Source organism: Pinus tabuliformis, chromosome 1_2, assembly GCF_031772625.1.
Source record: "Pinus tabuliformis cultivar Carrire ecotype Pingquan chromosome 1_2, CPIR1, whole genome shotgun sequence".
In the NCBI taxonomy this organism is placed as follows: Eukaryota; Viridiplantae; Streptophyta; class Pinopsida; order Pinales; family Pinaceae; genus Pinus; species Pinus tabuliformis.
This window is the reverse complement of record NC_142298.1, coordinates 644,231,944-644,304,032: the sequence shown is the minus strand read 5'-3', so window position 1 is coordinate 644,304,032 and position 72,089 is coordinate 644,231,944.

Genomic DNA, 72,089 nt, shown 5'->3' with positions numbered 1-72,089 from the left:
CTTCCTAACTGTTTGAGTTCTTTCTTACCTCATTTGTTGGTCCAGGTGGATATTGGTGGCCATCTACCAAGTCCAATTGGACCTCCACCATTGTTTCTTTCAGCTTTTTAGTGTCCTTAATTGTAGCACAATTTACTATTTTTAGCATTTTTTCGGGTCCTAAACTTCCGGAGCCATTTTGAGGTCCTAAATAACGTTTTTTTTGGGAAAACTGGGAGCAACATGGGGCCAGGGATCAATGTTGCTCTTCCCAAACTTGTATTTCTCGGATAGATCTTTCTAACGAGATATTGTGCGCATCAAACGAAGATCGTATGCCAAAGTTACGACCCCAGGAAGTTGGTGTACCAATTTACCCAAACGGGGCCCACAGTTTGGCTTTTCATCTTCTAGGATTAGGTTTTTGGATGTTTATGGTTTTCGATTGTTTCTCAACAATAAATAGGCCTTCGAGCCTCATTGTAACACAATTCAGAGGCATGTAGCCGCCACATCTCTTCTTAGAGATAAGCTAACATCGCCCTAGCTAGTTTATTTCCATTGCTATTTGTAAGCATATTTCAGTATTTTACATTAATGAAATGAAGTATTATTTCGGCTGCATCTCTGTGTTTATGGTTATCTCTGTAATTTGTTGTGTTCCTGTTTAAATCCGGATCAGTGGTATCAGAGCGGTCTGCTTTTTCTGTGTTTTTCTTTGCATGTCCCCAATGAGGTCGGGATATAAGGAGTTAGGGCTTGAACTGGTCGAGCCTTTGCAAGACCAGCCTCGCAAATCCCGATGGTCTCCCATGGCGAATGAAAAGAAAGACGAAGGAGCAGGAGATCCTATCAAAATATTGCTCGAAGAAGCCCTTGAGCGACAAAGGAACACGATGATGGACAACTTTGCCCAGATCCTTCAGCGGCTACCCAGGGGAGACGCATTGGTTTCCAACAGCTACTCTGGAAACGCCACACCGTTTAAGGTACAAGTTAATTTTGAAATCCACATATTCGAGGGTTAAATAGACGCAGATGCTGTCAATAAATGGTTAAATTTGCTAGACGATTATTTTATGTTCATGATTTTTCCAGTTGGGAAAAGATTATTTTCGCTCTTCTCAAAGTAGCCCCCCACGTCAAGGACTGGTGGGAAACTTCTTATGAGCAGAATGATGAAAGTACAGGCTCACTATTTTCAGCTGCGCCCACTTGGGATTCATTCCGGGATGCCATCAGGGAGCAGTACTACCTTGTCAGAAGCTATAAGTATCAATACATAAAGTGGACCATGCTGCGGCAGGGAAGGGACCAAGATATGCCAGAGTTTACCAATATTTTCCATACCCTTCACATAAAGTTGGGCATCAAGGATTCGGAGCAACATTTGGTACTCAAATACTGCGTCTGCCTGCACAAGTACATCTAGGAAGAAATAGAATTCCTGAACATCCCCTCCCTCGGCACGACATACCGATATGCCGTCAAGGTTGAGAAAAAGTTTAAACAAAAGAAGCAAGACTTTGGATTTGCGAATCTGAAGCAAGGGAAAGGTGCCCCCAAACCGCAGAACAAAGGAAAAAGCCAAGGAGGGGCGGCCCAAGACAACCCACCAAAGCTACAAGCAAAAAACAACGTCGTGAAGCCGAAAAAGGACACAGGAAAGTGGTGTGAGTTCCATAAGAGCTCCACTCACAACATAAGTGAGTGTTGGGCCAAGCAATCACTAGTGGTCGAGCTAAAGGTTTCAGAATTAGAAGCATGTTCTGATTTTGAGTTAGACCCCAATAAGGGGAATGACAAAGGGAAGTAGATTATCGATGCAGAGCCCAATGCCACTGTTGCCACCACTAAGATCTAGAAGGAGGAACCCGAATATCCAGAGGAGGAGGAGTGTCTCTTCCACTCCCAGATGTCGGTAAAGGGCTGCCCGCTACACTTCATTGTCGACAATGGGAGCAAAAAGAACCTCATTTCGGCAGAGGTTGTGAAGTGGCTGGGCTTACTGACCACAACACATCCACAACCGTACACCATTGAGTGGCTTCACCAAGGACGAGATCTTTGCGTGAGCCAGCAGTGTCGCCTTCCATACAACATCAAGCCCTTCACGGATGAGGTATTGTGTGACATTGATCCCATTGAAGTTTGTGATGTATTATTAGGACAACCATACTTGTGGAAGCGGCATGTTGTGTATGAATCAAGGCCCCGTGCTATTATTATTAATTTGGGAAATGAGTTGTACAGGATACTAGAGGTAGCACCGCCTACTGCCATCTCTTTGGTTACTGCAAAACAATGCAGTAAGCTCATTTCCAAAACTAGGAAATTTGTTTTCCTGATGATATGCCCTCAAGGAAAAAAGAAGACGGTGGCCACGACCTCTGGACAGGGCCCCTCCACACAACAAATACAGATAGAAAAGGTCGTGGAGGAGTACAAGGACATCTTCACCTCCCCCACAGGGGTTCCTCTGCACTGTCAGGTCAAGCACTCCATCAATTTGACCCTAGGTGTGCCACTGCCCAATGGACCAATCTATCGGCGCTCCATTCCGGAGAATGATGAAATCAAGAGGCAGATTCAGGAGTTGCTATAGAAAGGTCACATCCGTCTGAGTTCATTGCCCTGTGGGAGCCCAATCATGTTAGTACAGAAGAAGGATGGGACTTGGAGACTCTGTATTGACTATCGGGCACTGAACAAGATCACTATCCGTAATAGGTACCCGATCGCACGGATTGATGACCTCCTAGACCAAATGAAGGGGGAAAAATATTTCAGCAAGATTGATTTGAAGTCAGGATATCACTAGGTTCCAATCAAACCCTTCGATGTGTGGAAGACTACCTTCAAAGCCAAAGAGGGCCTTTTCGAATGGTTTGTTATGCCTTTCGGATTGACGAATGCTCCTGCAACCTTCATGGGGTTAATGGATGACATCTTGTGGCCATTCACCAACTCATTTGTAGTGGTATACTTGGATGACATCTTGCGTCCATTCACCAACTCATTTGTAGTGGTATACTTGGATGACATTCTGATCTTCAGCCAGAGTTGGGAAGAGCACCTCCACCACATCCGACAGGTTTGCCAAACACTACGACAACACAATTTATGTGACAATATGGAGAATTGCACTTTTTGGCATGACCCAGGTTCAGTATCTGGGATACATTATTGATGAACAGGGGGTGCGTGTGGATCCAGCCAAGATCCAAGTCATTCAGGATTGGCCATCTCCAACCACTCTGACAGAGCTCTACAACTTTCTAGGTCTTGCCAACTTCTACCACAGGTTCGTGTTGGGATTTTCTCATATCACTTGGCCCTTGAGTCAAGTCACCAAGGGAGGAGCGAAAGCAAAATTCTTTTGGTCTAAATCTCAACAGAAGGCATTCACAGAGTTGAAAGATCACCTTTGCACAGCACCAGTGCTCACATTACCAGACTTGCAACAACCATCTGAGGTCGAGACAGATGCCTCTGACTATGCTACTGGGGAAGTCCTTACTCAACACGGGCACCCAGTGGCATATCACAGTGAGACACTTCCAGACAGAGTCCGGAAGTATCCCACTTATGACAAAGAGATGTATTCCATTGTGTAGGCCTGCAGACAATGGAAGCATTACATTTTGGGGAAGGAAACAATCATCCACACAGACCATTGACCCCTACAGTTCATAGAGACCCAAGGGAAATTGCAGAATGATTGCCATTAGATGTGGTCCACATACCTGCAACAGCTCCATTTGAATATCAAGTATAAGAAGGGCAACACCAATAATGTTGCAGATTGCCTCATTCAACCACCGATCATGGCGTTAACCACTGTGCTCAACTCTTGTGGGCACAAGACTTCTGATTGGCCACTTCTCTACAAAAGCGACCTCGAATTCAACCACACATACTAGACACTCTTGGAGGGTTAGCATGTTCCAGATTTTCACCTCCAGGATGCCCTGTTATGCCACCCGAGTCACCTTTGTGTTCCATCAAGTGAGCGTGCCAAGATGATTTGTGAAGCACACTACAGTCGGGCTACTGGGCATTTCGGGGTTGAGAAAATGGTGGCAGTACTGCAGAAGTATTTCTATTGGCCGAATCTTCGACATGATGTTGGGAAGTACATCAGAGCATGCACTGCCTGTGCCATTGCCAAAAAAACCATCAATAAGCAAGGCCTCTATACCTCACTACCTACCCCTAGTCGACCTTGGAATCCATCTCCATGGATTACATGTCAGGCCTTCCTTCCACTAAGCATGGAAATGACTATGTTTTTATGGTCGTCGAAAGGTTCTCGAAGATGGCCATTATGGCTGCCTGCAAGAAGAATATCATAGCAGAAGCCACTGCTAAACTCTTCTTTGAACGAGTATGGGTACACTTTGGGATCCCACAGTCTATCATCTCAGATCGGGATAATAGGTTCCTCAGTACATTTTGGTCCAGTCTTTGGTCGATGCTCGACACCAAACTCACTAAGTCCACAACCTTCCATCCTCAAACTGATGTCTAGACAGAGGTTGTCAACATGATGATCGTACACATTCTGCGTATGTACAACTCAAAGCATCCACGCACATGGTACGAGAGCCTCCCCTATGTTCAGAACAACTACAATCGAGCCCTCCATAGCTCGACTGGCCACAATTCTTTACAGGTGGCCTTGGGATTCGAGCCACTATGTCCCATTGATGTGGCCATGCCATTTGCAGCTACTCACGCAGATTCAGCACATGTCCTGTCACGCCCCCAAGCCTACGGTAGTCTTTCAACCGTGCCAGCGAGGTGCGGCACCACCGAACGCTTTCTTTTTAACAATACTCACGTTTATGGACTACGCCTACTTCAACATAAACTTAGCTAACTTGTGTTCTTATAACCGAATAAATGTTATCTTTTATACTTCATCAAAGAACATTCTCATTCATCAATCATCAACAATAAACCGAGAACAATACACAATATGAAGGGAGGGGCAACTCCCCGAACAGTCTGCCCAACAATAATATTATATCAGAATATCAGATTTTACAACAAGTGTGTCTTGGCCGAACCAAGTCTCACACTTAATCAATTTTTACAAAGGTAGGCCACCTGCCTTTTACAATAGTCTTGTGCACCTCTTGCACAAAGGATGGTGCTCACCCGAGCCACCTAAAATCCTCTGCCAAGTCCTACACCAAAACCCGTACCTTAGAATCCAAATCCACACTCACAACCGAACATTCATACCTCAACCTTCAAGTCCCTTCCTCCTCGTACTTGGATTAGACTACGCATGAGGTATGCGTATCTACCTCCAAAACATGCGAAGTACTTTACCCCTTCAAGCGTATGAAAGAAGTGCGAAGTTACTTGCCTTAATGAGCTCTCATGCTCATGTATATATACACATCACACCTTAGCATATAATCTTTGGGCCGACATGTTAATAATACCATAAGCCCTCACGTTATATTCTTTAAGGTGTTTGACTTTATTATATTTTATTCTCCACATATATATAAACTCCATTATACGTATGTGCTCCATTATTCTTTTGTCGTATGTTCACATATTATATTATATTTTATTCACATATAATATGTATATAATATAATATGTTCATATATAATATGTTCATATTATATAATATGCATATAAACTCCCATATACGCTCAAGTGTACTAACACTTAGCCATTTTTGCACACGCTCCTTATCGTCGCATTTCGTCACATTTAACGCGTATGATCGTCGCACCAACGTCGCATATCATTCGCCCGCTCATCGTGCACGGAGCGCCCGCTCGTCGCGTTAACCGCCCGCTCGTCGTGCACGCCTGCCCGAGTCGCGAAGGCCTTACATTCTCCTCCACCCGAAATTGTTGTCGTCCTCGACAACATATCATCTCGGTAGCTCTCCACCAAGATCATCATCATTCAGGATGTCGACCTTTCTACACAAGGCAAACATCCTCACAACATATGTAGAGACTCTTTCTCCACTATGTCTCGGCCTAGTGACCACTGCCACCAAGCTCACCATCCATGTCAAAGCATCATCATTGTAACTCTATCACTCCAAAGTGCCTCATCGATCCTCCACATCAAGTCACTCCTCCAAGCCATGCCCATACAGGTACTTTGAAAGTATGCATTCCATACTGCATCAAAGTCATCTGACTTCAGTTCCTCAATGTATCAGATCTTCTAAGTCCACCATCCATGAAGTCCCTAAAAGTCACAACAATCTCATGTCATCATGAGCTCCATAAGCCATCCCCCAACCACACCTCAGCAAGCATACAATATGCCTCAGCTCCTCACAGCAAGCATACAATATGCCTCAGCTCCTCATGTAGTAGGAATGCTCCATAGCTGCTCACAACTCCATCCAAGTAATCAACTCTCGATGTGCCCCATTCAGGTTCATGAAGCCCTCTTCATCATCTGCAATGTGCCATCCTCAGGTCTCCATGTCTTTCAAGTCTCCAACCTGATGTCCATGACTATGTTGTCCAGGTAGTCCAACCAAGTAGACCTACCACAACAATCGGTCATCCTCACTCAAGCTGCTATCTTCGGTTTAGTGAACTCGGTCACCCAACCATCCATCATCATGTCATGAGTCCCTTCACCATAGCTCCTCCACCAAAGTGTCCACCAGGACTTGCTCTTGGTCTCGGCCATGAGAAGTCCACCCAAAACATCTCAAGTGTGTGCCCTCCTCAATCTGTCCATGAGTCATGCCGGGCACTTAGCCAAAGTGGCTAAAGCATGACCCAATCCTCCACAACGATCATCAAGTCCCACCCTTGTCAAGGGCCTTTGCACCTTCAACCATAAGGTCATAAGTAGCTCCAACAAGCCCTGCAATAGTTGACAATCCTTGCTTCTCCATACAAGGTTCCATCATAGTCATCCATGGTAAGATGTCCTCTTGCCTTGGCAACCTGACTTTGCCCTTCACTGCACATGGCCCATCTACCAAATGCCCAAATGAAACACAAGTACCAATACTTACTTCATCATCATGAGGTTCCTCCGTGTGAGTGACCTCATCCATACATGTTGACAAACTGCACGATCCTGGTTCAACTTGATCAGCCTCAAGTTCATCCTTCATCGTAGTCATGTCTTCAACATCCTTGATCATCACGACTTCCTCTTCCTTGATGGCACAATCTGCTACTTCACCTTGCTCCATTGTCCAACCGGGTTGAAGAAGTTCTTCCTCAGCTTCCTTCTTCAAGGCCATGAGATGTCCCAATTCTTTATTTCTTATCTTGAGCCTCTCGAATTCAGCTTCAATTAACTCTATTTCCTTTGCAAGTTGAAGAGCTTTCTCCATATCAGAAACCCCTTCCTTAATCAAGTTACGGAGAGTATTCTTTGTTTCAAACAACCTTTTGCCCCATTCTACAAATCCTTGTTCTATTCTTTCTGACTCTTCAAGTAGACTCCTTCTGAATTCTTTCAAGGATGTATAACCCAATCTCTGCAAGATAGACATCTTCATCTGTCACCAGCTTTGACCGAGCTCTGATACCAACTGCCACGCCCCCAAGCCTACGGTAGTCTTTCAACCGTGCCGGCGAGGTGCGGCACCACCGAACGCTTTCTTTTTAACAATACTCATGTTTATGGACTACGCCTACTTCAACATAAACTTAGTTAACTTGTGTTCTTATAGCCGAATAAATGTTATCTTTTATACTTCATCAAAGAACATTCTCATTCATCAATCATCAACAATAAACCGAGAACAATACACAATATGAAGGGAGGGGCAACTCCCCGAACAGTTTGCCCAACAATAATATTATATCAGAATATCAGATTTTACAACAAGTGTGTCTTGGCCGAACCAAGTCTCACACTTAATCAATTTTTACAAAGGTAGGCCACCTGCCTTTTACAATAGTCTTGTGCACCTCTTGCACAAAGGATGGTGCTCACCCGAGCCACCTAAAATCCTCTGCCAAGTCTTACACCAAAACCCGTACCTTAGAATCCAAATCCGCACTCACAACCGAACATTCATACCTCAACCTTCAAGTCCCTTCCTCCTCGTACTTGGATTAGACTACGCATGAGGTATGCGTATCTACCTCCAAAACATGCGAAGTACTTTACCCCTTCAAGCGTATGAAAGAAGTGTGAAGTTACTTGTCTTAATGAGCTCTCATGCTCATGTATATATACACATCACACCTTAGCATATAGTCTTTGGGCCGACATGTTAATAATACCATAAGCCCTCACGTTATATTCTTTAAGGTGTTTGACTTTATTATATTTTATTCTCCACATATATATAAACTCCATTATACGTATGTGCTCCATTATTCTTTTGTCGTATGTTCACATATTATATTATATTTTATTCACATATAATATGTATATAATATAATATGTTCATATTATATAATATGCATATAAACTCCCATATACGCTCAAGTGTACTAACACTTAGCCATTTTTGCACACGCTCCTTATCGTCGCATTTCGTCACATTTAATGCGTATGATCGTCGCACCAATGTCGCATATCGTTCGCCCGCTCATCGTGCACGGAGCGCCCGCTCGTCGCGTTAACCGCCCGCTCGTCGTGCACGCCTGCCCGAGTCGCGAAGGCCTTACATGTCCAGTCCGAAACAGATAAGGCAAACAACTTCATTGAGCACATCCAACATATTCACCAGCAGGTCCATGACATTCTGGAGAAATCAAATGCCAAGTACAAGCAGCGACATGATCAACATTGGGTGCCACACAAGTTTCAGGTGGGTGACAAAGTCTGGTTGCATTCGTAAAAGGAACGCCTTACCAGAGCCTATGGGAAACTCAGACCACTCTGATATGGTCCTTACACCATTACCAAGGCTATGGGAGACAATGCATTTGAGCTCAACATTCCCCCATTCCTTGGCTTGCACCCAGTGTTCAATGTGGCCCGCCTTCGGCCATACTTTCCACCAGTACTAGAGACATTCGACATTGCAGAACAACTCACAACCACAGAGTTAAATCCAGATTGAATGAAACAAGTTGCAACTGATCAGATCATGGACACACAGATCAAGCACACTCGCTAGCAGAATATCCAACAGTATTGAGTTGTCAAAGCAGGCCAACTCCTTCAGCAGGGCAAGTGGCTCACTAGGGACCAAGTTTAGCAGAAGTTTCCTCTTCTCATGGAGGAACTCAACGCAATGGGTACCATTACTTCCTAAAGGGGGAGGAATGATCCAAGTGGATATTGGTGGCCACCTGCCAAGTCCACTTGGACCCCCACCATTGTTTCTTTCAGCTTTTCAGTTTCCTTAAATGTAGCACAATTTACTATTTTTAGCAGTTTTTCGGGTCCTGAACTTCCGGAGCCGTTTTGAGGCCCTAACCGACATTTTGGAAAAATTGGGAGCAACATGGGTTCAACCCATGTTGCTCTTCCCAAAGTTGTATTTCTCGGATAGATCTTTCTAACGAGATATTGTGCATGTCAAATGGAGATCGTATGCCAAAGTTACGACCCCAGGAAGTTGATGTACCAATTTACCCAAACGGGGCCCACAGTTTGGCGTTTCATCTTCTAGGGTTAGGTTTTTGGATATTTAGGGTTTTCCATTGTTTCTCAACAATAAATAGGCCTTCGAGCCTCATTGTAACACAATTCAAAGGCATGTAGCCGCCACATCTCTTCTCAGAGATAAGCTACCATCACCCTAGCTTTTTTATTTCCATTGCTGTTTGTAAACATATTTCAGTATTTTATATTAATGAAATGAAGTATTATTTCCGTTGCATCTCTGTGTTTATGGTTATCTCTGTAATTTGTTGTGTGCCTGTTTAAATCTGGATCATTTGTTGTGTTATCCTCAACTGTTCCCCTGATCTTTTCTTTGTTGTTCAAATTGCCTCCCTTTAGACAGTGACCTTTGCCACCAAAATCTCGTCATCCAGTGAGGAAAGTGCCACCTTCTTGCATGTTCCCCATATTGTTATGTAACACCCCACCCCACATTTATCTACTTTAACATACTTACCAGGGTAAACATGAGCTGAGAGTTACTATGCATGACCCAACTTCCAATATTTAGTTATGGAAATGGGGTCCACTTGTCAAAACTTTCTCCAATACCCAGGGCAAATCATCACACTGTTATCTGCCAAACTTTACTCGGTGATCATTTCCGTGAGCCCAGACCACCCCTTGACCTATTTTACACCCCAAATTCATGCATGCAGGTCTTCTAGTGTGACCAGAGGCCTCCTGTCATATGCACAACCCATCCTCAGTGCGACCATGAAATTTGTTCCAAAATTTTAGGGCTAGCCTATAGGCTAGTTGCCCATAATTCTCTATAACTTTGTCAACAATGCCTATGTGTCTACTTTCCCTCTTTCAGGATCTGATCATGCTCAAACTTGTCCAACACATCTGAAGCATTTATACAAACACTTTGCGACTATGGTGCCTGTAGGTCATGGATGCATAATTGTTCATTGTTTCATTATTTTATCATATTGTCATCAGGAAGGCTTACTACCCTCTCATACTAGTTGCAATAAACACATATTAGCTCATGCATCCATATAATTCATCCAGGAGCCTATCAACCATGAGAAAGATCATAACAAGAGAATCTCATATAATAAGAAATATACCACGCATGTAACATACACTTAACCAGAATGAAGCCATGACAAACCAGTCACATAATCAACACATTCAACTAAAGCTTGTATTAATTGATCTCATTAAAGAATAACACAATAACATATGCATAGTGCCAACCAAGTCAGGGACTTTGATGTACCACGAGACCATAGATTAAGACTGAAACAATTCTCTTGTCCGGCCCAATCACCCCCATGCCATATTCCAAGCCTGAATTTTGGATTACATGGGATAAACCAAAACCTAACCAAACAAGGAATTCAGAGGAAACCATCTCGACCCTCAAGCCACAGTGATGTCACCCAACACTTGGTCCGTAAATCACAAAAGCCAATACAACTTTCGATGCCTCCAAATCTTTTCATCATAACTCGAGGAATTTTTCTGTCTCCACCCACCTATCAAGAGCTTACGCAGAGAAAGTAATATCCACTCTCAACCCTTGGGATTTAAGTGAGACCACCTCAACCAGGATCCAAAATCAATCCAAATCTTAACCAAACAAGGAACCCACTACATCATGGCTATCCAAGAGATGGCATAAGGCAAGCTTGTACATGACTGTCAATCCAGGAAAATCCCATTCCAATGACAACAACAATGACCAATAAACCAATGAATGAACCATGCATTCAAATCCCAGCAAGATAATTAACACATTCACACTCTTACCTGCAAGTCCTCAGTTATTTTTTTCCCTTGCATGCTCTTGTCCAAATCTTCTCTTGGTTTCCAAATGAATTCTTCTTTCACTGCTTCCTTGCTTGTTCCTTGTTCTCCCAAGTTCTCTCTTCCCAATGTAGTGTTCCCTCTCCTTTTTCCTTGCTTCTCCAAAAAGAGAATGCTAGAATGTGGTCTCTCCAATTTTTTTTTTCTTTTTTTTTTTTTTTCTTCCTTTTTCCTTGCATGCATATTCTTTTACTATTTTTCTCCTTTTCTTGTCTCTTCCTCTTCCCCACCCACAGAAGTGCAATTTCTTTCATTTTCATTAATTTCCATTTATTTCTTTTTGCCTCTTGCCAATGCCGTTTTCCACAACTAATAAATAATTAACCACAAGTGGATCACAATTTAATGTTTTTCCCCTCATTCAACTTGGAATACGTGTCCCATGATGTTGGCTTAGCTTTTTCTTTTATAATGTTCATACATCATTTATTTACATGGAATTTAACATGAGGTTGTTACATGTTAATTACTGGTTAGTTTGTTGCAGTGGGTGGCCACCACACTTTACCAACTAGAAACTTATCCATTCTCTCCCTTTTTTGTACTTGTTTCCTTGTCCACTACTACAAAGAAGCACAACTGATAAGAAAATACAATGTTTGACCTTTTACACATCTATCAACTTCATGTACCAACTCATATTCCTATTGTATGGAAACCTTAAAAATATCCCCAACAAGCAACCTCCCTAACCTCTAGAATTTGTGTCCAATTACTCAACCCATTTTTTTTTCCAAAATATTTACATTACATACACGAGTGTAAAATAATTGGGGTTGTCACAACCACCTAAGATACACTCAATTGACAAACAACAAAAATGCTTTTATGTAGTAAATGGTGTCATAAAGCAAAGAGAGAAAAATCTTTAAATAGGGAAGGGATTATGCTAAAACCAAATTGTTTTCAAGGGCATGTGTGTGTACAAAATGTGAAATGAATGTGTCTCGTAACTAGACCAGGATGAGCCCTCAGATCCGAGTGTCACACAACTAACACTTAACGTTGACTGTCTTCATGCATACAAAACATAGAGCAAAGGTAATGGTTTTTTTGCAGCGCCATTGGCATGCCCTCCATTGTATTTCAAATCCAGAGCAAGGATATGGTATGAAGTCGACCCTCCTCTTCCATTCAATGCACATTAAGCACAAGTTCCATCACCCTGTAGTCTGGAGAGACAAAAACAATTTCAAGTTGCTTCATGTCCAAGGAAATGACTGCCCATTTCCTTTGTTGTTTAAGGGTGGTGTTAGGGTTCAAAATGAGGTAATTACACTTGATCTCATTGTTTTCATGGGATATGAATGTGGGTGAGACAGTAGAGGACAGAAAGGAAGTGGCATACCTCCTGTCCCTCCCTGGTATGGGTAAGAATATGAACACTTTGATTGCAACATTCCCTCATTACTATTGATGCATGGTGGCTAAAACAGAAAATCAAGATCTTAGGGTCATGGGTGACCACCTTTGGGCTTTGTGCAACCTCTTTCACCACCATTACAGATATCAAGAAGATGTCAACATTCTTTTGGAGGTAAATGTCCTCAATATGGAGTTTCACCTGAACCATGCTAAAACAACCTACCATTATATTGTTGACATCATGGCCATGGAGCTCTAGCAGTATGAGTCCCCCTCGACTGAAATTGTGAACGTTTCTCCCTCACTCTCTCTAGAGCACATGAAAGAAAACCACACTAGGCCTTACAACCCTTCGCCCAATAAACACCAGTATCGAGATGAGTCGAAGCATGCCTCAACCATTTCTAGCCTCTCTAGTATCAAAGGCAAGCAAGTCAACAGTAGAGGTGGCACTCCCCTTTAGTGGAAATCTGAGTGTCCTGCCTCCTCCACCAGTCAACCTCCATGGGGTTCCCTTTACCTGATGATTCATATTATTGCAATCCATGCTTTGTGGTCTTGGAGAACCCTCCAGAGTGATAGCTAGACTCTGCTACTTTTCAGGATAGCCTCTTTTGTGACTTTAATGTATTTTTGTTCAATGGCTCCAAGTTTTCTCTAATCTTATCTCTAGTTTCACAATGTTGCTTATTTTGTTGCTATATAACTATTAGGAGGATATAAGGTTTCTGCTATGGGAGCAAATGTCTCCTCATACTTGTCTCCATCTTTTTCTCTCTCAGTTGTAGGTCCATGTTCATGGCCAGTCTCCGTTAAGCTCTAAAGCTCAGAAGTCTGCAATTTTCGTACCATTTATGTAATTCAAAGATCTTCTACTTACAAAAAAGGACTAAACTAGGATGAGATTTGAGTTAGACTTGATTTAGTTATATTATAGATTTTAATATCTTGGAAAATTTAGGGTTTTTTTTTCCATGTTATAACTTGTCGAGTAGATTATATGATGTTTTAGGTTTTTTGAAAATTGATGAGTTTGAAAGGTTATGTTATGAAGTGTAGTTATCTTAAAATCTATTTAGACACTCAAGATCTTGCCATGTGCCATTGTATAATATATAACATCGACTAATATGGTATTATCAAAGATAATAAGGAATTGTCTTAGGTAATAGGATTTTGCCAAGTTTGTATGATGACAACAATACGACATAGTTCACAATATGTGCAAGGCCATGATAGTATCATGTAGCATCGACCCATTGGGAATTTTAATGCTTGTTGGACACATAATCCTTCAAGATTTTCTGTAGCTATAAATTATACATTGTAAATAATTAGGAATAATAAAAATGACATATGGAATATGAAGGCAATAAGTCAACTTCCCAATATAGTAAACAATGATTAATTCTAATGAAAAATCAATCCAAGCATGGAGTTATTCATCCAACTTGACAGTGGTATCAAAGCTCTAGTGGTACAAGAACTCCATGATTCCCATGTTCAATGATGGTCCCTTGTCAAATCTAAGTTTTGTCACTCTCTTATGGTGAGCAGTGATGTGCCCTACATCTTCTTTGCATCTACTTCCAAATTTTCTTTAGTCGTACTAAGTCTTATCATTACCCTACCATTTTGGCACTCATTCATCCATGCTCGACACTCATTGATCCATTCTTCTCATGCCATTATCCTCCTACGTACTCCCTTCTTAGTTTGCACCTAAACGCTACTCGAATCTACCCATCATTCTTTCTTCAGAAAATTGTATCTTCTTTGCCTATGGTTCTTCCTCCAATTCATTTTTTTATTGGTTGTGTGTGTCTTTCACTTTAGGATTTTGTAGTTGCATTGTCATTTTTATTTGGTTTGGCTTTCAAATTCTTTCCTTTTGCCCTAACCTTGCAGTCAAGGGCACCTCTAGTCATGTTGTTGATTGCAACCAAGTAAAAAGATCCTCAAGTGCTCATTTTTTTGAAGTTTCATAACTCCTTCCTTACAAATGCAAATATAGATCAACAAAAACATTTGATCAATGAACATATAATTTTTCCTTGCTCGAGTTGTGCATTCATTACCTTGAAGTTTATAAAGACAAAACCTCAAAGTTAAAACCAAATTTCATAGAAAGAAATGAAAGCGCGAAGGAGAGGTCGAGATATCACATATAAGGTTCCACATGGTATGTTGGCCCCATTGGTAGATGTGATGGTGAAGCCGATAAAAATGATTATTAGATGCAATGGGGACCCATGACCCATTGAATTACTTATATTTATGGATTGATTTAAATTTTCTATAATGTGTCATGTGGTACATAACATTGTTATTTAATCAACAAATTAGTGTTTTGGCTCTCTTTAGCCCAAACTATTCTTATATCCATAACTCATTTAGAAATGTTTCAAATATTTTCATTGTTTAAACCAGATTTTGAGGAAGATATATTTGTTGAGCATGATTCACCTTACTACTCAAGAAGTAGTCCAACAAGTTACCCAGGTGGAGTAGAATCATGAAGACCTCCAACAAACCCATCAACAGTTGCGCATTTAGCTTGTTGATGTTGCATTTTATGGATACTTGCAGGTACAAATGAAGCAACATGAATAGAATGAGTTGTGGAAATATTAGGTAAAACATATCCACAATAAATATGTTTTACCCAATATTCCCCATATCCCCACCCCCACCCCGAATAGTTGTAAATGTTTGGTAAATGATTTTGTGAGTTTAGTGGATTGCTCGAAAGGAATTTTAGTATGAGATTCATATATATCATTTTAGTGATTCGAGTTTTTTCTTATCCAAACTTTGGCTCCTGACTTATCTTGCAAAATGAATTTTCTCATCTCCATTATTAGTTTGGTCTTGACTAGCAAGGAGAACTACCAACAGTGATCCAAAAATATCAAAAACACCCTCATCTTCAATGATTTATGGAATGAAATATGTGAAGGAGAAGTCATTTTTTGGTGAAGGAGAGGAGCATAGAGGACCTCACAAGCCTACATCAAACAAAGAGCTAGCCATATGGAAGAACAAAGATAATAAAGCATATGACTTGATTGCTACATAAATAATTGAAGATGTCAATTGTAATATTTTCTCCATTATAGATTCTTATGGTGCTTTAAAGAAGTTAAAGGACTTGTTTGACTCACACTCAGAATTGCAACTTATGTAACCACTACTAAAGCTCTTCATCTTGGAGTTAAAGGATAATGATCCCATGGCATTAAATTTTGAGATGAAAGCCATCATGAATGACATAGATTCCATTAGAGTGAATATAAACCTTCCTCTCACATCCTTCATCAAGGCCCTCTACCCTATGTATCCTCCCTACCTTGAATCCTTGCAAGCCAATGATCAAATCTAGTCTATGACATTTAACTCTATGTTGGAGAAAATTACATAACATGAGAAAGCCTTTGGAAAGAGGAAGATAGTAGCTCAACCACTAGAGAAACTATGTGTCTTTCTCATAAAGGGAAGAATCAATCTCATAATCTTTCTAGAGGAAATGGATATAAAGGAGGATGTAGAAGGATGAATTCTAGAGGTAAAGGGATAGGCATGATTGATTAGGGATCAATATTTTAGCTAAAAAAATGAAAGTGCTCAAAATTCCCTTAGATCTGAATTAATGGATAGAGTTCGTCTCCAGCTTTTCAACATTGCAAACGGTTCGAAAATCCAACATCATATGCAAAAGTTAGAGCTTCTGCAAGTTTGGTAAAAAAATAAGCCCCTGGGACCAGCCCCCACCCCATGTGACCAAGCGCCCGAACCAAGAGCTAGGGGCCAACTGTTAAGTGGGATTAGTGCGCCACTAACCAATTTAGCATTTAATTAATTCGTAATTAAGTTGGCAGAATTTATGGTGGAGCGACTAAATCCGGAACCGCCACCAAACTTGGCCGACTTAACTTGCAGTTCTCCAGATTTAGAGGAGGTTTTCTAGGAAAAACTGTTGAGCCATAACATACTAAATTATAAATCAAATTTTGAAAATGAATAGTCATTTTTGGCAAATTGACATTCTGGGAATTCATTGGAGTAGGGTTCAGAGGCAGAAGAGGTCATCTATAGGTGTCTTTGTTCACTTGAATATTTTTAAAGGCTAGGGTCATCAGGTGTTGGAGGCCATCCCAGAGCAGCTGGTAACCAAATTGAGTAAACAAATAGTCATTTCTGATATATTTGAATGTTTTAAACTCATTAGAATAGGCACCAAGAGCATTGGATGCATTTAAAAGCAATTTGAGCACTATTGAAGCTAATACAAAGGCCCACAGTATGGAGTTGGACCAAGGAGATGTAGCCCAGGAGGGGTGAACTCCTTCAACAAAAATTTGTGTATTGATCTGTTTTATTTGTGCTTGCTGTGTTTTTATATACTGTTGTTCTTCCATTTAAATTCATGCTTTTAAGTTCATGCAAAACACTAAATTTCACCAAGTTAGATGAATTGACAATCACATGCTCATGGATAAACTCTCTATGGATAAGCAAACCAAAGCAAAGAAAATTTTATATCTGGAAATGATACTAGCATAGCATTAATTAGAAAATAATTTTAGATCAAGTTGGTATCAAAGCACAAGGTTGCTTGCTTGATTTGCTTCAAGGGTTTGATAGTTGCAATTGTTGTTATGATCACAAGGTTGAAGTTGCAGAGAGGAGAAGGGAAGCTATGAATAGCTAGTCCTGAGATTAGGACAAGAAGGAAGAAGGCTGAGAAAGAATCATCCTCATCCAAAGGACCACTCAAGGCAGCGCCTAAATCACCTCAAGTTCCATCTCCATCAGTTGAGATTGAAGAGGCACAAATTGCACAAGAGGCTGAAGTGATTGAAGAGGTACAATCAATACAAATCTATGAGCCTGAATCCATAGCCATTATGTATGGAGAAAGAGAGCATGAAGGTCTCTCTTTAGAAGAGGAATAATTCAAGAAAGCTTTCTACACTTTGACTGAGATGGTTAAAGTCCTCTATGAAGAGAGGAACACTAGAATGGTTGGAGAGAGTTCCAAACCTCCACATGGAGAAGGGAGCTTAGAGGACAAAAAAGATGAAAAGAAGGATTCCAAAGGGAATGGTGGAAATCCACCTCCATCTCCACCATCCTCATTATCTTCCTCATCATCTTCACCATCTCACACAACATCATCTTCCACTACCACCACTACCCATACTCATTCCAAAGCCGTAAAAGGAAAAACTCCATTACTGAAATTGGACATAAAATTCAAACTTCCCATGTACAATGGAGAAGTGAATGTAGAAAAGTTGGAAAATTGGATTAGACAGTTGGAGGTATACTGCAGAATTCAGAATCTTTGAGAAAACGACATAAAGATCCAGTTGGCTTCACTGAGGCTAGAAGGAGCCGCACTAGTTTGGTGGGAAGAAAGGACTCAAGAGGAAATGCGAATCCATGGTAAGATATCCATTTCTTGGGTTGAATTTGTTTCTGCAATTAAAAGACAGTTTTATCCTTTAGCCTATATGCAAAAAGTCATTATGAGCTAGCAGAATTTTAGGTGGATTAAAGGCCAAATAGTCCAAGATTATAAACAGGAGTTTAGGAAAAGGGCTTTGTTATTAGGAGTACACTTGAATTCACAAGACACACTCTTGAAATATATTGGAGGTTTACATTCCTATTTGCAGCACACTATGCTTATGTTTAACCCAAGCAACTTAGATGAAGTATGTGTGCAAGCTACGCATCTTGAGGCAAGGGGAAAACAAAACATAGAGGAGAAAGGTGAAAGTGAGGGTAAGGGAAAAGAGAAGGGAGGAAAATGGAAGGGAAATAAGAATGCAAGTATCAAAAAAGAGAAGGAAAAACTCACATGCAAAAACTGTTCAAAGACTAGCCATGATGAAGACCATTGTTGGCAACTTCATCCAGAATTAAAACCAGATAGATTGAAAGCCAAAGAGAAGGGAAAAACTATTGCTATAGCTGAAAAAGACTTAGGGTCAGATTCAGGAGATGAGACAAAAATTACAACTATGGGTTTGAAAGGTCAACATGTTGAAAGTACTAGTTCCTCAAATAGTCACAACAACACTCCAAATGAAGATAAAAGGGAAGAGTTGTTCACTGTCAAAGTAATCTCAAATCATACCAAGATTGATGCATTCTTTGATAGCGGATCACAAGCAAACCTGATTTCAGAATACTTAGTTAAAGAGCTTAAACTTGAAACCGTACCACATCATAAACCACACCCTTTGGGTTGGATAGTTAAGGATTCCAATTTACATGTTTCAAGGAAATGAATTTTGAGATTTGCTATTACTACAAACTTTGTTGATGAAGTCGAGTTAGACATGGTTCCACTTGACATTTATGGAATTATCTTGGGAAGTCCATATTTGTATGACAAGAAAGCGGTGTTTCATCGCTATGAGCACACATATCATTTGCTTAAAGATGGGGTGAAGTATATTGTGAGAGATCATCGCAAGAAACTGAACATTTCCTTAGTTAATGTAGGGCAAATGAAGAGGCTAGTGAATGCAAGTCATAAATTGACAGTGTTGATGATAAAACAAAGAGATGTTTTGAATCATACTTTTCATAAAGATGCCTATATTTGTAATGAGTTGTTTCAGAATGATAACAGGCTGCCTTTGGAAGAAGATGAAAAACATTTGCAGCAGCCAACATTGGTGTTGAGTGGTGTTGAAAACAAGGTGCCAGTGCAAGAAGTTGCAAAGGTCAAAGAGAAGAGGACAAAGCAGCTTGGAAAAGAAGGCATGGGTTTCACAAATGTTCATTGCTAGTTTCCAAAAGGCACATTACAATGGCGAAGAAACTTGGGCAAGAGTCGACTCAAGTACAAGGCAAAAGTAACTAAAAATCACCATAGAGACAAAGTGCAAGGTGAGAAAGATTCCAAGTTTCCTTTGATTTTTGACCAAGGTAGGAACAAGATGTTTTCTACAAAATTAGATTGTGTTCTACAAATTAAAAAATATTGTAGCATGACGGTGTCAAAGACAACAATAGATGGTCGTTGGAATCAAGGAAAAATTTGACTTTTTATGAAAAGCTCCAAATGATGAAATTAGGAAAATTTCAATGGATAAAGACTGGAAGGATGAGGGAACAACCCTCTCATCAACATAATCAATGATAAAGAGAGATTTTGGGGTCCAAAAGGCTTCTAGTGGGGAGGAATGATCAGGAATCAATATTTTAGCTAAAAAAATGAAAGTGCTCAAAATTGCTTCAGTATTGAATTAATGGATAGAGTTCGTCTCCATCTTTCCAATGCTGCAAACAGTTTGAAAATCTGACATCATATGAAAAAGTTAGAGCTTCTGCAAGTTTGGTCAAAAAATAAGCCCCCGGGCCAACCCCCACCCCATGTGACCAAGTGCTTAAACCAGGAGCTAGGGGCCAACTGTTAAGCGGGATTAGTGCATCACTGATCAGTTTAAATTTTAATTAATCCGTAATTAAGTTGGCAGAATTTATGGTGGAGCCACTAAATCCGGAACTGCCACCAAACTTGGCGGACTTAACTGGCAGTTCTCCAGATTTAGAGGAGGTTTTCTAGGAAAAACTGTTTGAGCCATAACTTACTCAATTCTCAACCAAATTTCGAAAATGAATAGTCATTTTTTGCTAATTGGCATGCTGAGAATTCATTGGAGTAGGTTTCAGAGGCAGAATAGGTCATCTACAGGTTTTTTTGTTCACTTGAATATTTTTGAAGCGTAGGGCCACCAGGTGTTGGAGGCCATCCCCAGAGCAGATGGTAACCAAATTGAGTAAAAAAAATAGTCATTTCTGATAGATTTGAATGTTTTAAATTCTTTGGAATAGATACCAAGAGAATTGGATCCATGTAGAAGCAATTTGAGCACTATTGAAGCTAATACAAAGGCCCACACTATGGCGCTGGACCAAGGAGATGTAGCCCAAGAGGGGTGAACTCCTTCAACAAAAATTTGTGTATTGAGCTCTTTTATTTGTGCTTGTTGTGTTTTTATATGCTTTTGTTCAACCATTTAAATTCATGCTTTTAATTTCATGCAAAACACTAAATTTCACCAAGTTAGATGAATTGACAATCACATGCTCATGGATAAACTCTCTATGGATAAGAAAACCAAAGCAAAGATAATTTTATATCTAGAAATGATACTAGCATAGCATTAACTAGCAATCAATTTCAGATCAACGATTAAGGAGAGAGACCTTATCTTTATTGTATTCATTGTAATAGAAATGGACATGACATAACGACATGCAAAATTCCTCAAGAGAAGATCAAAGACAAACAAAATCAAAAGAAGACAAGGGTAAAACGCTAGATCCAACTAAAGAAAAATCACTTCAATAGACTCATTACATTGTTCCCCATTGTAATATTGCAATCATTGAAGCCTTATTTCATACTTCAGTTGCTTCTTAGAGATATGCTTGGTTGCTTTGCACAAGTGCAACATGCCACATGACCTTCCAAGTAGTTTTCTTTGAAGATTTCAATGCCAATGTAGATGGTATAGTGTATTTTATATATAAATCATGTCTCAAACATTCAAGAGTTTGCACGATTGGGCTTAAATTGCCTACATTCCTAAATTTTCTTCTACATGGTGTGCTCTAGCTTCTATACCTATCAAGGAACTCATGTCGCTTGTGTACTTTAGACAACAAGGCCACTCCATTCATATATTTGATGGTAAATTTGAGATAAGGAAACCTTGTGACAACATGATTACCATGACTAAAGTAGAGGAAAAAACATTGTTGAAGTTGAAAGAGACATTTGTTCATGCATAGAACTATGCATATCTCTCCCATCATAATGAAGGTACATTGCCATATTTTTTTTTTGTGGCACGCTAGATTTGGATATATTAATTATGATAGCCGTTATTTATTGAAAAAGAATGTGCTTATGGTTCGCCTACTATTCTTATGAAACTAAGGCAATGTGATGCTTGTATCCTTCGAAAACATAACAAGCGACCCTTCAATGATTCCACTCAAAGTGCATGTAGAAAAAGATTGGAATGATAGAATCTTACTTGTGTAGCTCCATGCTTATTCTATACCTAATGACAATAGATATAGCATGACTTTTATTACACTAGGATTTGTTTGGTATACATTTTGAACGATAAATCTCAAGCTTTTGAAACTTTTAAAATTTCTCATGTATGGATTCAAAATGAAACATGGTCACATATTGGTTCCCTTTGTATTGATAATGGAGGAGGATATACATCTGATGAATTTGAAAACTATCTTCATCAACATGGGATTCAAAATCAAGCCATAATTCCAAACAATTATCAAAATAATGGTGTGGTTAAAAGAATCAACTTGACCATCTTAAATATGATTTTTTCTATGATGTAAATGCAAAGGTTATGTTTTGGAATGATGCAAATTTATGTGTAATGTATGTGAAAAATAGGTGTCCATCTCAAGCTATTAGAAATAAGTCTCCTTGTGAAATGTGGTATGATAACATTCCTTCAATGAGGCATCTCAAGGTCTTTAGTTCTACCTACTATGCATTTATTCCCAAGGAGTAAAGAAACAAGCTTGATACAAGGAGTCAAAAGTGCATATTCTAGTGGTACTCAAATATCACCAAGGCATATCATCTTTACGAATCAATAAACAAGAAGTTCATTTTCCTAGAGATGTAATTTTTCTTGAATCCTCCAAGAATGACAAAATTGTTGAGTAATAACTTGATTGTTTGTAAATATCCCCTTATGGAAATATGCATCATGAATTTGATCATGAGATTCCACATCTTGAACAAGGGATCCCTATCTTGGATCAATCTCTAGAATGTCCTTTTCAAGCACCATATCTCCCTCATAAAGTTCCAACCACTTCATTAGATCAAGAATATCCATTGGATGATGTGATTGAGAGGATTGAAATTCTAAATCTTGATGCAACACCATCTCAATTAGTGGAGCAACTTAGACAATCTAAAAATGACCCACCAAAATGGCTCAAAATACACTTGAAAGTGTTCATCTTGATGAGCTTGAAATGACAAGAACCAAAGGTTCCAATAGAAAAGATGGAGGTGATGTAAATAATTACGATTTAGGTGATGTAGATGATATGGATGTTTCATATGATTGTGAATTAAATTTATGTACTAATTTTGAGTCTACTTCCTAGCTGGAAGAAGTTGCTTCTCATGATGAGTTGAAAGAAGAAATGCAGGAGTATGATGCTCTCATAAAATTGGGACATGGAAGTTGGTGGAACCTTCATTTGGAACCAACCCAATTAGATGTGATTGGGTAAACATGAGCACGTACAAATCAAATGTCTCACTTGACAAGCATAAAACAATGTCCATGGAAAAATAATTTGCATAGAAAGAAGGCATTGCTTATGTGGTTACTTTTACCCTCACAACAAAATGGGCCATCATCCATGCTCTCTTTTCCTTGGCAGCATGGCAGCACAAAATGGGCCATCATCCATGCTCTCTTTTCCTTGGCAGCACAAAATGGGCCATCATCCATGCTCTCTTTTCCTTGGCAGCATAAAATGGGCCATCATCCATTCTCTCTTTTCCTTGGCCGCACAAAATGGATGGAAATTTCATGAAATGGGTGTGAAAACTACCTTCTTGAATGGAGACTTGAAAGAGAATGTCATGATGTATTAAATGGAAATTTTGTTGTGAAAGGATGAGAACATAAATATCTTATATGGACCAAAATAAGCACCATGAGATTGGTATAAAAACTTAACTAATATTTTTTTTCCCCTGAAATTGAATTTCAAGAACTTTAACTTTAATGTTGTTGATGGAACTCTATATGTCAAGAAAGTTGGAAAAATTATCGCATATCTTATAGTGAATGTAGATGATATGTTGATGATAGGGAATAATGAAAACTATATTTCATCGATAAAGAAAGAGTTGAAGAAAGGCTTTGAGATAAAAGATTTGGGAAATCTTCACTACTAATGGGGATTTGAAGTGACTCAACATCTAAAGTACATATTCATATCACAAGTACATTGGGTAATTGTTAAAAATGTTTGGCATGGTTGAACATAACCCTCTTTCAACTATAATGGAGCAAAATTTAAGGTTGTCATCAAGAGGATGAAATGAATTTGAGGATGAAACCAAGTACAAACAAATTGTGGCGAGTTTTATCTACCTTACCATCACTAGACCAAATATTTCATTTGTTTTTGCAATTCTTCCTTGGTTTATGCAAAAACCATGTGAAGGACATTATTGTTGGTTTGTGTTATATTCTTTCCACGTAGTTAACAGGGGGTTTGAAGGGCACTCGTCCTAGAAAATTTTGGTTTTGGACCCTATGTTTGATCCAGGTGGATGTTGGTGGCCACCCACCAACCCATTTGGACCCCCACAACTGTCTCTTTCAGTCTTTTCAGTTTCCTAAATTGTATCACAGTTTACTATTTTTAGCAGTTTTTCGGGTCCTGAACTTCCGGAGCCGTTTTGAGGCCCTAAACGACGTTTTTTTGGGATTCTGGGGCAACATGAGTCCATGGACTCATGTTGCCTCCCAAAGTGGTAGTACTTGGATAGATCTTTCTAACGAGCTATCGCACGCGTCAAACGGAGATCGTATGCCAAAGTTACGACCCCGGGAAATTGATGTACCAATTTACCCAAACGGGGCCCACAATTTGGCGTTTCATCTTCTAGGGCTAGGTTTCAGGATGTGAAGGGTTTTCCATTGTTTCTCAACAATAAATAGGCCTTCGAGCCTCATTGTAACACAGTTTGGAACAGTTCAGAGGCATGTAGCCGCACATCTCTTCTCAGAGATAGCTACCATCGCCCTAGCTGGGTTATTTCCATTTCGGGTTGTAAGCATATTTCAGTATTTTCCATTAATGAAATGAAGCATTATTTCCGCTGCATCTCTGTGTTTATGGTTATTGCATCTCTGCATTTATGGTTATCTCTGTAATCTATTGCGTTCCTGTTTAAATCCGGATCAGTGGTATCAGAGCGGTCTGCTTTTTCTCTGTTTTTCTTTGCATGTCCCCAACGAGGTCGGGATATAAGGAGTTAGGGCTTGAACTGGTCGAACCTTTGCAAGACCAGCCTCGAAAATCTCGACGGCCTCCCATGGCGGATGAGAAGAAAGACGAGGGGGCAAGAGATCCTATCAAAATCTTGCTCGAAGAAGCGCTCGAGCGGCAAAGGAACGCGATGATGGATAGCTTTGCGCAGATCCTTCAGCGGCTACCCAGAGGCGACGCATCGGCTTCCAACAGCGACTCTGGAAACGCCACACCGTTCAAGGTACAAGTTAATTTTGAAATCCCCATTTTCGAGGGTCAAATAGACGCAGATGCCGTAGACAAATGGTTAAATCTGCTAGATGGGTATTTTTCTGTTCATGAATTTTCAAGTCGGGAAAAGATTGTTTTCGCTCTTCTCAAAGCAGCCCCCCACGTCAAAGACTGGTGGGAAACCTACTGCGAGCAGAAGGATGAAAGTACAGGCTCACTATTTTCAGCCGCACCCACTTGGAATGACTTTCGGGATGCCATCAAGGAGCAGTACTACCCTGTCGGAAGCTATGAGGACAAATACATCAAATGGACCACACTGCGGCAGGGACGAGACCAAGATGTGCCGGAGTTCACAAACATTTTTCATACCCTTCGCACACAGTTGGGTATCAAAGATTCTGAGCTGCATCTGGTACTCAAATACCGCGGCTGCCTACACAGATACATCCAGGAAGAGATGGTGTTCTTGAACATCTCCTCACTTGGTGCAGCATACCGATATGCTGTCAAAATCGAACAAAAGTTCAAACAGAAGAAGCGAGACTTTGGATCTGCAAATCCGAAGCCCAAAGGACAAAGCCAAGGCGGGGTGACCCAAGACAACCCGTCGAAGCCACAAGAAAAGAACAACACCACGAAGCCGAAGAAGGACACAGGGAAGTGGTGTGAGTTCCACAAGAGTCCCACTCATAACACAAGTGAGTGCCGAACCAAGCAGTCGCTGGTGGCCGAATTGAAGGCTTCCGAATCAGATGCATGTTCCGATCCTGAGCCAGAACCCGACAAGGGGAATGGCAAAGGGAAGCAGATCATTGATGCGGATCCCAGTGCCACCGTTGCCACCGCCAAGATCAAGAAAAATGAGCCCGAAGATCCAGAGGAGGGGGAGCGTCTTTTCCACTCACAGATGTGGGTGAAGGGTTCACCGCTGCGATTCATTGTCGACAGTGGTAGCCAAAAGAACCTCGTTTCAGCAGAAGTCGTGAAGCGGTTGGGCCTACCGACTACACCACACCCACAGCCGTACAGTATCGGGTGGCTTCATGAAGGACGAGATCTCAAAGTTTGCCAGCAGTGTCGCCTTCCCTACAGTATCAAACCCTTCACAGACGAGGTATTGTGTGATGTTACACCTCTGGATGTTTGTGATGTACTATTAGGCCAGCCATACTTATGGAGGCGACATGCTGTGTATGAGTCAAGGCCTCGTGCTGTCATTATTTCTTTGAATAATTCATTATACAGGATACCAGAGGTAGCCCCACCTACTGCCACATCCTTGATCACTACCAAGAAAGGCAGCAAGCTCATATCACAGACCAGGAAATTCATCTGTCTGGTTCACTCCCAAAGTAAGGGGAAGATCGTTGCTACATCCATGACCCCTGCAAAGGGTTCCTCCATGCAGCAGCAGCAGCAAAGGGATACGGTCATGACAAAACACAGGAACAACTTCTCCTCACCCACATGGGTACCACACAAGTTTCAGGTGGGCAACAAAGTCTGGTTGCATCGACAGAAAGAACGCCCTACCAGAACCCATCAGAAGGTCAGATCACTTCGACATGGTCCTCACAGCAGTACCAAGGCTATGGGCAACAATGCTTTGAAGCACAGCATTCCTCCATTCCTTCGCTTGCACCGAGTATTCAATGTGGACCATCGTCGACCATGCTTCCCACCATCACTGGACACATCAGAGATTGCAGGACAAGTTCAGCAGATGGAGGAGCTCAACGCAATGGGGACCATTGCTTCCTAAGGGGGGAGGAATGATCCAGGTGGATGTTGGTGGCCACCCACCAACCCATTTGGACCCCCACAACTGTCTCTTTCAGTCTTTTCAGTTTCCTAAATTGTATCACAGTTTACTATTTTTAGCAGTTTTTCGGGTCCTGAACTTCCGGAGCCGTTTTGAGGCCCTAAACGACGTTTTTTTGGGATTCTGGGGCAACATGAGTCCATGGACTCATGTTGCCTCCCAAAGTGGTAGTACTCGGATAGATCTTTCTAACGAGCTATCGCACGCGTCAAACGGAGATCGTATGCCAAAGTTACGACCCCGGGAAATTGATGTACCAATTTACCCAAACGGGGCCCACAATTTGGCGTTTCATCTTCTAGGGCTAGGTTTCAGGATGTGAAGGGTTTTCCATTGTTTCTCAACAATAAATAGGCCTTCGAGCCTCATTGTAACACAGTTTGGAACAGTTCAGAGGCATGTAGCCGCACATCTCTTCTCAGAGATAGCTACCATCGCCCTAGCTGGGTTATTTCCATTTCGGGTTGTAAGCATATTTCAGTATTTTCCATTAATGAAATGAAGCATTATTTCCGCTGCATCTCTGTGTTTATGGTTATTGCATCTCTGCATTTATGGTTATCTCTGTAATCTATTGCGTTCCTGTTTAAATCCGGATCAATGTTATGTTGGGCGGACCCACCTATGATTTTGTGCATGATTTTCGCACATGTTTTTTGGACACGATGGTTTTCAATCCATGGTATTCGATGCGATGGTTTTCGGTCCATGGTATTGGATGCTTCGGCCTGTATAAATATGTATTGTAACATTGAAAGGAATATAATGAAAAATCAAGCTGGCAGTCCCGGTTTTTGGATCCAGGGGAAAATCTCTGTGTATATGTGTTTTATGTGTTCTGCTCTCGCATTATTTATTTTCTGTGTTTTAGAATTCATATGTAGGTAATTTCTGTATTGGGTTAAAACCTCCATTTGGAATCAGAGCAGTTTTAGCTTCAAGGGGATGCCTTTGTTGCTTAGGGGTTTTGCTTGGGTCTGTGGTAGACCCTGTTCAATGGGAGATCTGCGAGATCAATTCTGGTGGTGACAGAAGATGGCAAGTAGTGGAAAGACAGAGATCGAGAAGTTCAATGGTCAGAGTTTTGAGTTGTGGAAACTCAATATGGAGGATCTGTTGGTGGCTAAAGATCAGTGCATCACGGTAAATCCAAGTACTAAACCAACGGGAGTGACCGATGAAGAATGGAAGAAGTTGGATAGGAAGGCAAAGAGAACAATACGATTGTGTGTCTCAGATTCAGTATTGTTGAATGTATCAGGGGAAGCTACGACAAAGGATTTGTGGGACAAGTTAGGGACTTTGTACCAATCTAAGTCTCTGGTGAATGAACTATTCCTGCGGAAAAAGCTGTATAACCTGAGGATGAATGATGGAGACTCGGTGATAGAGCATTTGAATGCGTTTAATACTGTGGTAAGTCAGTTAGCATCTGTTGATATTAAAATTTCAGATGAAGATAAGTGCATCAGTTTGTTGTGTTCTCTACCAGATTCGTGGGATAGTCTGGTTATTGCAATAGGTAGCAATGCAAATGCCTTGCATTTTGATGAAATAGTCTCATCCTTGCTGACAGAGGAGATGAGACAGAAAAATATGGAGAGCCAAAATGGTGATGCCTTGTCTGTACGAGGACGGTCCCAGAAAAAAAACAAAAATAAGTCATCGAGTGGGAGATCTAAATCTCCAGGAAAACCTGTAAAGGTGGTGTGCTGGAAATACAGAAAGGAAGGCCACTTCAAAAAGGACTGTAAATCTAAAGCTCCTGACAAAGGAAAGGGATCTGATGAGGCTTCTTCTGCAGAGGCGAAAACCACCTCAAATGAAGGTGAGGATGTGTACTTAGCTTCTTCAAGTACACATGTAGATCATGAAGCATGGTTGATTGAATCAGGTGCATCCTTTCACTTTACTCCCCATAGACAGTGGTTCTGCGAGTATGAGAAATATGATGGTGGTGATGTCTTCTTGGGGGATGACACGAAGGCTAAAATCGTTGGTCGCGGAAAAGTAAAGTTGAAGTTACAGGGTGGAAGAGTTAGAACACTTCCGGGTGTTCTGCATATTCCTGCATTGGCCAGAAATTTGATTTCTGTAAGCAAGTTGGATGATGCAGGTGTAAAAATAGTGTTTGAGAAGGATACCTGCAAAATGGTTCGGGGAGCACTAGTATTGATGCGGGGAGTTCGAATTGGAATTCTGTACAAGCTGCAAGGTAGCACTGTTGTTGATGGGTGCAACAGTTCTATGGTTCCTGAAAGTGGAGTAGAAAATCTAGCGGTCTCTGGAGAGAAGACCATGTTGTGGCATCAAAGGCTTGGACATATTGGAGAGAAGGGCCTTTGAATACTTCATGGTAAAGGTATGGTAGAAGGTATGAGTAATAGCTCTCTGGATTTTGATTTCTGTGAAAATTGTGTATATGGGAAGTAGAGTCGGGTGAGTTTCCCCTCTGGTGGTAAGAGGGCGAAACAGATATTAGAGCTTGTGCACAGTGATGTGTTTGGCCCTGTGAAGGTTCCATCACTGGGTAAGCCTGTGTACTATGTATCATTTATAGATGACTTCTCAAGGAATACATGGATATATTTCCTTAAGAAGAAATCTGAAGTCTTTGACAGGTTTAAAGAATTCAAAGCTTTGTTGGAAAACCAGACAGAGAAGAAGATAAAGGTGCTGAGGACAGATAATGGTGGAGAGTTTTGCAGTAAGGAATTTGAGGAATTCTGTAAGAAGTGTGGTATAGCATGGCAGAAGACTACTCCATATACACCTCAGCAAAATGGAGTTGCAGAAAGAATGAATAAGACGTTGATGGAAAGGGCAAGAAGCATGCTCAATGGTGCTGGGTTAGGACAAGAATTTTGGGCAGAGGCAGTGGATACTACATGTTACCTATTCAAAAAGTCACCTTCATCAGTGTTGGACGATAAGACTCCACAAGAGGTATGGCCTGGTGAGAAACCCTCTCTTTCACATCTGAGGGTATTTGGATGTGATGCATATGTACATGTTCCAAAGGAGAAACGAACCAAGTTGGATAGTAAATCTGAAAAAGTGCATCTTTATTGGGAATAAGGATGGTTTAAAGGGTTATAAGCTTTGGAACCCAGTAACAAGGAAGGTTGTGCACAGTCGAGATGTGGTGTTCAGAGAGGTGAAAGATGTTATTAAACATGAATTCCAACCAAAGGAACTTGAGAAGATAGAGTTTGAGCTAAAGGAGGAAGAATCAAACTCTATAGCAAAGGAGGAATCAGAGGATGAAGAGCCACAAACTCCGGCTGTGAGAAGATCAGTTCGAGAAAAAAGGCAGCTAGAAAGGTATAGTCCATTTGCTTTCTGTTCAAATTTTGCTTTGTCTGTCACTGATGATGATCCCATAACTGTGAAGGAAGCAGTGGATTCAGAGGATGGAAAACTCTGGAAAGAGGCCATGGTTGATGAAATGGCATATTTGCACAAAAATGAGGCTTGGGATCTGGTGGAGTTGCCGGCTGGAAGGAAACCCATTGGCAGCAAATGGGTGTTCAAAAAGAAGACAAATGCAGAAGGAAAAGTGGAGAAATACAAAGCTCGGTTGGTAGCAAATTCCCAGGTGCCAGGAATTGATTTTAGCGATATTTTTTCTCCTGTTTCCAAGGTAACTTCTATTAGATTAATTTTATCTGTTGTTGTTGCTTTTGATTTTGAGGTAGAACAGATGGATGTAAAGACAACATTTCTTCACGGGGATATGGAAGAGGAAATCTACATGAAGCAACCTGAAGGATTTGCAGCGAAGGGTAAGAAATAACTGGTATGCAAGTTAAAGAGGTCTTTGTATGGGTTAAAACAGTCACCAAGGATGTGGTATCAGAAATTTGATACGGTTATACGAGGACTTGGCTTCACTAGAAGCAAAGCAGATCACTGTGTGTATTTTAAATTAATTGGTGACTGTGTTATTTATTTGGTCTTGTATGTGGATGATATGTTGTTGGTTGGAAATGACAAAGAAATTATCCAAGATTTAAAGACCCAATTGTCCTCCAAATTTGACATGAAAGATCTTGGTGCTGCAAACTATATTTTGGGCATGGAAATTAAAAGAGATCGGACAAAGAGGAAGCCCTGGTTAAACCAGAGGAAGTATGTCGAGACAATATTGCAGAGGTTTATTATGCAGGATAGTAAATCGGTGAAGGTTCCTATTCTTATAGGTGTGAGGTTATCTGCTGAACAGTGTCCCAAGACACAAGAAGAGGAAGAGGACATGTCCCGTGTTCCATATGCAAGTGCAGTTGGTAGCCTGATGTATGCAATGGTCTGTACTAGACCAGACATTGCACATGCAGTGGGAATATTGAGCAGGTTTATGTCAAAACTAGGGAAGGAGCACTGGACAATATTGAAGTGGGCTTTCAGGTATTTGCGTGGCATTAGTGATTATGGTTTGTGCTACCAAGGAAGACCAGGATTGGACAGAGTGTTGGATATTCATGACTTTGTTGATGCAGACTAGGCTGGAGATCTGGATCAGAGAAGATCTACAAGTGGGTATGTGTTTAACCTATTTGGAGGTGCAGTCAGTTGGATGAGTAAGAAACAATCTATAGTGGCACTGTCAACTACAGAGGCAGAATACATGGCAGCCACTCATGTAAGCAAGGAAGCAGTTTGGTTGCAGAGATTGTGTTCAAGTATGGGGTTAGTACAGGAAGCTAAGGATAGATTGTGACAGCCAAAGTGCAATTTTATTGGCAAAGAACCCCGAATATCATTCAAAGAAAAAGCACATTGATGTTCAATATCACTTTGTGAGGGATATGATAGAAGACAAAAAGGTGTTGCTGGTAAAGGTGGACACTTTGAAGAATACTGCAGATGCATTGACAAAATCTGTGAGCTTTGAGAAGTTCTCTTGGTGTAGAGAGACAATGGGCATTTCAGGGCTGGAAAAATCACTAAGCTCTCTTGTGGCCCCCTGTGGAAAGAAAACAACAAGTGGGAGAATGTTGGGTTGTGTTATATTCTTTCTACGTAGTTAATAGGGGGTTTGAAGGGCAAAATTTTGGTTTTGGACCCTATGTTAGGTTGGGTGGACCCACCTATAGTTTTGTGCATGATTTTCACACATGTTTTTTGGACGCGATGGTTTCCGGTCCATGGTATTGGACGCGATGGTTTTTGGTCCATGGTATTGGATGCTTCGACATGTATAAATATGTATTGTAACATTGAAAGGAATATAATGAAAAATCAAGCTGGTAGTCCCGATTTTGGGATCCAGGGGAAAATCTCTGTGTATATGTGTTTTATGTGTTTTGCTCTTGCATTATTTATTTTTTGTGTTTTAGAATTCGTATGTAGGTAATTTCTATACGGGGTTAAAACCTACAATTATTCTACTGAAATAATTGAAGGAAACTCAAGACTTTGGATTCAAGTATTACCACGTGGATGGCTACAACTTTATTGGATACTTTGATTTATACTTTGATGGGGATAAATAAAATGGAGTGTGGACTTCAAGCTATCTCACGAGTCTTGGATTAGCATTTGTCTCCTAGAGGTCACACAAACAATCAATTCCAAAAACGGGTTCCACAACAGAGGAAGAATATGTGGAAGGTATAGAAGCAACAAATGGGATTATGCAACTCATGAAAATACTCGAAGATTTGCAGAAGAAAAACGTGAATTATACCCCTCTCCTAGTTGAAAATAGCCCACAATCGAGTTGGTAAAGAATCTTGGATTCCATGATCGAATCAAACAAATCAACACAAATTACCATTTGATTCAATATTATGAAGAGACCAAAACTATTAATTTAAGACATTATTCCACAAATGAGAAAATTGTTGACATCTTCACTAAAGCACTTGAAACGAGAAAAGTTTGAAGAGTTCAAAATGATGTTTTGATTAAAAAAAAACCCTTTAACCTAAGGGGGGAATATTGGACACATAATCCTTCGAGATTTTGTGTAACTATAAATGCATTGTAAATAATTGGGAATCTTCATATGGAGGCATTGTAGTACCTATAACAACCCCCTTATTTTTCTCTGTCTCAAAAATGCCTACAGGAAAATAAATGTCCCACCAACTTTCGAGTCTCATCACACCCCTACAACACTTCATTGTCCCTTTCCTAAGTTGGATTCCCACTTCATATGGAGGTGTTGTAGTAGCTACAACAACCCCCTTATTTTTCTCTAAGTGTCGCAAATGCCTAGAGAAAAATAAGGGTCCCACCTACTTTCAAGTCTCATAAAAACCCTACTACATACTTTTCCCAAGTTGGATTCCACTTCCTTAGAAATGGTCACCAATTAAGATGAAATTCAAGCAAGGTTTTAAAAGTTTCTTCATCGAACAATAGAAGGATCATAAGCCCTCTTTCTCAGTGATACAATGCCATGAACTTGCCCAATCCAACAATATGTTATTGGGAACTTACTTAGTCTATCGATATAATGACCCATGAACTAAGTTCTCTAATGATATAGTGCCCTAATCTTCCTCATATTAGTGCTATAACACCCTAATATTCCCCATCCAATTGTGGGGTATATGGCACAAAGTTTGCCAAAATCAATGCAGCTTTGGATAACCGCCAGGAAGACCACCATGCATCCATAATTGAGATGGAAGGTAAGGTATGTAATCATATTATTTATATTTTAATTGATCCTAGTTCTAATAATAGTTATATCAATCTAGAGCTCGTGGAAAAATGCAATCTCACCACATATTCGCACATGGATCCATGCTTAGTTCAATTGGCTACATTAACAAAGATGAAAATCAATTATTGGGTGAAATCATGTGCATTTGTGCTCAACAATATGCCAACAATAACATATTTAAATTTGTCACTGTTGGGTGCATACAACATATTATTGGACATTGAGTAGTTGTACACACACATAACTAAAGTTAATTGTTTTGAAAAGGCAATTGAATGCTTGAATGATGCTAGAGAAAGAAAATTTTCACAAGGAAAGCGAAAGTCAATTTCAGTGAGGTCGATCACAATAATGCAGGCCAAGCGTAGTTGCCAAAAAGGCTAAAAATTATTTGTTGTACAAATTTTCAGCGATGGAAAAGCCAATGATAACGTTGGGCAAAAGGAAATCGAAGTGTTGGAGAAGTATCTTGTGTTGAAGAAGTATAAAGACATGTTTCCAACTGATATTCCAGGACTATCTCCTCACGGAGAAGTTGATTTCTCTATCAAATTGGTGCCTAGAGTAGCACCAACGGCCAAGTCATCATACCGGACAAGTAAATTTGAGCTGGTTGAGTTAAAACTACAACTGAAGGAGATGCTTGAAAAAGGTTACATCCAACCAAGTGTGTCATTGTGGGGAGCTCCAATACTATTTGAAAAAGGAGGATGGAACACTCGAGCTTTCCATTGATTATAGACAATCAAATAAAGTGACAAGCAAGAAAAGGTATCCATTGCCATGGATTTATGATCTATTTGACTAGTTGAGGGGAGCAACATTCCTCTCCAAGATATACCTAAGATCAGGGTATCATTAAGTTTTCATTAAAGAAGAAGAAATCCATGCAACTTCTCTCTAGACAAGATATGGGCACCATGTGTTTGTAGTGGTACCCTTTGGGCTTACTAATGCCCTTGCCAATTTCATGTGTTTAATGAACAATGTGTTGTGTCCTTACTTGGAAAAGTTTGTGATTGTCTCCGTTGATGATATATTGGTATATTCAAATACTAAAGAAGAACATGGAAAACATCTAGTTGCAGTATTATAATTATTGATGGAACACAAGATTTATGCAAAGCTCAGCAAGTGTGGTTTCTTCCAGTCATAGATGCACTATTTGGGACACATTGTCTCCAAGGAGGGGATATAAGCTGATCTGGAAAATGTCAAGACCATCATGGAATGGCCAACACCAAAAAATGTGAATGATATTAAATCATTCATGGGATTGAAAGACTACTACAGGAGGTTCATCAGGAAATTCTCTAGGATAGGTGATCCTGTCACATCTTTGCAGAGGAAAAGGAAGAAGTTTGAATGGACAATTGAATGTGTAGCAAGCATTAAGCAATTCAAGTAACTTCTCACTAATGCACCTGTGTTGAGGATTGCATATCCAGACAAATATTTTGTGGTTTGTACAGATGCCTGCAAAGAAGCACTCAGTGGAGTCTTGATGCAGGAAGTACAAGTAGTTTGCTATGAGTCATGAAAATTAAATGAGCATGAGACAAAATATGTGACACATGACATAGAGTTAGCTGCCAACATTCATGCATTGAATATGTGGAAGCATTACCTCCTCGGAAAAACATTCATGCTCATGGAAGATCATGGTGGACTCAAATATTTTTTTGATTAACATAAGTTCAATGAAAGATAAGCTAGGTGGTTATCTATGCTTAGCGAGTTTGAATTTGAGATCAAGTACATCAAAGGAAAGGAGAACAAGGTTGTCGATGCACTTAGCAGAAGAATTTAATTGAATCACATGGTGGCCATAAGCTCTTGTGGAATGGATCTAGTAGAACGGATTAAGCATGTAGGACAACATGATGGGAAATACTAGCAAGTGAAGGAAAAACTACAACAAGATGGTGAGGATGAGGATTATCACCTCAAAAAAGAGGGTATAATTAGATTCAAGAACATAATCTACATACCAGACAATGATGAATTTAAGAAGCTTATAATGAGAGAGTTCCATGCAAAACCATATTTTGGCCATCCAGGATATCAAAAGACTCTCAGAACCATTTATTATTATTATTATTGGCCTATTTTAAAAAAGGAGGTGGCCGATTTTGTTGCTAAATGCACAGAATGCCAACAGGTGAAAGCCGAATGTAAGCATTCATCAAGCTTATTGTAGCCTATTCCCATTCTGTAATGGAAGTGGTAAGAGATCTCCATGGATTTCATCACCGGATTGCCAAAAACCTCAAAACAACATCATGCAATTATGGTGGTGATTGACAAGTTAAGTAAGGTGGCTCACTTTGTAGTAGTTAAATCCACTAACTCAACTAGTTAAGAGGCTCAAAATTTCATAAAGGAGATTATGAGGTTGCATTGAGTTCCCAAGAAAATTACTTCAGATAGAGATGCCAAGTTTACTTAAAGGTTATAGAAGGAATTGTTTGTAGGATTGGGGACAGAGTTGGCCTTCAGTACAACTTATCATCCATAGACAGATGGGCAAACAAAGAGGACAAATTGAATCCTCAAAGACATGTTGAAGATGTATGGCATACACCAACAAAAGAAGTGGGAAGAGTATCTTGCACTTGTAAATTTTATAAACAACAATGGGTACCAGGGGTCACTAAAGATCAGCCCATTTGAGGCATTATGTGGAAGGAGTTGTAATACTCCTATCAACTAGAGTGATCCAGTGGATAGGGTCCTTATTAGTCCTGCTATGCTAAAAGAGAAGGAACAACAAATACATATAATTAAGCATAATTTAAAGGTGGCACAAGATAGGTAAAAGAGTTGTGTGGATCAACATAGATAACACAAAGAGTTCCAAGTTGGGGAATATGCTTACTTGAGAATTAAACTCAAGAAAATTTCCTTGAAGATTGGGTCATGTGCCAAGTTGGCACCACGATTTTGTGGGCCTTTTGAGATACTTGAGAGGATAGGACCAGTGGCCTATAGGTTGGCCTTACCTCCATCAGTTAAAATCCATGATGTTTTCCATGCCTTTTTGCTTAAAAGATATGTACAGGATTCTAATCATGTGATTGATTGGTTTGCGCTACAGGTGGAACAAAGGGAGAATTATAACCAAAGCCACTATGCATACTAGACTGGAGGAGCCTCACGCTCCAAAATTGAGCAATAGAGAAATTAAAGGTGCAATGGAGGCACTTTCATCCTGACGAAGCCACTTGGGAAATGACTTATTCAATGAGGGAAACATATCCTTTTTTATTTGTTAGTTGAAGAAAACGTATATAAATTTCAAATATTATACAAAGCTATGTATATAAAGTTCCATAAACAATATGTGTTTGTATTTAAGTATGTCTTTGTGTTGCATATGGACAAAGAACTTCGGGGACGATGTTCCCCTAAGGGGGAGGGGTTTGTGACAACCTGAAATTTAATTACACTTATGTATGCAATGTAAACATTTAGATAAAAATAAAATGAGTTGAGTAATGGGACACAAATTCCAGAGGGATTGGGTGATTGCTTGTTGAGGATAATATTAATGGTACAAGAATTTAAAATGAAGAATGGCAAGTTGTCAACTCGAAAGATATGCTAGCCACTCACTGCATTAAACAAGCCAAACTTGCATTTAAATCATCTGAGGAACAACTAGACAAGTGGCATATTTACATTGGTTAACAAGATCTCACTGGAAAGAGTTACTATCAGGAAGAGGCAAGAGGAAGAGAAAAAATTGAACTATTGGAAATAAGGCATCTCGGCAAAGAATCTGGACAGTCAAGGGGCAACTCAAAAAAAGAAGAGGAAGTCAAATTACTAGTGGAGAAATTTGAGCAGTAAGAGGAAGAAAAACACGAAGGAAAGAGAAGAGAGGGGGGTTAGAAAAAAAAAAGGATAGTGCGGGAAGCAGTGGAGGAGAGAGAAAATTGAATGTCAAGAGAAGGTTGAACAACAAAAGGAATGAGGTTTTTTGTTGGCAAGGGAGCAAGAGGGAATCACCAGGTGAGGAATTAATTGCCTCTCAAGTCCCCATTGGCTAGGAGCGTGGATATGGTGTTTCTCAGAAATCCCTGAAGGCTGGGGTGGAGTAATTAGTCCTAGAAAATTCCTAAAGGATTTTTGGATGTTTCCTTGTTATAACTTGATCTTATTGTGAGTTTTGGAATCCCTAAATTTGGTGGAACGATAGTCCTAAGTTTGGAGGGGTGGAGACGATGGGCCTCTAAACTCCCTATGCACATTGTTTATTTCAACTCAGTTGGTGGGTGGAGGTGGATGATCAAGAGTCCCTGGTTCAACTTATGGTTGTGTTGAAGCAAAAGATCCCTCAGTCTCTAGAATATGGCTCGGGGTGAGAACTATAAGTGAGACTTGGTTGTAGTTGTATATGGTTGGGTGGATACTCATTGTCCCAAACTCAATTTTCCATTAAAATTTCTTATTTCAGTATTATGACTCTGTCTAATTACTGGATTGTACATGTTTACTATGTGTAAATTTCTTATTACAAGCTACATGAGGATGTGAAAGCATGATTGCATGAGATGCATGGTCATACACTAACATCCTCAAAGCAGAGAATATTTCATTATGATGGTGTTGGGTAGCAATAGTAGAAATGATTTCTCGTGCCAATGGACATTGTGAAATGATTGGTAATATTATGTTGATTTCATGTTTAAATGGTTGTATAAGTTATGGAAAACATGTTACATGCTAATTGGTGCATGCATGATTGGATGGAAGGAGGCTTTGATGCCATCCCTTGTAGTTTCATTATGTCATTTAATTAAGCGTGCATGAGTTGATGAGTATGGTTCACCTATTTGTTCAATTGATAGGGCTATTGAGCCAAAGAGTGCAAGATTTTTGGCATGTTAATAAGTTGCTATAGGTCTTTGTATTTTTTGAAGAAAATACACTTGAAAGTTCTATAGATTTGTTATCATGCTTATTATTGATTGTTTCTTAAGTTTGTTCATAAATTTCTTATGAATTTAAAGGCCATCAGGTGTTGAGAATAGTGCTTGAAAAGAAAAAAAAATTACTACTCGGTCAAAATGTCAGAAAATGGTAAATTTCAAGTTAAAATTGACTTCTTATTTTTTTTAGCGGGTCAGCTAGGTCAAAGGTCGAGAGGTCAACCAAAAATGTCAGACCTCTAGTGGGCATTGCCTCGACCTACCGAGGGTCGACCCAAACGACCAGAGCTTAGTCGAGGTCAGGGTCAAGTGACACTGACCCAATGTGTTACTGCAGGAGGAGGAGTCGGGTCGACCCTGACCTAAGTTATAAGTCAACAGTCAAGCCTGGCCATTTCAAATTAAATGTGTCACTAGTGGAAGGAGGGTTGACCACGACTTCGCTTAGGATATGTGCTTTCCATGTGGACCTGTCCACGGTGGTCGCGTGTCAAGTGCCATGTGGGTTTTCCACGGTGGGGTACAAACTCATCACCTACCACGTGGACCTCTATGTGGTTGCCATGTGGAGGTCATGATGACGTGGCGGGCCAGAAATGGTCCATATTTAAAGGGTTGTAACTTTTGATCCCTATGTAGGATTGAGATGAAATTTATATCGTTGGAATCATAGAGACGAGAATAATGCAACGATGTTTTCCATTTGAAGTCGAAAATTTTAGATTCTTGTTCCCATAGTGGTACCATGGGAATTGGGTCAACAGAGTAACCACTTCCTTCTACCTCTATTTGGGTTCTAGGGTTAGGAGGGGGTGTGTTTACAAGTGGTATCAGAGCATCCAGGTTCAACACTTGGACTGGATGGGCTCTATCATGGGCAAGTAATAAGATAAGCATTTAGGTGTTAAAAAAATGATATGTAATTAATTGATTGTATGACTAATATGCTCATTTTGTGATCTGAGAATGTAGCATGGATTAGTAACTGATATTCTCTCATTGTTGTTGACGAACTATTAATTTGTGTTGAAAAATATAACTTGCTAACAATGCAAGCATGTATATTGATGCTAATTGTTTGTTTATCAATTGATATTAATGGGCTAACATGGATTGTTGTTACAGTTGGCCTTATTATAACATATCTGCAAAAGCTATTTCATGGCATGATTTATTTTCATCTATTTATTTTATCCTATATCTAATAATTGCATGTGAATGATAACACATCACAACGATAAGAGCTATGGAAACATAAAGAAATGAGGATAGGAATGGTACAGTATAGTTTGATTAGTCACAACGTGGGTATGAAGAAGTAAGGGTAGATGAAGAAGAGAGATCAGTTGGCCAAGGGGGAGGGGCTAACTCCTGACATGATGGATACCTTGAGAAGCCTAAAGGCTGAGAATCGAAGCTTCAAAGCATATAATGAAGGGTTGATGAAGGCCCAAGAGAGGCAAGCTGAGGTGAATGCAATCATATTGCAAAGTCGCTCATAATTGCAGAGACAAAGGAAACATGAGTTGGGGACTTGTCATAGAGATAGACATAACTCTTTGGGTTCAGAGGAGAAAGCAAGTGGGGTGGATGGTGGCAGGCCCAACACGAAGCACAGAAAGGAAAGTGAGTGCATTGTAACACCCCACCCCACATTTACCCACTTTCACCTACTCACCCGGGTAAACATAAGTTGAGAGTTATTATGCGTGACCCAACTTCCAATATTTATTTATGGAAATGAGGTCTGCTTGTTCAACATTGATTGTAAAACACCCAGGGGTGCATGATTACACTGCTATCTACCAAACTTTACCTGGTGATCATTCTTCCTGCGACCATACCACCCCTTAACCTAGTTCGCACCCCAACCACATGCATGTAGCCATGTCAGTGTGGTGAGAGGCCTCCATCCACATGCACAACCCATCCTTAATTTAACTAGAGCTTAAATTTCCTTTTTCAAACAGTGTGGCCATAAACTTGTTCCAAGATTTTTAAGGCTAGCCTATAGGGCAACTGCCCAGACTTTCCTAGAACTCTGTCAATATTATGTACAAGTTTGTATACTTTGTTCCTAGGCTCTATTCCTACTCATACTTGACCAACACATGTTAATCATCTAGACAAACACTTTGTGACTATGGTACGTGTAAGTCATGAATGCATAATTTGTTCATTGTTTCATTAATTTCATTAGATGTTCATTAATAAGGCTTGTTTCCCTCTCATGTTGATCTGCAATAACATAGATTACCACATGCAACCATATAATTGATCCAAGAGCCTATCAACCCTGAGCAATATCAATAACAAGGCACTTCATATAATAAGAAATATATCATGCATATAATAATCATTTAACCATAATGAAGCCATAGCAAACCAATCACACAATCAACACATTTAAACCAAAATGTGTGCTCATTTCTCTCATTAAAGAATAATACATATTAATATATGCATAATGCTAACTAGTTCAGGGACTTCCACATACCACCCGACCATAGAATGGGGTTGAACCAATTCTCTTTTCCAACCCAATCACCCTTGTGCCATATTCCAATTCTAAATGTGGGATTACATGCGATTAACTGAAACATAAAAAATAAGGCAACCTAGGGGAACCCACCTCTACCCTCAAGCCATAATGATTTCACCCAACATTGGGTCCAAAAATCACCAAAACCAATACAAGCTTGTATGCCTTATAATTTCTTCACCATGCCTAGAGGAATTTTCTTGTCTCCACCCACCTGTCAAGAGCTTCCCGAATAAAACCATCTCCATCCTCAACCCTTGGGGACTTTTTTTGAGACCACCTCAACAATGATCCAAAATCTATGGGCATCCAAAGCTCAACCAAACGGGAACCCGTTACATCTTGGATATCTAGGAAATGGCATAAGGAAAGGTTGTACATGATTGTCAATCCAAGAGAATCCCATGCCAATGACAACAAAAACTAACCAATAGATCAATGCATGAACTATGCATTCAAAACCCAACAATATAATCAAACATGCACACTCTTACGTGTAAATCCTCACCTATTTTTTGCCCTTGCTTGTTGTTTTTGAAACCTTCTCTTGGCAAAAACACACATTCCTTGCTTGTCTCTTGCTTGTTTGTTGCTTTTCTTCCTCGTGCTGCAAGTGCTCTCTTTGTTGTAATGTTCTCTCTTAATTTTCCTCTCTTTTTTCTCCAATAGAATGCTAGAATGTTATCTCTCCAATTTCTCCTCTTTTCTTTTCCTTTTTCTTCATTTTCCCTTGCATGCGTATTCTTTTACAATTTTTCTCATTTTATTGTCTCTTCCTCTTCCCCCCCTGCTGAAGTGAAATTTATTTCATTTTCCTTTATTCCTTTTTCATTTTTCCTCATCTCCTTACTAGTTTGTAACAATTAATTTCCATTTATTGCCTTTTGCCTCTTATCATTGCCAAATTCCATGGACAATAAATAATTAACCACAAGTGGATCCTAATGTAATATCCCCCCCATTCAACTTGCAATACATGTCCCATGACGTCGGTTTAATTTTTGCTTTTATAATGTCCATACATTATTTATTTACATGGAAATTCAACCCAGGGTTGTTAGAGGCACTGTGAGAGGAGATACCCCATTGAGTTTATCCAGGTGGATATTAGTGGCCACTTGCCTATTCCACTTGGACCCCCAACACTAGTTCCTTTCATTTTCCTAATTGCAACACAATTTACAATTTTTGGCAGTTTTTTGGTTCCTCAACTTTTGGAGTCATTTGAGGCCCTAAACGATGTTTCTCTTGGAAAAAAAAGCAAACATGAAACTTGCAATATGGGTTTCCAGTCAAAATTCATTGTCCTCAGATAGATATTTATAACAAGGTATCATACAGGTCAAACAAATATCATATGCCAAAGCTACGAACCCAAAAAGTTGATGTACCAACTAATCCCAACGAGGCCCACAAACTTTTGGTGCTTCATCTCTTAGGGCTAGGTTTCTGGATGTTTAGGGTTTTCCATTATTTCTTGATGATAAAAAAGGATTGCGAACCTCATTGTAACACAGTTCAGAAGGAATGTATCTATCACATCTCTTCTTGAATATAAGCTACCATCGCCCAAGCCAGTTTGTTTCTCTTATGTATGTAAATATTTTAACAATTGTTATTTTATTAACTGAAATTATTGAATCTGTATTACATTTCATTCCTGCATAAATATGGATTAGTGGTATCAAATCGGTCTCCTCTTTCTATGTTTTTATGTGCATGTTCCCAACGAGGTCGAGGTATAAGGAGTTGGGACTTGAACTGGTTTAACCCTTACAAAATTGGCCTCGTTGACCTCCCATGGCGGGAGAAAAGAAAGACAAGGGAGTGGGAGATCCTTTCAAAATATTGCTCAAAGAAGCCCTCAAGCGGCAAAGGAACGAGATGATGGACAACTTCTGAGATCCTTCAGCGGGCGAAACATCTTCATCCAGCAGTCACTTCGGAGGCACTGTCCCCTATAACTTTGACATCCCTATATTTGAAGGCCAAATATATGCAGATGCCCTAGATAGATAGTTATATGTACCATAGGGATATTTTTTGGTCTATAATTTTTCCAATAGGGAAAATATTGCTTTTGCACTCCTCAAAGTCGCCCTGTATGTCAAGGACTTGTGGGAAACTTTCTATGAGCAGAGGGACGAGGAGAAACCCTCATTATTTTTAGTCACGCCCTCTTGGAATTCTTTCTGAAATTTCGTCAAGAAACAATATTACCCTGTCAGAAGATATGAATATAAGTACATAAAGTGGACCTCACTACGATAGGGAAGGGACCAAGATGTCTAACAGTTCACAAACATTTTCCATACCCTACGCACGAAGATGGGTATCAAGGATTATAAGTGACATTTGATACTCAAGTACCAAGGTTGTCTGCAAAAATACATCCAAGAATAAATGGAGTTCCTAAACATCTCCTTGCTTGGCATAACGTATTGATATGTTGTGGGGATCGAGCAGAGGTTTAAACAAAAGAAGCAGACTTTGGATCTGCGAATCGAAAGTAGGGAAAAGACACCTCTAAACCATAGAACAAAGGAAAAAGCCAATGTGGAGCGATCCAGGACAACCCATTGAAGCCACAAGAAAATAATAACACCACGAAGGCAAAGTGTTGGGTGTGGAGCCTGATTATCTTCTATATTCAAAGGTATCGCCACATAGGACCCCAGTTCGAAATGGGGGTGGCAACTCCGCCCGTAAAATATTCGCTGCAGGGGTGTCCAGGGGGGGGCGGCTGCGACCTTTGGGAGCCCCCCCGAAGCTAAAAACAACTGTAAAATTGCCTTGTAAAAGTATAGTAATTTCTAGTCAATCTGGGCCGTTCATTAGGCGGATGATCTGACGGTAGAACTTATATTTAGTTTAGGGTTTTTTGCCCTAGAAGGAAACCCATCTCTTTGTATGAGGGTATTTTATTTGAGGCTGTGTGATAGATGTGTATTCTGTGAGCGAGAAACAGAGAGGTGAGACTGTGAGAGAAAACAGAGAATATTACAACGGATTTGTTGTAGGTTGTGTCTCTTCATTTTGCTGGATAATAGAAAGGAAGGACTGGCTGTTCGGGGTGGACGTAGCCCAAACTGGGTGAACCACGTATATCTGTGTCTCTCTTGTTTTGTGCGTTTTCTGTGTTTATATTTCTGCAATATTTTATGTGTTCCATTTCTCCGTAATATATAATTTTCTAACAACTGGTATCAGAGCCGAAGGTTTATTTGGCTGATAAACTCGCAGGAAAGAAGGGTTCCTGGTTCGAGTGGAAGCAATGGCGGAAGATGGTAAGTTTAGGGTCGAAAAATTTAACGGCCAAAACTTCTCGCTGTGGAAGATGCAGATGGAAGATTATCTGTATCAGAAAGATCTATACCTACCATTGGGCGGAAAAACAAAGGTGCTGACGGGTATGAAAGATGAAGAATGGAACCTTCTCGATAGAAAGGCACTCGGAACAATATGGTTGTGCCTTGCTGCGTCAGTCGCCTTCAACATTTCGAAGGAAACCACGACAGAGGGTTTGATGCAGATGTTGTCGAAACTATATGAAAGACCCTCGGCCTCAAACAAGGTATTTCTTATGAAACGGTTATTTAATATGAATATGTCGGAAGGTGGATCTGTTGCAAACCATTTAAATGATTTTAATACAGTTACAAGTCAGTTAAGTTCTGTAGGGGTAAACTTTGATGATGAAGTTAGAGCTCTGTTATTCTTGTGCTCATTACCAGAAAGTTGGAATGGTTTGGTAATGGCCATTAGTAACTCCGTTTCTGGATCTAGTACTTTAAAGTTTGATGATGTTGTCGGTGCTATCCTTAGCGAGGAAATGCGACGGAAAAGCTCCGGTGAGACATCGGGAAATGCTTTGAGTGCAGAGTCTAGAGGAAGAAAAATGGAAAGAGGAAAGAGCTCAGGATATCGCAGTAAATAAAGGAAAGGCAGATCCAAGTCCAGATCGGGGATAGTGTGCTAGAAATGTGGAAAGAAAGGACACCTAAAGAAAGACTGTAGATCTCGGAAGGGAAAAGAAGGAGATGCACAACAAGAAAACAATCATGAAGCAAATGTGACATGTGAGGTGTTACAAGATGCTTTGATTCTTTCTTTCGAAAATATTACTGATTCCTGGGTGGTAGATTCAGGGGCTTCATTCCATGCCACACCTGATAAGAAATACTTTTATGACTATGTTCAAGGAGATTTTGGACAAGTTCGTCTGGGTGATGATAAACCCTGTAAAATCGTTGGAATGGGTAAGGTTCTTGTAAAACAGCAAAATGGAAACCAATGGCTATTAAAGGAGGTAAGGCATGTTCCAGATCTAAAGAAAAATCTGATTTCAACAGGGCAGTTAGGCGGTGAAGGTTGTGTGACAAATTTCATAGATAAAGCTTGGAAGGTCACCAAAGGAGCCCTGGTAATAGCAAAAGGCGAAAAGGTTGGTACATTGTATTTATGCAATGGTATTTCTAACTCTGTTAATGCTTTAACTTCCAAAGGAGCAGATGCAGCATTATGGCATCATAGGCTCGGACACATGAGTGAAAAGGGGATGAAGATTCTTCACTCAAGGAATTTGTTGCCGGGTTTGAAGAATGTTGATTTGGACTTCTGTGAGAATTGCATTTATGGAAAACATAAGAGAGTCAGATTTCTCAGAGTTGGGAAAGAAAAGAAGAATGAAAAATTAGAGCTTGTGCATACAGATGTATGGGGACCTGCTCAGGTATCATCTCTCGGTGGCTCTCGTTATTATGTTACTTTTATTGATGATGCAACTAGAAAAACTTGGATTTATTGTATTAAGAATAAATCTGATGTATTTGATACTTTCAAGAAATGGAAAGCTTTGGTTGAGATTGAGACAGGAAAGAAATTGAAGTGTCTTAGATCAGATAATGGAGGTGAATATTGCAGCAAAGAGTTTGATAGGTACTGTTCAGAGCATGGAATTCGCAGAGAGAAGACAATTCCAAGAACACCACAAGAAAATGGTGTGTCAGAAAGGATGAACAGAACAATCATGGAGCGTGCAAGGTGCATGAGATTGCATGCAGGATTGCCTTTACAGTTTTGGGCAGATGCTGTAGATACTGTTATTTATCTAATAAACAGAGGGCCTTCAAGTTCCTTGGATGGTGGTGTTCCAGAGGAAGCATGGACAGGTAAAAAGGTAAACTACTCTATTTTAAAGCCTTTTGGTTGTGAGGCCTTTGTCCATATTGATAAAGAAAATAGAACAAAGCTTGAGGCAAAGTCAAAGAAATGTACCTTTATTGGATATGGTGTTAATGATTTTGGTTATCGCTTATATGATTACGAAAATCACAAAATCATTAGGAGCAGAGATGTAATATTCAATGAAAAGGTCTTGTATAAGAATCAGTTGCAGGAAAAGAAACAGGAAAAGGAAAACAAGGAATACGCAGTTCTTGATGAAATCACTGAAAAAGGAAAGGTGCTTGAAAATAATAATAATCAACAACCACAACAACAACAACCACCACAACAACAACAGGCATCCCAAACACCTGAAAGTGGTGTTAGAAGATCTACCAGTATAAGTAGATCCCCTGAACGATACTCTCCTTCATTATATTATTTATTGTTGACTGATTCCGGTGAACCCGAATGTTATGAAGAAGCAATGCAGGTTGAAAGCAAGAAGAAGTGGGAGGTAGCCATGGAAGAAGAGATGGACTCCTTAATGCATAACCAGACTTGGGATTTAGTCAGGTTGCCTGTAGGAAAAACTACATTGAAGAATAAATGGGTTTACAGGCTGAAGGAAGAAGATGGAGGAAAACAGAGGTATAAAGCTAGACTTGTGGTAAAGGGGTTTGCACAGAAGAAAGGTATTGATTTTGATGAAATATTTTCTCCTGTTGTTAAAATGACTTCAATCAGAACCATTTTAAGTCTTGTAGCAGCTGAAGATTTGCATCTTGAGCAGTTAGATGTAAAGACAACCTTTCTCCATGGGGATTTGGAGGAAGAGATATATATGCAGCAGCCACAAGGATATGAGGTGAAAGGGAAGGAGAAACTAGTGTGCAGGTTGAAGAAGAGCTTGTATGGCTTAAAACAGACTCCAAGGCAGTGGTATCTAAAATTTTACAAGTTTATGTCTGAACAAGGTTATACTAGATGTCACTCTGATCATTGTGTTTATTTGAAAAAGCGAAATGATGGCAGCTATATTATATTGTTATTGTATGTAGATGACATGTTTGTTGCAGGATCTAACATGCAGGAAATAAATGTGCTCAAAAGAAAATTGGCAAATTCATTTGCAATGAAGGATTTGGGAGCTGCAAAACAAATCCTTGGTATGAGAATAACTAGAGACAGGAAAAACCGTAAATTAACATTGTCTCAGAATGAGTACATACAAAAGGTGTTGAAAAGATTTAACATGCACAATGCAAAACCAGTTAGTACACCTTTTGCTAGCCATTTCAAACTTAGCAAGGAAATGTGCCCAAAGACCCAAGAAGACATGGATTATATGTCTAAAGTTCCATATGCATCAGCAGTTGGAAGCTTAATGTATGCAATGGTATGCACAAGGCCTGATGTTGCACATGCAGTGGGAGTTGTAAGCAGGTACATGAACAATCCAAGAAAGGAACATTGGATGGCAGTGAAATGGATTCTCAGATATTTGAAAGGTACCGCAAATCAAGCATTATGCTTTGGTGGTTCAAACATCTCCCTACAAGGATATGTTGATGCAGATATGGCAGGTGACAGAGATAATAGGAGGAGCACTACAGGATATGTATTTACTGTTGGAGGAACAACTGTCAGTTGGGTTTCAAAAATCCAAAGTGTTGTTGCACTTTCAACAACAGAAGCAGAGTATGTTGCTGCTACAGAGGCTAGTAAAGAAATGATTTGGTTACAAAGGTTTATGGGTGAATTGGGTAAGGAGCATGATATGGGCACATTATACAGTGATAGTCAAAGTGCCATTCATCTTGCAAAGAACTCAGCATTTCATTCCAGGACTAAACACATACAACTCAAGTACCATTTCATACGATCAGTGTTGGAAGATGGAGAGTTGAAGCTGGAAAAGATACACACTAGCCAGAATCCTGCAGATATGATAACAAAAGTTGTAACCAGGGAGAAACTACGAATATGCTCAGTTTCAGTTGGTCTTCAAGGATGACGATGAAGATGAGAAACAGCCAGGTCCAAAGAGGAGTCATTGTCTAGCAAATGGAGCAGTGGTGGAGTTGCTACAATCAGTCTCCAAGTGGGAGATTGTTGGGTGTGGAGCCTGATTATCTTCTATATTCAAAGGTATCACCACATAGGACCCTAGTTCGAAATGGGGGCGGCAACGCCGCCCGTAAAATATTCGCTGCAGGGGGGTCCGGGGGAGCGGCTGCGACCTTTGGGAGCCCCCCTAGTGGGGGGTTTTGGGGGCAACGCCCCCGAAGCTAAAAACAACTGTAAAATTGCCTTGTAAAAGTATAGTAATTTCTAGTCAATCTAGGCCGTTCATTAGGCGGATGATCTAACGGTAGAACTTATGTTTAGTTTAGGGTTTTTTGCCCTAGAAGGCAACCCCTCTCTTTGTATGAGGGTATTGTATTTGAGGCTATGTGATAGATGTGTATTCTGTGAGCGAGAAACAGAGAGGTGAGACTGTGAGAGAAAACAGAGGATATTACAACGGATTTGCTGTAGGTTGTGTCTCTTCATTTTGCTGGATAATAGAAAGGAAGGACTGGCTGTTTGGGGTGGACGTAGCCCAAACTAGGTGAACCACGTATATCTGTGTCTCTCTTGTTTTGTGTGTTTTCTGTGTTTGTATTTCTGCAATATTTTATGTGTTCCATTGCTCCGTAATATATAATTTTCTAACACAAAGAAGGGAAACAAAAAGTGGTGTTAGTTCCACAAGAGCCACACCCACATCACAAATAAGTGTTACGCTAAGTAGTCACTAGTGGCCGAGCTAAAAGTTTCAGAGTTAGATGAATGTTCTAAATCTGAACCAAGAATCGACAAGGGGAAGAAAATTATTGATGCAGAACCTAGCGCCATCACTGTCACCGCCAAGTTCAAGAAGATTGAACCCAAATATCTAGAGGAGGGTGAGCATCTCATCCACTCATAGATGTGGGTGAAGGGTTCACCACTGTAGTTCATTGTTGATATCAAAAGTCAAAATAACCTCATATAAGCTAAGGTTGTGAAGCGGTTGGGCGTAATGACAACGCCACACCTGTAGTCATACACCAATAGATGGCTCCACTAAGGGCGAGATCTTTGCATCATCCAACAGTGTCGTCTTCCCTGCAACATCAAGCTCTTCACGGATGAGGTATTGTGTGATGTTGCTCCCCTTGAAGTTTGTGATGTGTTATTAGGTCAACCATACTTGTGGAAGCATCATGTTGTGTATGAGTCTAGGCCTTGTAGCATTATTATTACTTTGGGCAGTAAGCTATACAGGATACCGGAGGTAGCCCCACCTACTGCCATTTCTTTGATCTTTGCTAACCAATGCAGTAATATCATCTCTTAGACTAGGAACCAGATTTTTTTTTTATTTATTTTTTCACTCTCAAAGTAAGGGGCATATCATGGACATACCCATGGCTCTCGGGAAGGATCCCTCCATGCAACAAAAGAAGCTAGATAAGGTCATGGAAAAATATAAGGAATCTTCTCCTCACCCATAGGGGTACCTTTGCATTGTCAGGTCAAGCATTCGATCGATTTGACTCCCGAAGCACCTCTACCCAGTGGGTCGATATACTGCCCCTCTCTTCTAGAAAACAAAGAAATCAAGTGGCAAATCCAGGATATGCTACAAAAATGGCACATATGACCAAGTTCCTCACCTTTTGGGAGCCCAATTGTAATCGTACAAAAGAAGGATGGGACCTGGAGACTCTATATTGATTATCAAGCACTGAATAAAATCACTTTCAAGAATAGGTATCCAATCCCACAGATTGATGACCTTCTTGACTAACTTAAGCGAGCCAAGTAATTCAACAAGATTGATTTGAAGTTTGGCTATCACCGGGTTCCAATCAAACCCACAAATATATGGAAGACTGCCTTCAAATCCAAGGAGGGACTTTTTGAGTGGTTGGCCATGCCCTTCAGGTTGAAAAATTCCCCTGTAACTTTTATAAGGCTAATGGATGACATCTTGCGGCCCTTCACCAAATTGTTCATGGTTGTATATCTAGACAACATTCTCATCTTCAACAAGAGTTGGGAAGAGCACTTATAACATATTTTCTAGGTCCTTCAAACCCTGCGGCAACACAAACTATGTGCCAATTTGGAGAAATGCACCTTTGGCATGAACCAAGTCTAATATCTGGGTTACATCATTGATGAACAAGGTGTCCCTGTGTACTTGGTGAAGATACAATTCATTCTGGATAGGCTAGCCTCAATCACTCTAACAGAGCTTCACATATTTTTGGGCCTTGCCAATTTCTATCGAAGGTTCGTATTCAGACTCTCTCATATCACTTAGCCTTTGAGTCAAGTTACTAAGGGCGGAGCAAAAGCAAGGTTTTTCTAGTATGTGTCCCAAAAAAAGGAATTCATTGAGCTGAAGCACCACTTTTGCTCTACACTAATACTCACATTGACAGATCTACAACAACCATTTGAAATTTAGACAGATGCCTCTAACTATGCTATTGGTGTTGTTCTCACCTAGCATGGGCATTCGATGGTGTACCACAGTGAGACACTCTTTGATACAATTCAGAAATACCCCACCTATGATAAAGAGATGTATTTCATTATGTAGGCTTGTCGACAGTGGAAACATTACATTATAGGGGAAGGAGACAATCATCCACATAAATCACCAACCTCTTTAGTTTATACAGACAAAGGGGAAGTTGCAGAACGACTGCCATTAGAAATGGTCGACATATCTGCAACAATTTGATATGAACATTAAGTATAAGAACAGAAACACTAATAATGTTTTAGAATGCCTCAGTGGACCACCAGTTGTGGTGCTGACAACTGTTCTCTAATCTTGTGGGCATGAGACTTCTGGATGGCCACAAATTTACATAAATGATCTAGAATCTGCCAACACATACCAAATGTTGATAGATGGCAAGAAAGTTCCAAAATTCCACCTCCAGGACACACTGTGATTCCACCTGGGACACCTTTGTGTTCCTTCAAATGAGTGAGCCAAGATGATTTGGGAGGCGCACTATAGTTGGGTTGCAAGACACATTAGCGTAGAGAAGATAGTGATAGTATTGCATACATATTTTTATTGGCCGAATCTCTAACAAGATGTTGGAAAATATATCAAATCATGCATTGCATGTGTCATCACCAAGGCAACCATTAAGAATCAAGGCTTGTATACTCCTTTTCCTACTCCTAGCTAACCTTGGGAATCCATCTCCATGTACTATATGTCTGGCCTTCATTCTAACAAGCATGGAAACAACTGTGTATTTGTGGTCATTGATAGATTTTCTAAGATGGAAATATTAATGGCTTGCAAGAAGAGCATCACAGCAGAAGACACTACCAAACTCTTCTTCGAACAAGTATGGGTACATTTTGGGATCCCACAAACCATTATATCAGATCAGGACAACAAGTTCCTAAGTGAATTCTCGTCAAGCCTCTAGTTGTTTTTAGACACTAAGATTTCCAAGTCGACTGCATTCCATCCTCAGAATGATTGCTAGACAGAGGTTGTCAACATGATAATAATGCACATACTATGCATGTACAACTCCAAACATCCAAAAACATGGGATGAGAGTCTTCCCTATGTGTATCACAACTATAACAAAGTTCTCCATAGATCGACTGGACACAACCCCCTTTCTAGTGGGCATGAGATTTCAACCATTGTGTCTGGTCGATGTTGCAATACCTCTTGCAACTACACAAAAAAAATTTGCACATGTTCAACCCGAAGTTGATAAAGCCACCAAGTTTATTGAACACATCCAACACATTCGCCAGCAGGTTCATGACATCCTAGATAAATCCAATTCCAAGTACAAACAACGTCATGATCAGCATTAGGTAGCACATAAGTTTCAAGTGGGTGACAAAGTTTGGTTGCCTTTGTAGAAGGAACACCTTACCGAAGTCCATCGAAAGCTTTGACCACTCAAATATGGGCTTTACACCATCACCTAGGCTATGGGTGACAATGCTTTTGAGCTCAACATTCCCCCTTTCCTTGGCCTGCACCCAGTGTTCAATGTGGACCGCCTTCAACCATACTTTCCACTATTGTTAGACACATCAGACATTGTTGAGCAACTAACAGCAACAAAGCTCAACCCAAATTGAATTGAACATGCAATGACTGATCAAATCTTGGACACATAAATTAAGCACACTCGCCAACAGAGGATCCAACTGTATCAGTTTATCAAAGCCAACCAGCTCCTACACCAAGGCAATTAGTTCACCAGGGACCAAGTTCAACAGAAGTTCCCCCATCTCATGGAGGCACCTAATACAATGGGGACCATTGCTTTCTAATGGGGGAGGACTGATTCAAGTGGATATTGGTGGCCATGTAGCTATTCCACTTGGGCCCCCAACACTATTTCCTTTCAGATCCCTAATTTCCAACACAGTTTACTATTTTTGACAGTTTTTCTAGTCCTAAATTTCCGGAGTCATTTTGAGGTCCTAAATGAATTTTTTTAAATGGGAAAAAACAAATTTACAGTAGGGGTTTGTAGTTGAAATTTGTTGCCCTTAGATAAATATTTCTAATGAGGTATCGTATGCCTCAAACAAATATCATATGCTAAAGTTAGGACCTTGGGAAGTTGATGTATCATCTAACCCCAACGACACCCACAAACATTTGGCACTTCATCTCCTAGGGTTAGGTTTTTGGATGTTTAGGGTTTGCAATGTTTCTTGATGATAAAAAAGGTTTGCAAGCCTCATTATAAAACAATTAAGAAGGCATGTAGCTTTCACGTCTCTTCTCAGAGATAAGCCACCATCACCCGAGCTAGTTTATTTATCTTATGTATGTAAACAGTTTTCAGTATTTGTTATTTTATTAATTGAAATTATGTTTCATTGTATATCTGTGTTTTGCTTTGAATTTGTATTACATTTTGTTCTTGCACAAATATGGATCATGATTACCCTAACAAGAAGAACCAACACTCATGAGCATCAATCTAATAAGCATTCTAACTCTGCTACCAGGAGCTATCATCACCATTCTCATCATCATCATTAGAGAAAAAGGGAAAGGGAGTGTATCCCTAAATAATTTAAGAAGGTTAAACCACCCACATTTGATGGAGAGATGAAGAAATCTAAAGATGTAGAAGTATGATTGCTTGGCATGAATAAATTCTTCAGAATCCATGATTATCCTTAAAACATGAAAGCAAAAGTGGCCACTTATAATTTGAAAGGAAAATCATATATATGGAGGGAATATTTTAAGAATGGTAAAGGAATAACGGAAGAGAGATTGACATGGAACGAGTTTGAGGGCTTCTTCAAAGACAAATATTTATCAGAAAGATATTATGACAAGGCAAAGGAATTTTATGAGCTAAAAATGGGACAATTGTCAGATGAAGAATATATTACCATATTTTTGGAATTGTTGAGATATGTGTCATATCTCAAGGAGGAGAAGGCAATATTTCAACAATTTATTGGTGGGTTTCCCATGTCATTTAAATAACACATTGAGTTTTATGAACCTCACACTTTGGACGATGCCATAAATAAATTAAAACTTTGTTATGAACAAGCAAAGCACAAACCATAATTTAAAAGTGATTGGAAAGAAAGGAACATCGTTAAGGATAAAAATAAATATCCCATGAAAACATCGAACAAGAATGAAGGAATGAACTCCGCCAGCGCAAATTGATTTCAGTAGAAACTTAGCCCAACTATCAAAGGCAGTGTGCATCAGCCAGAAGGAAAGCAACGTAGGTCTAGGAGAAAAGAGTCATTGAAATGTTGGACTTGGGGGGAAATCACCGAAATAGGAATTTCTTGTGCTAGAAAAATACATGTCCAAAAATTTACAGCACTCGGGAAGCTTGGACTATGGGGGATGTGGCATAAAGTATGCCCAAAATCTACATTGTTGTGGATAATTGCTAGGAAGACCACCAAGGCATCCATAATTGAGATGGAAGGTAAGTTATGTAATAGAATTATTTCTATTATAATTGATTTGTATTCTAATTACAGTTATATCAGTCTAGAGCTCGTGGAAAAATGCAAGTTGACCCAAGAATTTCATGTGGAGCCATGGTTAGTTCAATTAGTTATAAGAACAAAGAGGAAAATTAATTATTCGGTGTAATAGTGTGCTTTTGAGGTCAGCGACATTCTAGCAAAAACACATTTAAATTTGCTACCATTGGGTGTGAGTAACATATTATTTGGAATGGACTTGATATACATGCACAAAACCAAAGTTGATTGTTTTGAAAAGGCAATTGAATGTCTGAATGACACTGGAGAAAGAAGGATTTTACAGGGCAAGTGAAAGCCAATTTCAGTGAGATGGATCATAGCAATGATAAGCAAGTGTAATGGCCAAAAAAGATGCAAATTATTTGATGTACAAATTTTCAGCAATGGAAAAGCCAATGAAAACACTGAGCAAGAGGAAATTGAAGTGTTGGAGAAGTATCTTGTTTTGAAGAAATATAAAGACATGTTTCCAATTGATATTCCAGGACTATCTCCTCACATAGAAGTTGATTTCTCTATAAAATTGGTGCTTAGAGCAGCACCAACGTCTAAGGTATCATACCTTATGAGTAAACCTGATCTGGTTGAGTTAAAACTGCAACTGAAGTAGATGCTTGAAAAAGGTTACATACAACCAAGTGTGTCGTCATGGGGAGCTCCAATATTATTTGTGAAAAGATGGATGGAACACTCGAGCTTTGCATTGATTATAGACAATTAAATAAAGTGACAAAGAAGAAAAGATATCCATTTCCATGAATTTATGATCTATTTGACCAGTTGAGGGGAGAAACATTCCTCTCTAAGATAGACCTAAGATCAGGGTATCATTAAGTGTGCTTCAAAGAATAAGACATCCATAAAAATGCTTTCCGAACAAGATACAGACACCATGAGTTTGTAGTGATACCCTTTGATCTTATTAACGCCCATGCGAGTTTCATGTGTTTAATGAATAATGTGATGTGTCCTTACTTGGACAAGTTTGTGATTGTTTTAGTTGATGATATATTGGTATATTCGAAGACTGAAGAAGGACATGAAAAACATCTAGCTGCAATACTATAATTGTTGAGTGAACACAGTATTTATGCAAAGCTCAGCAAGTGTGGTTTCTTCCAGTCATAGATACACTATTTGGGGCACCTTGTCTCTAGGGAGGGGATATAATTTGATCTAGAAAAGTTCAAGGCCATCATGGAATGGCCAACACCAAAAAATGTGATTCATATTAGATCATTCATGGGATTGATAGGCTACTATAGGAGGTTCATCGAGAAATTCTCCTGGATAGGCCATCCTATCACAACTTTGTAGAGGAAAAGAAAGAAGTTTGAATGGATAGTTGAATGTGCAGCAAGCATTAAGCAGTTCAAGCAGTTGCTCACTAATGCACTGATGTTGAGGATTGTAGATCTAGACAAATATTTTGTGGTTTGTATAGATGCCAGCAAAGAAGAGCTCAATGGAGACTTGATGCAGGAAGGACAAGTAGTTTGCTATGAGTCACGAAAATTAAATGAGCATGAGAAAAACTATGTGACACATGACCTAGAGTTAGCTTCCATTATTCCTTCATTGAAGATGTGGAAACATCACCTCTTCAACAAAAAGTCCATGCTCATGGCAGATCATGGTGGGCTCAAATATTTGTTTTATTAACCTAATTTGAATGCAAGACAAGCTAGGTGGCTAGCTATACTTAGTGAGTTCAACTTTGAGATCAAGTACATCAAAGGAAAGGAGAACAAGGTTGTTGATGCACTTATAAGAAGAATTCAATTGAATCACATGGTGGCCATAAGATCCTATGGAATGGATCTAATAGAATAGATTAAGCATGTAGGACAACATGATGAGAAATAACGGTAAGTGAAGGAAAAGCTACAACAAGATGGTGAGGACAATGATGATTTTAAGATGCTTATAATGAGAGAGTTCCATGCAAAACTATATTTCGGCCATCTAGGATGTCAAAAGACTCTCACGACCATCAAATTATTTTATCAATGGCCTAATTTGAAAAAGGAGGTGGTTGATTTTGTTGCTAAATGCATAGAATGCTAGCAGGTGAAAGCCAAATGTAAGCATTCAACATGCTTATTCTAGCCTATTCCCGTTGAAGTGATATCCATGGATTTCATCACTGGATTACCAAAAACCTAAAAAAAAAACGTGATACAACTATGATGGTGATTGACAAGTTGAGCAAGGTGGCTCACTTTGTAGCAGTTAAATCCACCAACTCAGCTAGTGAAGTGACTCTAGCTTTCATAAAGGAGATTGTGAGGTTGCATGGGGTTTCTAAGAAAAGTATTTCAGATAAATATGCCATGTTTACTTCAAGGTTTTGGAAGAAACTGTTTGCAGGATTAGGGATAGAGTTGGCCTTCAGTATAGTGTATCATCCATAGACAGATGGGAAAAAAATGGGGACAAATATAATCCTTGAAGACATGTTGAGGATGTATGTGATGCACCAACAAAAGAAATGGGAAGAGTATCTTCCACTTGTAGAGTTTACATGCAACAAATGGGTCCAGGAGTCTCTAAAGATGATCCCATTTGAGGCAATGTATGGAAGGATTTGTAATACTTTTATCAGTTGGAGTGATCTAGTGAATAAGGTCCTTATTGGGACTCATATGATAAAAGAGATGGAATAACAAATGTAGATCATTAAGCAAAATTTATAGGTGGCACAAGATATGAAGAAGAACTATGTGGATCAACATAGGGAGCATAAAGAGTTCCAAGTTGGGGAACATGTTTACTTGAGAATTAAACCCAATAAAAGTTCTAAAGATTGGGATGTTCCAAGTTGGCACCACGATTTTGTGGGCCTTTTGAGATACTTGAGAGGATAAGACCAATGTCTTATAGGCTGGTCTTACCCCCATCAGTTAAAATCCACTATGTTTGCCATGTTTCTTTGCATAAAATATATGTAAATGAGTATAATCATGTCATTGATTGGTTTGTGCTAAAGGTAGAACCTGGGGGAGAATTCTGCCTAGAGCCATTATGCATACTATTCTAGAGCATCCTTAGGATCTAGAATCGAGAAATAGAGCAAGTCAAGGTGCAGTGTAGGCACTTTGGGCCCGAGGAAACAACTTGGAAAATGGTCGATTCAATGAGGAAACCCTATCCTTTTTTGTTTGTTGGATGAAGAAAATGTATATAAATTGTAAATATTGTATAGAGTTGTGTATCTAAAGCTCCATAAACAATATGGGTCTCCCTTTAAGCATGTCTTTGTGTGGCAAATGGACAAAGAAAACCGAGGATGATGTTCCTCCAAGGGGGAGGGTTTTATGATAGCCCCAAATTAATTACACTTATGTATGCAATGTAAAAATTTTGATAAAATAAAATAAAATGGGTTTAGTAATGTAGAAAATCCTTGAAACCTTGCAACAACTAATGAGAGGAAACCGGTCATAAAAGACACAAGATTTCTCTACCAAAATTTTGCGAACATAAAACAATGGATAGAAACACAAACACACATAGATCAATCACACATAAATTTATCTAGGGAACCCAACTGGGAAAAACCCACTTGCTTGTATTATTAAATGAGCAATTTGATCTATTACAAAGAATCTGCTTCAAGCCTGAACCCCCTGCAATAATGATAAAATCCACACAAACTTGCCTAACACTTAGGCAAATAAGGTCTGCTAGGAGCTCCTGTTTCCTAGTGAAATACCCCTAAAAATAGGAATTTCTCCTATATACTTCCACAATTCCCAAGAGAAATTTCTCTACTTGCTTCTTAGTCCTCTACACAAAAACCTGTGTACAATGAATAAATAGATTTGTGCCTTCATTCAATCTCAATAGGAAATTTGAGATGCATGACATACTAGGGCTAAATTTAGTAGCTACAACTAGTTAGCTGAGAGTCAGTTGAGCTAACAAAAGTCAAACTACTTGACTAAACTCAAGAACTCAAGTTTATCTTTATTCTGGAACTAGATGTCAGTTAATTGACAAACACTAGATTTAACTCCACTAGATAGCTAAATTTTAGCTATCAACTAGTACACAACTCACTAAAATCCATCTAACTCAAATTAACTAACAATAAATTAGTGATAGACCACATCACACATGTTAATTGACAACTAACTCAAGTATCTATGAGATTTAATTCAAATTAACATATTTGACTAAGGCACAAGTAAAAGAAGTCATTCCTTGCTACAATTTCAACACTCCCTCTTAGAGAGGAAGGGCTTCTTGGAAGAAACTTGTCCACTTGGACCTATCTTCAACTCTCCCAAGTTCTTTGTTGTTGCAGTTGCTCCCTCTGAACTAGAAAGAGCCATGTACCATGTGTATTTAGGTGTCTTCTTCTTGGTGTTGGGAGACTCAACTCTCTTTTGAGCTCAACCAAATCCTATACCCACTTGGCTTGAAATTTCTGTATACTACAAGTCTCTGGCTTAGTTTTTTCCTCCACTCACCCAGGGATATGGTCCTCATCATCATAATCCTATTGTTCAGCCCAATTGCCAACTAGCTTACAATGAAACTGAGATATTGGTTGAGGCTCCATCCTGAGAGCTCTATCCTACTCTCGCTCAACCACCACATCTCTACTCTGAGAACTCCCTACCTTACTACTCAAGGTTGCACATGCATCAACCTCCAATTTGTAGAGGCTCTCAATCCTGACCCCAATCTGCTTGACTTGTCTTGAAGCAAAATGCTTGAGGTAGGCCTTCTCTTTACTTAATACAACATCATACTCTTTGTCTTCAATGGCTGCTATTGAGATAAGGTTTTTCTTCAATCCTAGAACATACATCACATTCTTGAGATGGAGAAGCGAACCAGACTCCCTCTTAAAGCTCATTGTACCAACTCCTTTGGTCAAGTATTTTCCATCATCTCCAAGCTCAATATGGAATTGCATGTCTTTCTCTTCCAAACTGTTGAAGAGATATTTGTTCCCTGTCATGTGGAATGAAGCCCCTGAGTCAATGTACCACACATTACCTCATACTAAGCATGCCAAGAAATATACCAAGGATAAATTCAATTCAAATTGAGAATAAAGTGCTTCTCCTCCTATTGTTGTTGCAACATGCTTGTTGGATTTCTTGTTTGGACATTTTGTAGCATAGTGTCCAAACTCATGACAATGAAAACACTTGATCTTGCTAAGGTCCTTATTTTCCTTACCTCCATTCTGAGTAGACTTAATTTTTATTTGGGCCTTCTCCACCTTGGCTTTCTTCGCTTTTCCATCTAAAGAAAAGTTATCCACATCTTCTATCCTAGATGAGACTCCATCCCTTGTGTTCCTCCTTATCTCTTCCTGCAAAAGATCTGACCACAGTCTCTCCCAGTTAGGGAGCTTATCTCTGCCATTCACTACATCCTGAAAACCATGCCAAGATTTGAGAAGCCCAAGAAGAGCAAGGCTCACAAGCTTTTCCCGTAGAACTATCTCTCCAACACCTCCAAGTTCATCCATCACTTGAGTAAACCTGGATAGATATGTAACAATGGGTTCATCCTTTCCCATTCAAATGTTCCTAAATTTGTTCTTCAAAGATATTTTTTTGGCATCTCTACTACTTTAGAACATATCAGTAAGGGAATTCCACATATGGAATGGAGTTTTTCGGCATCACTACTACTTTAGAACAGATCAGTAAGGGCCCTCCACATATGGAATGGAGTTTCCCTCCCATGAAAATTTGAATAATATGGTCTCTAACGCCTTCTAGGATCATCCTCCTAGATTTGGCAATGCCCTTCCTCCATCGAGTTAGTTGTTGTGCATCTGATGCAAGAGGTTTAGGATCGGTCTTAATGTATTCCAAAACCCCATTTTCATTTAACACAGCCTCCATTTTTTCCTTCCATGTGCAAAAAATCGAAGTCCCTTCTAGTGCATGCTCAATCCTCAGGCCATAGGATGACATGATTCCTACACTTGTAGAATTCTTGCACCAAATGATCTTCTCTCTGATGCTCTTTGATTATGATTAAGGAACTTGGTCTCTATCTTGTTTTAAGATTTGATACGATGTAGAAAATCCTTGAAACCTTGCAATTGCTAATGAGAGCAAACTGATCACAAAAGACACAATATTTCTCTACCAAAATTATGCAGAAATAAAACAATGAATAGAAACACTATCACACAGATCAATCACACATAAAAATTTATTTGGGGAACCGAACTGGGAAAAATTCCTCTTGCTTGTATTATTAACTGAGCAATTTGGTTTATTACAAAGAATCTACCTCAAGCCTGAAGTCACTGCAATACTGATCAAATCCACACAATCCTTACCCAACACTTAGGAAAATAAGGCCTTCTAGGAGCTCCTATTTCCTGGCGCAAATCTACCTCTAAAAAATACAAATTTCTCTCGTTTCCTTGCACAATTCCCAAGAGAATTTTTTTTGCTTGCTTCCCAAGCCTCTACACAAAAACTGATGTACAATGAATAAGTAGATTTGTGCATTCATTCAATCTTAAAATGAAATTTGAATTACATGACCTGCTAGGGCTAAATTTAGCAGTTGCAACTAGTTAACTGAGAGTCAGTTGAGTTAACAAAAGTCGAACTACTCAACTAAAATCAAGAACTAAAGTCTATCTCTATTCTAGAACTAGAGATCAGTTAATTGACAGACACTAGAGTTTAACTCCACTAGATAGCTAAAATTTAGCTATCAACTAGTACATAACTCAGTAAAACCATCTAACTTGAATTAACTGACAATAAACTAGTGATAGGCCGCATCACACATGTTAATTAACAACTAACTCAAGCATCTATGGTATTGAATTCGAATTAGAATCTTTGACTAAGGCACAAGTCAAATAAGCCATTCCTTGCTACAATTTCAATAAGTAATGGAACACATATTCCAGAGGGATGGGGTAATTGCTTACTAAGGATAATATTAATGGTACACGAAAATTAAAATGAAGAATGGCAGGTTTCCAGCGCATAAGATATGTTGGCCACTCATTGCATTAAACAAACAAAAATTGTGTTTAAACAACTTGGGAAACAATTCGATAGGTGGTATATTTGCATTGGTTGACAAGATCTTGCTGGCAGGAGTTATTGTTAGGAGGAGGTAAGAGGAAGAGCAAAAGTCAAATTGTTGGAAATAAGGTAGCTCAACAAGGAATTTGGACAGTCAAGGGAAGCACGTCAAAAGAAGAGGAAATCAAATTATTGGGGGAGCAATTCAAGCAGCAAGAGGAAGAAAAACACAAAGGAAAGAGAAGAGAGAGGGTGGAAAAAAAGGGAGAGTGTAGGCAACTATGGAGGAGAGAGAAAATACAAATATAAGAGAAGGTTGAATAACAAAAGGAATCATGTTTTCGCTTGGCAAGGGAGCAAGAAGAAATCACCGGATGATAAATTAATTACCTCTCAAGTCCCTGTTGGCCAAGAGGGTGGAGATGGTGTTTCTCAAAAATCCCTCAGGACTATGGTGGAGGAATTAATTTTGGAAAATTACTAGAGGATTTTTGGATGTTTCCTTGTTGTATATTGATCTTACTGTAATTTCTGGAATCCCTGAATTGAGTGGAACCATAGTGTTGAGTTCGAAAGGGTGATGACAACTAGTATTTAGAATCCCTATGCACTTTGTTGATTTCAACTCAGTTGATGGGTGGAGTTAGATGAATCTCTAGAGTCCCTGGTTCAACTGATAATTGTGTTAAATCCTGAAGCAAAATATCCCTCAGTTTCTAGGATCTGGCTCGAGGGTGACAACTGCAAGTGAGACTTAGATATAATTGTTAGTGGTTGGGTGGAGAGTCATTGTGCAATGTAAATAGGCTTATATTATTATTTCCTTGTTTATATGATTGCCCAATGTGTTGTTGTCATTGATTTAAAGAAACTGGAATAACATGTGGCAGTATTGATTATGTTCTTGCAATAATCAACATGCAAATACTTGATATTGTAGTACTATGACTCTGTCTAATTATTGGATTGTGCGTGTTTACTGTGTGTAAATTGCTTATTACAAGTTACGCTGGGATGTGAAAGTATGATTACATGAGATGCATCGTCATACAATAACATCCTGGATGCAAGGATTATTTCATTATGATGGTGTTGGGTTGCACCAGTATAAATCATTGCTTAGTAGTGTTAACGGACATTGTGGAATGATTTGGAATCTTGTGTTGTTTACATGTTTAAATTGTCGTATAAGTTCTTGCAGACTTGTTGCATGCTAATTGGTAAATACATGATTTGAGGAAAGGAGGCTTTGATGCCATCCCTTCTAGTTGCATTTTGTCATTTAATTAAGCATGCATGAGTTGATGCATCTGGTTCACCTATTTGTTCAGTTGATAGGGTTGTTGAGTACAACTCTCTCTATTTTTGGAAGAAAATGCACTTGAAAGTGCTATAGATTTTTTATCACACTTATGATTGATTGTTTCTCAATTTTTTTCATCAATTTCTTATGAATTTAATGGCCATCAAGTCTTGAGAATAATTCTTGAAAAGTTTGAAAAGACAGAAAAATTATCGCTCTGGTAAAGCACTAGAAATTGGTAAATTCCAAGTTTTTTTTAGCAAGTCGAATAAGTCATAGGTCGAGAGGTTGGCCAAAGAGTTTGGACCTTTAGTGGGCATTGTCTTGACCTACCGCAGGTCGACCCAATCTTTTGCAACAACAAGTCGGAGGTCAGCCAGGTAGGGGTTGGGTGACCCCGACCCAATGTGTTACCACGCCAGGAGGAGTCAAGTCGACCCTAACCTAGTTCAAAGATTTGTGGCCTTTTGGGTCGAGGATTGGAGGACACCGACCCAATGTGTCACCGTACCAAGAGGGAGTCAGCTTGACCCAAACCTAGAAAGGTATAGGGTCGGGCCCAACTATTTAAAATTAAATGCATCATCGGTGGAAGGAGAGTTGACCTCGACTTCCCTTGGGGTATGTGCCTACCATGTGGACATTTCCACCGCAGTCGTGCGTCAGGTGCCACATGGGTCCACCACGGTGGGGTACAGACTCATCACCTGCCACATGGGCCTCTATGAGTCTACCATTAGAGGTCATGATGATGTGGCGGGGCAGAAATGGTCCATCTTTAAAGGGTCATAACTTTTTATATGTAATTCAGATTGAGATAAAATTTATATTATTGGAATCATCTTGGTGAGATGAATGCAACGATGTTGTCCATTTGAAGTAAAAAAATTTATATTCTCGTTCCCATAGTAGTACCTTTGGATTTGGGACAACAAAGTAACCACTTCCTTCTATCTTTGGTTGGATTTTGGGATTAGGAGGGGGTGTGTTTACAAAGAATGTCAACAAAATATTTGACCAAGTTAGATCGGAAGGAAAAGACCATAATGTGATTTTGTCTCTCATATTCAATATTACTGAATATTTTAGGGGAAGCCACAAAAAAGGCTTTGTGGAACAAGTTACGAGTTTTGTATCAATTTTAACCTCTAGTGAAGAAATTGTTCCTACGGAAAATGTTGTATAACCTTAGGATTATGAATGGAAACTTGGTGATAAATCATTTGGAAACCTTCAATACTATGGTAAATCAACTATTATCTATTAATATTATGATTTTAGATAAAGATAAGTGCATCAGTTTCTTATTTTCTCCTCTGGTCTCATTGGATAGTTTGATTGTTGCAACAAGTAGGAATGTAACTACGTTAAATTTCGAAGAAATAGCCTCATGTTTGTTAATGGAGGAGATGAGATAGAAAAACATGGAAATTTAGAATGGAGATGCCATGTCTGTAAGAGGACGCTCTCAAAAGAGAAATACAAATGAGTCCTCGAGTGGGAAATCTAAATCTAGAGGAACATCTAAAGCTCTAGGAAAATTCGTAAACTTATGTAGGAGATGTGGAAAAGAAGGGAATTATAAGAAAGATTGTAGATCCAAAATTGAAGAGAAAGGGAAGGGATATGGAGGTGATCCTTTTGTGTTAAGTTATGGTATGTTCTATGCTTATAACAGTTTACTTCTTTTTCTTATTATATTCCACCGATTAGCAATCACATGTACATAAAGTAAAGTGCAGATAGAACATTAAACGATCGACAGAAAACAAGCCAAGACAAGAGACACAAGATGTGGCGGCTAGCCAGGGACAAACCCCACAATGTGTGGGGAAACCCTTTGATCAAATCTTCTTTTATCTTCAATAATTAAGCAGAGAGAAATAGTACAATAAATCTGATTCATATCACTAGTAGCAAACCCTAGATCAGTAGCATCAGCATTAGCAGCTTCATTATCAAACTAGGGCAGACCATATCTCACAAACCGACAGTCGGATCGACTTCATTCCACCACCAAAAGTTTTGACTTCCAGAGGAGGTTCAGATGAACCTACAGCACAGCTCAAATGAGGAGATCTTCTAGGCCACGCAAGTCAATCTTTACTTCTGCAGTTGCAGCTTCAGTTTCAGCAGTTTCCGGCTTCAAACTAGGGCAGTCGATATCTTGCAAACCGTCCGTCGGATTGACTTCATTCCACCACCAAAAGTTGCGGCTTTCAAAGGAGGTTCAGATGAACCTACAGTGCAGTTCCAAAGAGGAGATATTCTAGGCCACGCAAGTCAATCTTTACTTCTGCAGTTGCAGCTTCAGTTTCAGTAGTTTCCAGCTTCAAACTAGGGCAGTCGATATCTTGCAAACCATCTGTCGGATTGACTTCATTCCACCACCAAAAGTTGCGGCTTTCAAAGGAGGTTAAGATGAACCTACAACGCAGTTCCAAAGAGGAGATCTTCTAGGCCACGCAAGTCAATCTTTACTTCTGCAGTTGTAGCTTCAGTTTCAGCAGTTTCCGACTTCAAATGTGTGAGAGAGAGAGACCCATTTCAGCGAAGTAGAGAAGAGACTCATATCTGCGCAGTAGAGAGAGAGAGATGTGATGAGATGAGTGAGTCCAAATGAGGAAAACTGCTCTTATATTTATACACAACGTTGGTGGGTGAATAGATGCGACTGTTGGGCTTCTGAGCCTACATGAGTTGTAGGTCGGCTTGATAATAATTCCATAATCAAAATAAATTCATATCTCCATGAATACTTATCGGAATTGGATGATCTTTATATCAATCCTACACCTCTCGACGAGAGGAATCTAATAAAAATATTATTAGCCATGAATAAGATGACCCACATGAAGTTTTTCCCTGGTTGCCAATTTTAACACTCCCTCTCAACCATGGAAAACTTCATCTACAATCTGTCTATCGGTTGTTACTATTCATCCATCAAATGCACTGCCTTGTACAGCCTGACCCTTGCCCTGCTCTGCTCTATTTTGCCTGTTCTGCTTTTTCTTATTCTGCCCTGCACTGATCTGTACTGTTTTGTTCTGTTCTGCTCTGCTCTTGCATTGTTCTGTTCTACTCTGCTTTTGTCCGAATTATGAAGAAGAAGAAATGATCGAGGATGTATCATTCTGACTCAAAGTCAGTCTCAGAGTATGTACCACTGGTCCCAGACCAGTCTCAACCAACCCATAGTCAGCGTCATAGTGAGTACAACTCCAATGGTCCCAGACCAATATCATCCTCCACTGACTCAAAGTCAGTCTCAGAGTATGTACCACTGATCCCAGACCAGTCTCAACCGACCCGAAGTCAATGTCATAGTATGGTACAACTCCTACCACTGGTCCGAGACCAGTATCATTGATCCCAGATCAATGGAGGTCATCCTAGCGTAGGGAGTACGGTAGTTACAACGATGCGTCCATCGGTACTACTATGGTCCCTAACTTCATTTCCCTGCTCATTGATCAGATGAGAGGTACTTCCCATGACTCCCAGACTGCATGGGTAGGATGCCTCGACAGGAGAACTAATCAATCTTGTCCTCACAGGAGAACACATCAATCCTGCTACAATTTCCATGGAGAACACATCAATCCAGGCCTCACAGGAGAACACATCAATCCTGCTACAATTGCCATGGAGAACACATCAATCCAGGCTGCCATGGAGAACACATCAATCCAGGCCTCACAGGAGAACACATCAATCCTGCTACAGTTTCCATGGAGAACACATCAATCCAGGCCTCACAGGAGAGCGAATCATCCTGCTACACAGGAGAGCGAATCATCCTGTTCCACAAGAGAGCGAATCATCATGTTCCACAAGAGAGCGAATCATCTTGTTCCACAAGAGAGCGAATCATCTTGTTCCAGTGTGCACCACCAGGGGAGGGTGAGTCACCCTGTGGTCGTATGTTGCTCCAGTAGGAACCGCAAGCCCTCAGAGCTCCCAGAGCTCAATGTATGCAACATGCAGGACCCTTGTACAAAGGTTTCTTGCCGACTCCAAGTCGTTTGGGAAAATCACAGATTAGATCTTTCCTCGGGGCTTTGACAAGGTGTATCAACCTGTACATCATCTTAATGTGATGGAGCTTCCTTGCTCATCGACTTACCATATCCCAGATGATATCTATCTGCTGGAGCAATTGACGAATACGGGATTCCTCAATAATCGAATCCCACCTCTGGTTGTTACAAAGAATCACAGTGGTATCCAATGTAAATCCAAACAGCTCACTGAAGAGCTTTTGCAACCAGACTGCCTCACACGAGGTTATGCTAGCAACAATATATCCTGCTTCGGCGGTGCTCAAAGCCACCGACTTCTGCTTCCTGCTTATCCAGGATATCGAAGCAGATCCCAAGGTGAAACAGTACCCGAAAGTGCTCTTACGGTCCACCACACTTCCTGCCCAATCAACATCAATATATCCAAGTAGTCTCACATCTCTGGCAGTGTATCTTAATCAATGAGAGATTGTGTCCTGAAGACATCTCAGAAGATTCCTAGCATCAATCCAGTGAGGCTCAACCAAATATGAGCTCACAATGCTAACTGCAAAACATATGTTCGGACGGAGGTTCACCAAGAACATCAATGCGAATGAGTTTTTGAAACTCAGAGGCATTTCCCAAGTCTGGTCCGACATCACTACCATATAACTTCTAAAAGTTAAGATCCTCGAGGTAGTCACAGGCTTGCAGTCAATCATACCGAATCTTTCCAATATATTTACCACATATTTTCCTTGAGATAGGAAAATTTCCCTTGGCTTCTGCCATACTTCAAGTCCTTGGTCCTTTATTTCAAATTCAGAAGCCAGCTCCCTCTTACATTTGTGAATGAGAGGGTCTACACCTGTTAGAAAGAGGTCATCCACATACAATACCAGTATGAGAGGCTTGTCATGTTCAACCTTAAAGTAAAGGTTAGGATCGGCTTCATTCCTAGTGAATCCCAGCTTCATCAAGTAGCTATCGATCCTCTCATACCATGCTCGGGGTGCTTGCTTCAGCCCATAGAGAGCTTTCTTCAACCTGCATACATGAGATTTTCGATCATAAATCTCAAATCCTTCGGGTTGCTCCACGTAGACCTCTTCTTTGATCGAGCCATGCCTCACAGGAGAACTAATCATCCTGCTACACAGGAGAGCGAATCATCCTGTTCCACAAGAGAGCGAATCATCTTGTCCCACAAGAGAGCGAATCATCTTGTTCCAGTGTGCACCACCAGGGGAGGGTGAGTCACCCTGTGGTCATATGTTGCTCCAGTAGGAACCGCAAGCCCTCAGAGCTCCCAGAGCTCAATGTATGCAACATGCAGGACCCTTGTACAAGGGTTTCTTGCCGACTCCAAGTCGTTTGGGAAAATCACAGATTAGATCTTTCCTCGGGGCTTTGACAAGGTGTATCAACCTGTACATCATCTTAATGTGATGGAGCTCCCTTGCTCATCGACTTACCATATCCCACATGATGTCTATCTGCTGGAGCAATTGACGAATATGGGATTCCTCAATAATCGAATCCCACCTCTAGTTGTTACAGAGAATCACAGTGGTATCCAATGTAAATCCAAACAGCTCACTGAAGAGCTTTCGCAACTAGACTGCCTCGCACGAGGTCATGCTAGCAACAATATATCCTGCTTCGGCGGTGCTCAAAGCCACCGACTTCTGCTTCCTGCTTATCCAGGATATCGAAGCAGATCCCAAGGTGAAACAACACCCGAAAGTGCTCTTACGGTTCACCACACTGCCTACCCAATCAGTATATCCAAGTAGTCTAACATCTATGGCAGTGTATCTTAACCCATTGTACCACGAAGATATCTCAGAAGATTCTTGGCATCAATCCAGTGAGGCTCAACCAAATATGAGCTCACAATGCTAACAGCAAAACATATGTTCGGATGGAGGTTCACCAAGAACATCAATGCGAATGAGTTTATGAAACTCAGAGGCAAATCCCAAATCTGTTCCGACATCACTATCATATAACTTCTAAAAGTTAAGATCCTCGAGGTAGTCACAGGCTTGCAGTCCATCATACCGAATCTTTCCAATCTCTTTACCACATATTTTCCTTGAGATAGGAAAATTTCCCTTGGCTTCTGCCACACTTCAAGTCCTTGGTCCTTCATTTCAAATTCAGAAGCCAACTCCCTCTTACATTTGTGAATGAGAGGGTTTGCACCTGTTAGAAAGAGGTCATCCACATACAACACCAGTATGAGAGGCTTGTCATCTTCAACCTTAAAGTAAAGGTTAGGATTAGCTTCACTCCTAGTGAATCCCAGCTTCATCAAGTAGCTATCAATCCTCTCATACCATGCTCGGGGTGCTTGCTTCAGCCCATAGAGAGCCTTCTTCAACCTGCATACATGAGATTTTCAATCATAAATCTCAAATCCTTCAGGTTGCTCCACATAGACCTCTTCTTTGATAGAACCATGCAAGAACGCAGTCTTGACATCCATCTAATGTAGGTTCCATCCTTGTGAAGCGGAAAGGGCTATGATCGAGCGGATGGTCGTATATCTGGCAACAGGTGCAAATATCTCATCATAGTCTATACCTTCCTTTTGGGAGAAACCTCGAGCAACAAAACGAGCCTTATACTTTTCCGTGCTTCCATCTGCTGCATGCTTTATCTTGTAAAGCCATTTGGAAGTAACAACAGTCTTGTCCTGGGGTCTGGGAACTACTTCCCAAACATCATTCTTTATGATAGACTCATATTCTTCGGTCATAGCATCCTTCCATACTTGATGCTTGACGGCATCTAAGAATGACGAAGGCTCATTTTGTATGATGGTCAGGTATCCTTGATACCTATTAGGTTTCTTACTTTCACGAAAGGTTCCTCGGGGTGCAACATGTCCTTCAGCATCATCAAGTAACCCCTTAAGCCATGAAGGCCTCTTCCTAGAAGAGGAAGGCTCATATGGAGGAGGATTAATCGGATCCATGGGTTCTTCTACATCAGGCATTGATTCATCATCCTTTTTTTCGGTTCCCTGGTGTCGGCTTCTTGAGAGCTCCTCAAAGTCGGAAGATTGATCACCTTGCTGAGAGCCATATCTTTGTCAAAGGTGACATCATGACTATTCATGACTTCCCTTTGATCGATGGTGAAAATTTCTTCAGGAGTTTAGGAACCCAATGCTTGATGAGGGCATCGATTTTGTACATATACGGCGGTGATTGTAGTTTCAGCCCATAGAAACTTTGGAAGTCTTTGATCATGTAGCATGGCCCGGACAGCTTCCATCATCGTGTGGTTCTTCCTTCCCACCACACCATTCTGCTCAGGAGTATGTGGTGTAGTAGTCTCCCTCTTAATGCCAACCTCATGTATGCCTGAGTAAACCAATTGTAATATATCGGAGGTCTTGCTTTGGCTTGAGGGGAATGGTCCCCTTTTGAGCTTTCCTTTGGCACATCCAGGACATACACCTTCTTTCTCTACTTGGAATTCAGGCATCCCTGTTACCATCTGTCTTACACCGGGTAGAGCTTTGTAATGAAGGTGGGCAAACATTCGATGGCAAAGTTCGGACTAAAGAGTTGTGTCACAAGACATGACACCTAGTGGACTTCCATCGACCTGATATAATGAATCAACACTAAACCCAAGAGTAAAGGCATCTTTAGCATTATTTTTCCATATACATACCTTGCCATTGCTGAAGGTTACCTTGAAGCCTCTGTCTTCCATTGCCAAGATGGACACTAGGTTCCTTTTGAGGTCAGGTGCATTTAATACATTCTAGAATTTCTAGCCTTCGTGAATGGTTGTCCTCTTCCTTGATCCCCAGCTCTCCTCTTACCTTTGCTGTTGAATTTGTCATTCCTTTGATTTCCATCAGAGGGATTTTGAGTTGCACCACTGCATACTGTACCATGCTTCTCTAATCATGATTATCATCATGCTGCCCATGTCCATGATTTTATCCATCATAATGCTGCTCAAACTAGTGTGCATCATCATCATGCTATCCTATATGACCATGATCTCATGTTGCCCTCTATGTCCATGATCTCATTCATCATGATGCTCATGATCTCATACATAGTGACTTGCTTTATCGCAAATGTAACATCGTCATTTTCTTCTAGCCTTAGGTCCAGCCTTTCCTTTTGATTTAGTCCCGGAATTATTTCTTTTCTTTGCATGAGAAGAAAAGGCAGCAGGAGGACCTTTAGGCATGGGCATTTCTTGCACTTCTTCCCTTGTTTCTTCTTGAATGCATCTAGCCATTAATTCCTCGAAACCAGGAATTACATTATAGTTCAAAAGAGTAGTCCTGAACACATACCATTCAAATGGCAATCCTCCAAGAGTTGTGAGTGCCATTTCTCTGTCAGTAATAGTTTCCCCAATAGATAGGAGATCGTTCTTGATCTCGGTGATTCTTAAGAAGTATGCTTGCATACTTTCATCTTTACCCTTCTTGATTACCCTCAGCTTATTTCTAAGAAACAAAACTTGATTTGCATCATTAACTTTAAATAAACTCACCAGTCTATCGTAGATTTCCTTGGAGGTGTCTAGATCAGAGATGTAGGCCACCAAGCGCTTGTCGATAGAGTCCCGGATGATCTTCTTTGTTTTGACTTCTCCATTTTTCCATTTGATCCAGGCAGCAGCAAATGCATTTGAGGAAGGCTCAACAATATTGCCTCTTACATGGTCCAGCACTCCTTGATCTTCAAGGGTTAGATCGATAGACATCTTCCATCCGTGATAGTCAGCTTTCTCACGGAGCTTGTCTTCGGCAGAAAGAGTGTTGAGGACCCCATAGTTCTTTTAGGATAGCCTTGCCAATCTTCTCTTCAATGATTTCTCTTGCTCTTTCTCGGGCTTTGTCTTCACCTCAGCTCTGATACCATGTTAAGTTATGGTATGTTCTATGCTTATAACAGTTTACTTCTTTTTCTTATTATATTCCACCGATTAGCAATCACATGTACATAAAGTAAAGTGCAGATAGAACATTAAACGATCGACAGAAAACAAGCCAAGACAAGAGACATAAGATGTGGCGGCTAGCCAGGGACAAACCCCACAATGTGTGGGGAAACCCTTTGATCAAATCTTCTTTTATCTTCAATAATTCAGCAGAGAGAAATAGTACAATAAATCTGATTCATATCAGCAGTAGCAAACCCTAGATCAGTGACATCAGCATTAGCGGCTTCATTATCAAACTAGGGCAGACCATATCTCACAAACCGACCGTTGGATTGACTTCATTCCACCACCAAAAAGTTTCGGCTTCCAGAGGAGGTTCAGATGAACCTACAGCGTAGTTCAGATGAGGAGATCTTCTAGGCCATGCAAGTCAATCTTTACTTCTGCAGTTGCAGCTTCAGTTTCAGCAGTTTCCAGCTTCAAACTAGGGCAGTCGATATCTTGCAAACCGTCCGTCGGATTCACTTCATTCCACCAC